This window comes from Pezoporus wallicus, unplaced genomic scaffold, assembly GCF_028554395.1.
Source record: "Pezoporus wallicus isolate ANWC-B61680 ecotype Strahan unplaced genomic scaffold, APGP_CSIRO_Pwel_v1 contig_2871, whole genome shotgun sequence".
Taxonomy (NCBI): domain Eukaryota; kingdom Metazoa; phylum Chordata; class Aves; order Psittaciformes; family Psittacidae; genus Pezoporus; species Pezoporus wallicus.
In genome coordinates, this window is record NW_026640775.1 from 6,023,573 (window position 1) to 6,083,109 (window position 59,537).

A 59,537-nucleotide genomic window follows, 5' to 3' on the forward strand; every position below is an offset into this window, starting at 1 on the left:
TCCATGAAGAAGTATTCGCAGATTCAGTTGCTTTTCATTCTTACTAGTGGTTTCTGATCTTGGTGCCTCACTGACCAATATAATCCTAAATCTTTCACCATTCAAAGTTCTTCTCGAGGTGCGAGTGCTGTTTTCGGGAATGACACAGTGGAAAATTGGGAGCCTGAGAGAGTGTGGGCTCCTCAAGAAGCACTTCTACTTCAGATCTGGTACTCCAACACCTACAAAGCCCATCGTAGTTACACCTCAGCAATCCCACACCACAGTGCACTGTTACAGCTGCTCATACCCCAAAGCCCACCTTGCTGGAAACAGCTGTCTCACACACAGTGCATGGTTTCTTCTACCATGGCAGAGAAGAATGAGGGAAGATGGTTTGTACAAGGTCATAATTCCACAGAACATTATTTTCTCTAATACTAGAACCATTCCCAAACATCTCCCAGCCCTTGTCCTGCCCAACGGCTGGGCATGCAACCTACCCAACAAGCTGATGGAGCAAATCCATGCAACACAGGGTGACAGTTGGAAATTATCATTATTCAGTCCCTCCCCATCCTCATGAGCCTGCAAGCTGGAAGGCAGCAAGGGGAAGGTGATTGTGAGTTGTCCTGGGTTCAGCAGTAGCAGTCATTTTTTCTCCTTCTTAGTAGCTGGTGCAGTGCTGTTTTCAACTTTAGTTTGGGAATAGCGCTGATAACACCGATGTTTTTAGTTGTTGCTCAGTAATGCTTACCCCAGTCAAGGACTTTCTGAGTCTCATGCTCTGCCAGGGAGGAGGGGAAGCCAGGAGGAAGCAGAGACAGGACACCTGACCCAAACTAACCAAAGACGTATTCCACACCACAGCACGTCATGCCCATTATATAAACTGGGGGGAGTTACCCAGAAGGGTGAGATCACTGCTCAGGTCGGGCTGGGTATCAGTCGTTGAGTGGTGAGCAGTTGTATTTTCTTCCGTTGTTATTTCCCTTATCATTATTATTACTGGTGGTAGCAGCAGTGGTTTTGTGTTATACCTTAGTTACTGGATTGTTCTTATCTCAACCCGTGGGAGTTACATTCCTTCGATTCTCCTCCCAGTCCCTTCAGGAGCAAGGGGAGCGAAAAAGGGGGAGTGAGTGAGCAGCTGCATAGTTCCAAGTTACCAGCTGGGCTTAAACCATGACATGGGTGAAGGCGATTTTGGGTGAAAGCTCGCCTGTGGTTGACAAAATTAGATCACTACCTTGCAAAAGAACAACCTCTAGGTTTCTGCAAAAGAGGTGGGACGCATTAACCAGAGGAGCTCAAGGACTCATTGCTGCCTTTCTGATATCTTCTAAGGGCACTGATTGTGCCCAAAGTCAGCAGGCTTTATGAAAGCTGATGAGATCCTACACACATCCCTAATCTTGGTTCTTCCCACTCATGGCATGAACCATTTCTGACTCCTTTGCTGAATTACAACAGCTTGTACAGCAAGACTGTTTCAAAATAAAGCATTAATTTTTGTTTCCATGCTATTGGTTATCCCAAATGTTATCCTACCACCCACCAAGTTTCAAGTAACTATGTCCATCAACCAAGCTGTCCCTTGTCCCTCAAAATGGGAGCACATAAGGCTGGGGCACTTCTCAAATACCCAGAGAAGTGCCAGGCAGCAGCAGGGCAATTCAAAATAGCCACAGACAGCTTCAGTCTGCAGAGTGGGGAAGGGGGTGGGTGCATCAGTGACCACCCCACACAAACCTTCTTTGCCCCACTGGTCACTGCTGCAAGCACTGGCTCCACGGCCCATGTGGGACACTGCCATGTGCAGTTATTCAGCAACTTCCTCATTGTTAGTATGATGGTGTGGTGGGGATCTAACTTCATCACCTGCAATGTCCCTTCTTCTCTTAACATCAACACAGTGGGGATGGAGCAAGGAGAGGGTACCATGGAGATGGGAAAACTTGACACAGAATAACATGAGAAGAGCTATCAGCAATGTGTTCAGGGAGCAATGTTCCTTGCCAGTATTCATTAAAAATCCTCCAGGATGCAGGAGCTTCCTGCCATTTACTGGAAAAACAGGCCATGATTCCTCTCTTGTGCACCATGATGCAGTTACTTTCACTTTTCCTCCTTTCACATTCCCCACCCAGTCTCCCTTTGTCACACACCAGCACCATCACAGGTAGGATTCATGCCTAAGTGACTGTATCAGTGGGTCAAGCTAATCATACATTCAACAGTGTGGCTTTCAACAGTGGTAGGTGTCACTGCATCAGGGTATGCAAGGCAGGTACATCCCCATCTCAGGCTAGAAATAAGGTGGCGATTAGAATCATAGAATAGTTAGGGTTGGAAAGGACCTTAAGATCATCTAGTTCTAGCCCACCTGCCATGGGCAGGGACACATCACACTAAACCATGTCACCCAAGGCTCTGTCCAACCTGGCCTTGAACACCGCCAGGGATGGAGCATTTGCAACCTCCTTGGGCAACCTATTCCAGTGCCTCACCTCCCTTACAGTAAAGAATTTCTTCCTTATATCCAATCTAAACTTCCCCTGTTTAATTTTTAACCCATTACCCCTTGTCCTGTCACTACTATCCCTAATGAAGAGTCCCTCCCCAGCATCCTTATAGGCCCCCTTCAGATACTGGAAGGCTGCTATGAGGTCTCCATGCAGCCTTCTCTTCTCCAGGCTGAACAGCCCCAACTTTCTCAGCCTATCTTCATACAGGAGGTGCTCCAGTTCCCTTGAAAGTTCAGCACTTTCTGCTTCCAAAAAAAATATGCCCCGAAATCCTTCAAGGGACTGATATTGGTTTGCTGCATTACAATATGTTCTAAAGCTACTACTAAAATTGAATAGCATTAAAAAAAAAAAAAAAAAAAAAAGATGTATTAAAGTGTAATTTCTTCAGTGTAAATTCAAAGGAGAATCCAGCATTCATTACAGGATCCTACAGTGGGTATTGCTCCTGTACTCCAAGATATAGGCAGGGTAAATCTGGTGCTTCTCAAAGATGACAAAGATAGAAGGGTCTGTTGGGTCATCCACGCAGCTGTCATAAAGTCTGTTTGAATTGCTGTCTCTGAGTGGAGGGCGAAGGTGTTCGGGTTTTCCCTGAACAAAATCTCCCACAAGAACATTAGCTACAAACATGCTGTAGCAACCACTTTGAGAGGAACAGAACTTGTGAGAATAGCTGGCATCTCTGGCAAAGTAGCTTCCTAAGGACCAGAAAAAGACACAGGAAAGACAGTATGTGAACCGAGGAACAAACATCTGCTATCCGCACTTCGGCAGCCAGCAATTCAACAACCCCAGGTAGCTCTATACACATCATTGCCAGGTGGTCCCACATCAGCTTATTTTAAAGCATTGACTATCTCCAGACACATTTTGCTACCAACATCCCAGTTCCACCTGTGCAAGAGCTTTGCTGAAGAGCAGGTACCTGAGGCAAAGATGGCTGGTTTTAGCACCTCCCAAACCGGGATTGATGTGGATGCTGCCTGCAGCAATGCAGATGCATGCAGGTGAGACTGCCCTAATAGCAGAAGAGCAGGAGTCAGGGACACTCAGTCACCTCACACCCACTAACCTGGCTGGGGTCTGCAGCCTGTGCTGCTACAGCCCCTGAACCTAACACTTCCACACTCGTACCTTTCCCATACATTGTCCCGTGAGTCCCACACACCCTCCAGTCGAAGTTCTGCTCACAGATGGCAGGCATGTGGGACAGACTTGTCCCATGGAACAGGAGCCGCTCATCCACACACTCCAATTTGCTGAGCTTCTTCATCTGCTCCTTTTGCCTAGGGACAAAAAAAGAATGATGTGTTACCCTGGTTCAAATGAGGACAATTTCCCAACAAAACTCCTCCCACTTTGGGATCACGGAGGAACAGTGACATAAAGCACTCTCAGTGGGGTTACTGCCTGCTTTGCACTCTGTTGGTATCCTGCTGCATAGCTGGCTCCTTCTAGCAAAACAAAATGTTCTCAGCATCGTTATGGACTGTGTCACCCACAGTTTCATACCACATGAGAGCGTAAAGAGACAGACATCTCCTGACTGAACTGGTCAGTTCCCAGGTTATATAAATCCTGAATGCATAAATATGATTATAAAACTGTGCTGTATGACGCCACAGTGAAGATTGTATAATATTTACCACTATCTTTATCACATAAAAAGTCCTTCAAAAAAAAAACAAAACCAAAACCCAGCCAAACTCCTATGTGAAAGAGGCTAACAGAAAAAGAATAAATCTGAATTTTCACAGCTCAGAAATGGTGAAGGAAAATAACTTTGTTTTTTAATAACACTACTAAGGAGACACCCCTCCACATCCCCCCCCCCATGCTAGGTTACATGATAAAAGGCTCATTTCTACACACACAAAAGAACAGAAACAACCCAAAAAAAACTGATCAATAAAAAGAGGAGCACCAGTAACTCCCAGGGCTGCCCCAGGGACCACGGAGACACTCAGCACTGTGAGCTGTGGAAAGGGTGCAAAGCAGCTCACAGACATGAGGAGAGTACTGCCTATGAGAGTGTGAGGCTTGTTATGGGACAGAGGGAAAGAGTATTTGAGGATTGCACCGGACTTATAATGGCATGTTTAACAGAGAAACTGTAGGTGGGAGAAGGGAGGGACCAAGATGGTCTGAGGAGGAACAAACATGGGAAAATAGGTGGATAAGGGGGTACAAAGAGCTGGTTGTGTAAAAACAGGCAACTGTGTAGTCAGTAGGCTTGTTTGGCTATGCCCTGTGCCTGATCCATGCAGTCTACCCTATCTTCTCATTAAACTTCATTTCTAACTCTTACCTGGGTGATGGACTCTTCAGTCTGTGCACATGTGCATGTATGGGGGTCTGGGTGCAGCAACTGGAGTAGGGCCTTGGGTCACAAGACCATATGCCTACAGTGCCAGCACCTGCAGCAAGCGAGGGTGTGAGTGTCAGTGTGTGATCACTAGCCAACATAAGGCTGGACAGACAGAGAGGAGGGTCACTGGCCTGGAAGCCAGCTTTTGGAGCAGTCATAAGATGCTGGAGAGACCAGAAGGTCTGAGCTTGCTTACCAAAGGGACCAGGGGGTCCAGACCAACCACTGTAGACACCGTAAGTCCACAGAGTTCCATTTGCATACGGGTGCGTGTCTATGCAGAACATAACTGAAGACAAGAGGACCCAGGGGCCAGCACATGAGTAGGGTGAGTGTCTAAGACCAGTTCCTAGGATGGGATGGATGTCAGGGATGCATGCATGTATGTATGTTCCAGTAACAGGCTTTCATCCCAATTGGCCAGAGGAAGGGGACAGGATGAGACCATTGGTGCTATTTATGATTGAATAAGCGCCATGCTGTCTGTGTTAGGTTTTGTGGCCAGCTGTGTGCATGTTCATGTTTTGTGTGTATGTGTGTTTGCACCTACTGGGAACGTGCTAAGTCTCACTTCTAGCTGGACCTGGCAGACAGATACGTGGCAGTCTCACCTCTGCTGGGCTGCTGGATTTGGCAATGCCTAACGCAGATTATGGAGGACAACAGATCAGGAAATACCAGTCTTCTGCTACCATAAGGATAATGAAATAGAATAGATACAAACCACTGAAAAACTTGCCAAAGCGCTGGGTTCTGGATCCTCTGCAGTCTGTGGATAAAGGAATCCTTCATTGTCTTCTCAAACAGGTTCTTAATTTTACTGTATTCAAGGGAAGTGCAGCTGACCTCTATCAGCTAAAAATTTTAAAAACACCAAAAATAAGGAACTATTGACAGTAACAACTAGTCCTTCCAAAGGACTCATGAACCTCCTCAAGTGAGACAAAAAGCCCTATCATTAAAATCCCAAGCTGCTTCTGTCTTTCCAGTTAACCTTCCTCTCCCCACCTTCACCTTCACTCCCCATGTGGAAGCACAGGCACTAACTGAGGGAAATGAATGCAATCCCACATGAGCTTCCTGTGGTGGACATACCTCCATGTCTACATTATTTTTACTTCAGAGTAACCTAAAGGTGAAGTGCACAGCAATGTTCAGGCTGGAAAAGAGTATCAGTTTCACCTTGACACCCTAGCTCCTTCCCTATAGGGCTAAGCCATAGTTTTTACTACACCAAATGACATTTTGCTTCAAATCAATGGAGGAAATACTTCAATACCCCCTTAAGATGCAGTTTATCAGAGGATCAGGTGCCTTCAGAGAGTGCAAAGGACAAGATCAGTAAGGGCCAAAAGGGCCTTTCTTATCCTGTGTGGTATGTGTTGGGCGTCTCAGAGAGCCTCCCAGGAGACATGGCTCTATTCTGAATGTGAAACTGTCAGCCTTGTTTCACCTCATAGTTACTTGTTTTATAAGATCTGTTTAATAGTTGGGAACATCTCAATCGCCTTGGGTCACGTTCTCAGAAAAATGAGTACAGGATCTAGTTTGCCCTACAAATTGAGGAGCTGGAAAGACCTACCTTGAACCCAATATCGGGCAGTGCAGATTGGTCCCATTCTGGAGGACAAACAAAATGGGATAGAGTCATGTTTGAGCTGCAGAAAAGAAAAAGGAGCAAGTCAGTCCACTATACTCCTAACCAAATCCCCCTTCCAAAGGATGCAGCTGCTGGCTGTATATCAGCCCTAGCATATCCCCAGACTTTTCATTTTTGTTTTACTTTCCACATAACCATCATGCCTTTCTCAAGTCCAGTTTTCCACACACATCCTACTGGCACTAATGCATCTCTTGGCAGGTAGGAGAGCTTCAAATGAGAAGTAGCATGCCTCTAGCCAGGTGGTTTATACAACTGCTCCAGCTAGACCTGACATGTGCTGCTTGAACCTCTGCCGGGAAACGGAAGCATACGCCCTCTCCCTCCATGCAGCCACTCAGCTCTCAGTCACTGGCCAGACCTGTCCCCAGGACCAAGCATGTCAGGAGACTGCTGTGGATAGTTGTGCCCTGCAGGGACTACTGCACCAGTCATTGCTTAACAACTTCCAGCACTAACGCCCTCCTTTGCACATGCATGTTTTAACCCAGGCAATAGGAGCATTAGAATCCATTCAGGAGCTGCAGTTTGTTTTCTTTTTGAATCAACCACCCTTGGCTGAAGTAACCTTTAAATTGAACCCCTGGCTTCATGTTCACTGCCTGCTGGTGAGTTTCTAATGCAAAGATGGCTCTTTTTAGAATAAAGCAGTAGCACAATTAAGTTCTACACCAGACATGCTCAAATCCTGTCAACTTTCTTTAAAAACAGCCATAAGATAAGGTATCCCAAATAAGTGCATCCAGTTCACTTCATTAGAAGGATTTACTTCTGCATTTTTATTTTACCCTCAGCTTTGCAGGGGATAGATAGCATCTGTCTGCTCCATAGTTCTCAGGACTGGCAGTCCCTTGTTCCTACACTGTGCACAGTTTATTCAGTATTGTCAGAGCATAAATCAAGGAATAAAAATTCCTAGCACAGTTGTGTCAGCCCTATGTGTCCTGGCCTTGCACTCACAGAGAGAATAAACCTACTCAAGGGGTCTCTTACAGCTGCCAGAGACTGCCACCAAACATTCCTCCAGCAAGCTTCATGGAAGGGTTTCATAATTTACAAGTACTGTGACTGCAGAATTCGCCATTGAAAAGCGTCTGCAAAAGGTATTTACAAATTAAGAAGTCTAAAATTGAATTTTATGCAGGTAGGAGGAACTTCTCAACAGGAAGGTGCTGTCACCTAGAAGCATTATTAAATAATAACGAATGTATATTACCTTCCGTCTTGTCCATCTTGAGAAGGCAGAAATCTTGGCCGTCGGGCAACTTTCCTTTTAGTTTTATAGTGCAAGTTTATTTGGACCATGCCTTGAAAAAAAACCACAATGACTCAATAATTAGATACCTTTGTCCAGGGACACATACTCTGAAGTGTTTAGAGAAAAGGAGGTAGCCCTGAATATCACATCACAGTGCTCTGTACCACAGACACCCCACTCCACGCTTTGAAACCATTCCCATTTGTGCTGCTTCTGCTTGGAGCCCAGCAAGGTCAGCACCTGCTAACACAGGTCATGAAGCTCAAAAGCACCCAACCACCAGCTGCACCTGCACACCCATTCACATCCAGGCTGTTGGACAGAGAAAACTACATCTGATGTCAGGCCTACAGCAACAAAGAGCTTTCAGTAGGGTGGAAGCCATAAATCTAGCTGTCCTGGCAGTGCGGGATTGTTACTGGTGCTAAGAGGAAAGTCTGTCCTCTCTTCTTGGTCCTGTAACAATACCACAGAGCGCATGCTGTGTGACATGGCTAATTATCCATTGTTTCCTCCTTTAAACACCACTCCACTCATGCCAGGAAACAGATTTAAAGCTTGGAAAGCTAACAGGGATTTTAAGATGGGTGAATAAATGAGAAACAGAAAAGCATTTTTTATTTTCCTTTTTCACTCTCTGTGCAACCAGCCCTAAATTTTCCTTTGCTGCACTGCGTGCTCTCTCTGACTAGCTTGCAAGACATCTACCATAGGCTGACTTCTTTACCATTTGACTTTTCGGTGCATTATTTTTTTTTTGCCTTTTCTCATTTCTCCTCTTTAGTTGTATAAACCCAGATGCTAAGTCAGACATCACAAAGTGTTTACTCTCAGCTCTTCTTCTGAAAACATGATATTGTCAGACATGCTTTTCTGACTACAGATGCACAAGTTTAGAAGCTTGAGCATTTCAAAATTGCAGAGATGTACATACTGGTCAAGTTCTGCTTGGAGAAAACTTACAGGAGGAAAAAGACCTGTTCAAAGAAACCCAGACATGCAGATGAATCCTCTGCATGAAGAAGGCTACCTTAGAGACAATTACACTGTGTAACGAACTTAAAACAAGGAGATACTTTACCATTAAAGTTTAATATATATGCTTGAGAACCAGCCTTGAATAACACAAAGCCTTCCTGGTCATCTTGGAATTCCCTCTCTAGAACTTCAGATGTTACCGTGGCACAGCAGTGATCTGGATGCTATAGAAAAAAACAAAGAAATTATACCTGTTAGAAACCAGCCTTTCATTTAGGTGACACAAATAACAGTGTTTCCCCAGCCTTTGTCACAGAATGCCATTTTGAACTAAGCCTCTAAGGCTTCACACATCTTGTTCTTCAGTGACAGATGGGTACCCCACAGAGATCTGCTGCTTGTAACACCACCAACAAAGCAGCCTTCAGCCTGCATGGTCATCTTCAGCTAAAAGATGTCTGTCATCTCTCAAAACACACCCACTTTCAAAGCCAGTCCTTTGAAAGCTTTCACAGAATAGCAGTACTGCTTTGTGGGACAATTAATAAGGCAAATCCACCAGTGCACAGAGCAGCAATGCAAGGGCACCCAGCGGCATGTGTGGAACACCAGCGGCAGAGCAATGTGCCCCAAATAACTCTCTAAGGATGGCTTAACAAGAGATTTTTGTCATCAACAGGAGATGGATCTCACCTTTTTCCCATATTCAATCCACTTCCCAGAATTATCGAGCCAGTACCAGGCATACTCCATTTTGGGAGCAGATGGATGAGCCAGAAGACCCCACAGGCTCAGAACAGCTGATCGTTGCCTGGCTGCTTGCTTGGCCCTAGCATCAGAAGAGAAACCCAGATTAAAATACGGGTCTTTTCCAAAGCTGTCGAACTATTTGTTATCCCTGATCTGATCGAAGTCTAGTCACTTCTCAGGAGACCCTTCCAGCTAGGAAGCGCAGATTTGGCCCAGAACCAAGGACGTGAAGTTTGTACATTTATGGGGCATGGTAAGCAGCACAGAAATTACCCTGACTTCTGTGGCTTGGACCTGAGTCACTGTTTTTCTCTAAAATACATCTTTCTAAAATACACATTGGAAGAAAATACAACTTGACACAATAAACTCAGCTCATTACATGAAGGCCGATGGTGCCACCTGGCTAAGGGGTAAGATTTAGCTTCTAGGCAGTGTGTGATCAGCTGCAGAAGTCAGAGTGCCTTCAGAAGGCACTGATAACATCCTTTAATGTTCAGGGAAGCAAAGCAGCCACTCATAGGTACAGTGTGCCCAAGTGCTGGCAGTGTGGGCTGCAGGAGTGGTCTCAGTGAGAAGAGACCAAGAGGTGCTGGACAGCCAGCTAAACAGACACGCTGCAGGACACAGCTGAGACCATTAGCAGGGGAGCATTCTCAAAGGCACCACCAGTTGTCTTCTGCCCTGGAGACACAGCACCTACAAAGAAAAGAAGCTGAGACAGGTAGCCACCAATAATTCAAATTCAGAGGGTTTTACTTTGCTTTCTGATGGGCTCAAGTCTCCTTTGAATGTCCAAGTTTGGACCTAGACAACATTTTTCTAGGCATCTCATCATTTCTCTGCTCCTACAACATTCCTCTATTGAGGAGCATATACACACAAATGAGAGCTCCCACCTGCATGCCATGGAGTTTGCAAATGTCTGTGGCTGAGCCACTTAGAGCTGCCTGAAGAATTTGAGCACAGTATTCAAACTGAAACTAAATGATCATTTATCCTGCTCTAGTACACCCTTCATTCTTTGGCAGGGGTCACAGGTATTCAGTGCAAGCCAGTCAGATGAATCATTACAGGAGGCGCTTTACAGAGCTGGTTGCAGTACTAAGGTCCACAAAGGCTTGGCAGCCCTGGACTGCCCGAACAAATTGCAAGGAAGCCTTTGCTTGCTTTGCTTGCTCCAGCACTGTCTTCAGACCATGGTTGCTCTTTGTACGCAGTAACACCCGCCAGGCCTGTTCCTAAAAAAATGCTCCCAATGCATTTTCTCTCAAATCCCATTGCAGGAGGCTCAGGAGATCCAGCACTCCTCAGAGACTTTTTTGGATGTGGCTGTCCTTTTACTCCCTTCTGCATAGCAGTGTGCTGCTGCTGCCACAGCACAAGAATTTGAAGTTTGTGGATTTGAAGGGTGAGATTTGACAGGAGTGGAGGTGAAATGGAAAGGAGAGCACAGGAGTGGGGTGGGCTAAGGTCTCCAGGCAGCTTTTCTGCACTGCTTCCCCCACCCCGTTCCCTCTCTCCCTATTCCATAGACTCCTGCCAGCTCCCCTGCCAAGACGCAGGGCTCCCAGTTTGCCCTGACATCAACTTTCAAAAATGTCTTTCTGTGTCCTACTTTCACTTTCACTTGTTCGGTTTCTGTTCCTTGCAGGGATTTTCCACACACCAACTAACCCCAACTAGAAAGAAACAGAATTAAAACACTTCATAAAGCAGATAGATAGAAATATTTCTCTAGCAAGGCAGGGAGTGGTCCTTCACCTTCTGCAGAATCACATAATCATAGAATCAGCCAGGTTGGAAAAGACCTCTAAGATCATTAAGTCCAATCATTACCCCAGGACTGCCAAGCCCACCACTAAACCATGTCACTGAAGGCCTCATCTACACAGATTTTGAACACTTCCAGGGACAGTGATTCCACCACTGCCCTGGGCAGCCTGTTCTAATGCCTGAACACCCTCTCTGTGAATTAATTTTTCCTAATATCCCATCTAAACTCCCCTGGTGCAGCTTGAGGCTATTGCCTCTTGTCCTATCACTTGTTACTTGGGAGAATGGCCCAATATATAAAAAGCAACTTCATGCCACATTTTCTCGTGTATGTTTCTCCCTTATGTAGAAGAAAGGACGAATTAATGAAGATACAAACACAGCCTACGGTATGACTGACTGCAAGCAGGTATCCTTCTAGAAGGCATTAAAGCCAAGCCCACAAATAATGGAATCCACAACTTTTTTCTTCCCCCTTCCCTCCCAGTACAGCGGTACCCCAGGAAAGCCCGACACACGCTGCCTCCCCAGCTCCCCTACTCACAGTCCCACTTGCCAAGCTGCTCAGTCACCACCCTGGGAGCCAAAGGCATCAGCCATGAGCTCACCAGTCAGAAGAGCCTCTGAACCTTTGCACCACACGTGAAAAGTCCCCCTGGTGCAATCTGACCTTCAGAAATAAAATACAACTGGTCTGCAAGAGCTTCCCGTGAACTCCCAACTGCATGTGTCTGTACCTCGCTGTCTCTCTCGGCGTCTCTCTGCAGGACGTCACGGATGCCTCTGCACTAGCCACTGACCTTCAGGAAAGGGAGCTGAGTAATGCTTCCGGTTATTGCGCCACATGCATGCACATCTGCCAGGCATGAGCAGACTGCCCAGGCACAGCTGATGTTTTTGACAGGTGCATTAGTAAAATCAACATCCCTACAAACCAGCCTAGCTTATCCCTGTGAAATGACATAGTTTACCCCTGTTTGGTTCCTGACGTCACACACCAGGACCTACCTTGAGCCAATTCCTTCCAGTGGCTGGGGATATTCAGGACCATCTCCTTTCAAGATTCCTGCTGGGAGCAGCTTCTGCTGAAGATCATTCTTTGACAGCCAAAAGCTGGAGTTACCTTTCAATGCGAACCCCAAATTTCAATGCAGAACGTGGGTGCATCTCTTTACATACTCTCCCTGTTGGTTATCTCACTGTCTGGGGGTGCTGAAATATGCAGCACAGCATGGAGCAACCCAAACCAGTGCAGAGCAAGCAGAGAGCCCAGCAGGGCAGGCTGTCAGCCCCCACAGAGCTCTGTACCATCCCTAGTATTTGTATTTCTTTACCTTGAAGGCTGAGCCTCTGCCCTGTTCTTCCTGCACGGAAATCAGAGAAATGTTAGCTTATCAGTTTGACCTCCAGCCTTTCAGTCTAAAAAGTTGACTGTTACCCAGGAAAGCTGTGAAGCATAAAGCTTAACAACAGGTCAAGGAGTACTAACTACGTAAACTTGCTCAGATGCAAGTTATTTATTCTCCCTTGGTTACACAACCTATATTCAGCTGAACTGCCCAGAACATTTTTATTTCCTGATGATCAGTCAGTGATCAGGTCAGACCAGATCAGTGGTGGCTGAAACACATATATCTCTATTTTAGTTTCTGGAAAGGCTGCACTCTGAGTGCATTTTATAGACACAATATTAAAACCCACCCCCCAGCCCCCCCCAAAAAAAACCCAAACAAACAAAAAAAGCCACAAATGCGATTAAGAAGTTGAACTTTGTTTCTTCCCCATCTGGCCTTTCTTGACTGGCTTTTGACCTCCCATATAGTTTCTGGCTCTCAGCTACAAAATTGCACAACCTTTTATGCTTCCCTTTGACTGATGAGATTTATAGGATCAAGTCCCACAGGTTTACTTTAGCATATGTGAATTCTGTAGTAAAATAGTCTCCTGAACTGAAGCCAAGAGCTTCAGCAGGCATGAGATACCAGCTCTAGGAAAAACATTCTGGCTTGGTAGAAAATGTTTACATGGCTTTTCTGGCAGCAGCACACCATCCTCTCTAAACACACACAGCTTGCTGCAAACTGGATACGAGCTCACTGTGAACTGATAATTCCTGAGCACCGTGCGTTTTAGTTTTGTCACTTTCAACTGCAATGTCACCTGCAGAGCTGCTGAACCTCTGATTTCTAACTGTGGTACTACATCTGTCTGCATTTCCAGTACCTGACAGATGTTAGAGCAGACATCCTACACATAGCCCTGCAAGATTATATTCCTGCATAGTCAGCAGAGGCACCCTAGTGTTGTTTCTTTGCATACATCAGATGATTTATCATGTATAAAATAACCATTGTCCGATGGGCAGGATTACTTATTTCTCCTCTCAGGAATTTCAATTCTTATTTCCTTTTCCTCTTTGGAGGAAATGGACAAGAAAAGGGATGCTTCCCTGCTTCACCCTTTCCATGTGTTTATCTGCAGACACACAGAAGCTCTGTTGCAATTTTGGACTGCTCCAAGGTTTGATGCGTATGAGTACTGATGCTACAGTGTGGGCACACTGTGCTCTCAGGGGTCCTGCAGCACAGGACCAGGCTAATAGCACCTCATGCTTCTATCTCAAGATGTGGAATATCCCCCCAGCCGTACCTAAGGGGGTGGACTCAGTCTATGTTTGGGTGATGGGGCTCACCTGGTCATTTGCAGGTTGGTCTTTTGCAGGTTGGTTCCCCAGCCACCCACAGCAGAGCCTGGTCATTGTGATGCTGTGGGAAGGTGTGCCAGGGGCTCCAGCTTCAGCAAAGTCCAGTGCAAGGGGGAAGCAACCCATGTCTGGGAGCCTGAAAACATTTCCATCTCTCTTTTGAAACCACATTATCATTTAAAGCTGTAGGTTGTGATGGTTTTCCCAGTAAGACTGGATTTCCTGTTGGACAACATCTAGCAGCTTCTAAATTCAACTGCAGGAGGGGAGGGGAGAAATGAGCAACAAGCCCTGCAACCACAGTGCTGCTATCCCAGCTTAACTCAGCAAAGGAACAGGAAGCAGTCATAACAAGAAAAATTATTCTCAATTGCTTTGAAAAAAACCCAGACAAAACCAGAACAAAAATCCAAACCAAACCAAAACAAAAACAAAAAAAAAAACCCAACCTCAACTTATTTAGTTCCAAATCTTGATGGTGAATTTTACAAGTTTCAGTAGATTACATTGGGTTTGTACTTTGGTTTTACTCTAAGTACATAAATGCTTGATACAAAAGATTAAAAAAGCTCCATGTTCTGCTATTCGTCTCTCCAGTCACCATTAGAAGAGTCTTAGCATACTGGTACCCATTTTTTAGGAAAAGACTAACAGTTAACTGATTGGGAATAGCCTGTTGCTGTTTTATCTGGATATAACATTGACATGTTAATAATGGAAACCTTTCTTATGTCAATAGTTCAAATAAGCATTTACGTACTGATTCAGCAAGCCATTTGACTGCATATTTGAAGTTAAAGCTCTGACATGAAGTCTTTCATGTCTTCTTACAGCACCAAAAGATGCACGCATTCAGGAATCTGCCCAAGTCTCACCTAACTAAAGTCTTGTCTAAGTAAAGGAGAAAATGAAAGTCACTGGAGTTGGGCCAAAATCTGAATTTTCAACTTCACTGGTGAGGAGCAGGCCTAGGGAGGTGGAGGAAAGGTCAGGATCTACTTTATTATATTCTTGTTAATATTTAACTTTTTTTTTTTTAAATATGTTTATGCATTTTGAAAGGTCATTTCAGAAAAATAAAATTGAAAATTGAAAATTTAAATTTCAAAACAAAATAAGCTTATTCTGCTTATGCAATAAAACAAAGCAAAACATGCTCACCTTACTTTGTTAATACTTAAATTTCAAAGGGTTTGCTTTCTGGTGAACTAAGTTTAATCCCCCTGCCTCTTACTTTCCAATTCATCTACATTAAATCTAATTTATTCTCCCCACACATTTCCTTTCTTAATACTTGTCCACCTCATGGCTACTATAGCATTTCGGTTTGAAACCTGCATTTGTCTTCCATGTATTGAACTCTAAGGTCTGCAACATGCTCCCTCCCTCTATTTGCCAAGTTAGAAAACTAAAAGATAGTGTGAGTATACACACACATACACTATTTTACTGAGGACTGGGCTAGGCTGCAAAATAGGATCTTGGTTTTGAAGACACTCTGAGGGCAAAGCAAACTCATTTCACAGAATTAGATTGTTCTGCTGAAAAAGGGGGGGGGGGGGGGGGGGCAGAAAGAGATGCGATGCACTCATCCCAGTTCCTAAGCAAACTTAGGAAGACTTGCAGCAAGGTTTTGGCTCAGGCTCATCCTCATTTGCAGCAATTAAAAGAACGGTACCATGGCCTGCTTTTGGTAGGATCAAAGGTATCAGAAACGAAGTAAGTAGATTTTACATTCTCGTGTGAGTTCTGATGGTTTTCTCAGTAAGTCTTGATTTCTTGTTGGACTACTTCCAGCAGTAACTGTAGTTTATGTGTAAGATAATCTGAAAGAGGGGAGAAAGAAAAATGTTTAGTCCAGAGGAAGTCTTGAGATACGGCTAAAACTCAGAGCATCAGCTGCTGGCCGGAGCTACTTAAGTTAGTAGATCACTGTATCCATTTCCTTTCTTGCTGTATGTTTTCTTCAGTTCAGTGGTTACAGATACACCTCAGCCCAACATCAGATCAAGAGAAAAAAGATTCATAAATGAAATTATAAATTAAACTCAAAACTGGACTCCTGTTTCTGAAAAGGTTATGCCACCAGAGCTACACCCAAAGGAAATCTGTGCTAGACATTGCAAATAGTGGAGATGTCTCTCATTCATACACCCACATCTGTGCCACAAACCATCCTGGCTTCTTCACGAAACAGACAGCCCTCAGGCAGCACTGCCTTCTCCTACTAGTCCTCTCCCCAACCTTTCAGCAAGTATGTTTGGGCACAGGTTTACAGTATCTGCCTGTCAGTCTCTCCATCCTAACTTCTGATCTTATTCCTCAGTGTGAGGCAAATTTGACTAAGAGGTGGTGATCCTGAAGATATGATAAGTTTAACAGAACCCAAGGGTTGGGGTGTGAAAACAACCCTCCCTGTTGCCTGTTGATAAACGTCAGCCCTGTCTTTCTTAAAAGAAAACATCAAGCTCACTTGTCAGTATATTCACCAGCCAGGCAGACAAAGTCCATGCCTGGGTGCCAACCACCACAGACAGGCAGCACAGGTAGGCAGCACAGCCTACCCCCTTAGCTTTTTGGCTGCAGAGACTGTGTCTTATGGTAGGAGTCATGACTTATGCTTCTTGAATTCTGTTGGTTGTGGAGCAACTTGCATTAGAGGTGCTGAGACCAAACCAACATCCCCACCCCTGGGTGTGCTTTTAGGTCCACAATACTCAATCTCAAATGCATACTTACATAATGGGCTACGGAAACAATCTGACATTTGCTTGTGGATTATGAGGTAGTAGACTGGAAAACCGCTTAAAACTATGGTGCATCCGATGCTAATGTTCACAGGGTCTGAGTAGAAAGACATTGCCACTGTGAAGAGGCAGATGATGGTAAAAGAGATGGGAATGAACAGGGGAACCTGGGGAAAAGAGCACAGAAGACAGGCAAAATTGATGGCTGTAGCAAATCAGCCTCCATATGTACCAGTACACACCATATTCACTTCTCCATCTTAAAGAAGATAAATCACATAGCTGCCCAGCTCACTGCTTCTGTACAACCAGTTGCAAATTAGTAGAATTCATTGAACAAAAATTGACATGTACCACCTTCAGAGCCCAGTGTTCCCTGTGAGATGCATGAGTCACGTGAATCAAAGTATGAACCTCACCTGCAACTGGAAGCCAAGCAGGTGGAGAAGGCAGCTATACCTCACTGCTCTCTGAATGTGCTGCTCCTGTACATGCATATGCACACGTACTGACTTGTCATGTGTGGCAGCTGCTGGTGGAAAATCTGAAGTCAAGAGCAGCAGCAGCACTTTCAACCAAACCATTTTTCAGTTATGACACTCGAGATTCATTTTAACCTGCCTCCACCTTGCCAGGGACATATAGTGACCAAAACCAGACTTCCTATCTTCATAGCACCTACATTAAGAACATGAGTTTCAACAATGCCCTGATGAAAAGACCAAAGAAGCAGTCAGCACTTCAGCCTTGCCCTGTTGGTTGGGCCAATTTGTCTGATTTATTTGGAGAGTAAAGTGTAAGACTGCAATAAATAATAAATGTGTGAAATATGTCCTCAGTCTTCAAATCCAACCTCAGTCAAGTTACTCTTTGCCAAGGCTGATGGAATGAAGGAGCTGCTGGTCTCATCTAGGGTGGCAATCTCTTTTCTGGTAATAGAATTCCTATTTTGGACCATGTCAAGCTGGAAGAGATCAATTGCCCTAGAGGTGGCAGCCATCCAGCCGCCAAACTTACTTGCTCTTGCTGTCTTTCCAGATGGAGCATCCCCTGCCAGCCTCTCCTGTGCGCACACACTCACGCTGCACATCTGCTTGAGAGGTGTGCAAGAGCACCACTTCCTCCTCTTTCCAGTGTTTTCTCACCATTTTTAAACTCAAAATGCTATAGGGGAGAAAAGTACTAGCAGAACCGCAAGGTATTTAATGCTTCGCTCTCCGTAAGCCTATGGCAGAAGACGACCTGTATCTGGCCACTAGAGCGCAGCATATGCCCACATCACCTGCGTTCAGCTCTTCCAGATAACTGTCCGGCTGGTTTCAAGAGGTTATGGAAATTAGGGAGAGGGGAGAAAAAAAACAACCAAACGAACTAAATTTCCAGCATTTCCCTCCCTCACTTAATCTACCTTTGTGAACCGTTAAAATCCCAATTCTCATCTGAATCACGACATCTGTCTAAAATAAATGGGGCAAAATGTCAGCAACTGAAAACATCACCAGTGCTATCCACTAATAAGCTTCCCCTGAGAGCTTGGTTTAAAAGAAAAAGAAAAGTTATTTAAATTCTGTTTCTGCATGAGTACACGAATGCAGCCAGCCATTAAACTGGAAAGCTATAAGGTCTCTGCAAAAAGGAAAGCTACAAGGTCTCTGAAAAACACGTTGTCTCCAGCAAAGACGAAGAAGAAAACTCACCCTAAACTTTGCATCAGGCTTTGAACAGCTCAGGGAGGAGCCCTGTGGGAGATGTAGGAAGCATTTCTGTCCCCTGAGCTTCCCACTGACCCGCAGCACAGCATCTGTGAGCAAAGAAGTCTCCTCTCCCATGCAAGAGCTGGGTGGAGGCACCAGATGGGAACAAACTGCAAGCCAAACTACCCCAGCCAAACACCTTCTGCACATTATGCAGCGATAGGAAAGGTGCCCTGAGCACAAGAAAGCTGTTCAAGCACCAACTCCAGCATCTCCCACCAATGCAGAGGATTCCAGCACCCAGAAGCATGAGAAGGGCCACCAGAGAGGCCCAGTTGAGGCTAGGGAAAGGTATACGAGGACAAGGTGCTTTACACTTTGTGGCATGCATTTATGTGCTGTGCGCACCCTCAGGGCTTGTGGCAGCAACAGTTGCACACAAGCTGCTCTACACTATACAATATTTTTGTGTCTGCAGATGATTCCCCTCAAGTCAGGTTTGCTCCCAGGATTCTTCTGGCCATGCTCTTTTCTTTGTGGCCTGACTCCCTCCCACTTCTCAGCTAGAGCTGAGACTTACCTACCACTGAAATAACACCCAGGCAAGGGTCCCTCCATGCAGCCCATGACAGATGAGTGTCCAGCTGCTTTCTGTGTATCTCCCACTTCCTAGCCTGAAACTTTGCCCCCTGGAGCAGGCTGCTATTTTACAGATGTGACTGCTGACACTACATAGAACCAGCTTTATAGAATTGACCACATCTGGCTGTTCACACATGCCAACCAATTTCAAGAGCTGCTCACATGCCTTACTGAGCAATAGGTATTAAGACTCCTTAGAGCCTAAGGGCAACCACAACCATGCAATGCTCTAATTATTAGCAAATAGAAGAGAGAGAAATGTCAAGTCTGTGCACATTCCTGGCTGTTAGATACATGCTGTGTGTTACCTTGAACGGGCTCTGCAGCTCTGGGTGACGGTAGCGATGGATGATGAGCCCAAGGGTGGCTAATCCTATGAAGAGCCATCGGGAAAAGCTGAAGAAGTTCAATAGATGGTAGATATCTCCGATACACACCATGGTAGTAACCAAAGGGAACTGACCATTGTGAAGATAAAATACAGTCATTAAAACCTTACTGTGGTCCTCGGGCTAGAAAAGGGTAATATGGTTCACCTCCTCCAGTCCCCCTGCAATCACAGGCAGCTACTTCACAGCCCCAACATTTCAGAGGTCAGAGAGCTCTATAAAACAGTGTCACAGACTGAAGGCAAAAGGCCTAAACACACTATAATGATGTGCTACAGAAAGGAGCAATCCTTTCAAGATCAACAGCATCTTTGATGCTTTATGTCCCAAGCATGCATGATCCAAAAGACTCCACTGCCAGCACAAAGGCTACCTACAAAGATCTCTGCTAAGTTTTTAGCAGGTCAGTCAACCTGCGAGAGGCACTGCAACACAGTCAGGACGAAGGTGGACCATTCCTGAGAGAAAAAAGGAAACCATAAAGCCCAGCTGAGAGCACCTCTGCAAATGCTCCTTCCCTGCATTTCCACTACACCTGGGAATTTCAGTTTTCCAAATAGCCAAAGCCTAAGAGGTGTTTTCATAGGACAACATCAATCAGCAACTGTGGCAGATGATAGGGGATGCACTTTTAAAAAAGCTGCCCAAGGCTATAAGGCAGGGACTTCGAGATAGTAGGTTTGGATACTGCTGCTGGCACAAGATGCAGCCATTTTCAGTATTCCTCCTTCATTGTTTTTCAGAGGCTGACTTAGTGTCAACATACTTTAAAACTCCTCAGCTTCCACAAAGTTTGCAAGAAAGACAAGACTGCAACAACAGGGTATGCAACACAGTCAGGTCTCCTTACCATTAACATGACAGCAGGAAGGGGTGTATGCCTTCGGATGTGGATCATGGAGAAGAGAGGAGGCCACTGTCCTTCCCTGGAAGCCACAAACAGGGTCCTAGGAAAAGACAGGGAGCCCTGTGCATTAGCACCACACTTCCAGAGGAAGTAAGATCACTGTCAGTCACTGGGTTGACCTGAGGCCACAGGATACTGTCCCCCAGCACGGGTCTGGCTTTAGCCACACTTTTGGGGAACTTGGTAGAAAAGCCCAGTGTTGAATTCCCATAGCTCTCCCAGGAAAGCTCAACTCAGCACAGAACCCACCAGCAGGACCACTGGCAGCATGCCCTCAGGTGGACAGTTAGCAGAGACCTGCGGGCAGGTCCAAAGTGATCATGAATGAGTCTGGGCAGGAAATAGAAGCAAAAAAGTTTCTGCCATCAGAGAAGGGGCTAGTTTTTCCAGTAGGGAGTGAAGGGGTGACAAACTGCAATTCTTAATGAGAGAAGATCATAAATTTGTGAAAACGGATTGTCAGTCTACATGTCTATATTTTTCTATATATATAAAATACATAGAAACATATATATAGCACATAAAATATATATTCAAATATATATATAAAGGAAAATAAAGTGCAGTTTCCACAAATAATAGATTTCAATCCTCTGGCCAGCTGTTGGAGAATATAGCTTGGCATAATGCCGAGAGGCCAGCTACAAAATGACAGATCTCCTTGCCTGCATCTCTCCTTTGACTCACGAACGGGCAATTAGGGAGAAGACATTGCATCTAATTTTATAAATTTAATATCCCCAAACAAACCATGCTGGAGCATCAGCTGGGCTGGAGCAGGGCCCAAAGCAGCTGGGGCACGAGTGTAAAATTGGTTTTATAGCTATCTCTGTGGTTTTGCAGGGGTGTGACTGGCCAACAGCCAGGGAGGCCCCATCACTATTTATATGGCCTTTCTGCAGTGATTATGTTAATGGTGCCAAGATGGGGGAGAGAAAGGCGATAGTGATATGCAGAATCTCTGTGCTGCCCAGGGACTTCTCATCCTCAAAGAAAACTAGGATCTAGAGGAGCTAACGGGGAGGATTCTCCCCACTTGTATATAATACAGGACTTCAGGGTAGTGGATCAAATAGCTCATTACCTTTTGTGCTATGATACATCCCTTTCCTATCAAGGGATTTTTCCTTTTGCAATCAAAGCTGTGAAACAGAACTAGTTCCAGAGAGTTCGCTCAGCTCCTTGGGACCAGCATGCTGTGCTTCTCCCTGGGTTCTGCCCTACTCTCCAATTTCAAGGCTCCCATAAGCATATGCAGTGTAGCAGCCAGTGAGGCTGGCAAGATATTTTTTTCATGGAACAAAGCTCTTCTTATTGCTACAAGACTTGCTGAGCCTCAACTACTGCTTTAGGAATAGCTTGTCTCTGATAACATTTTGCTGACCTCAAAGCAAAGTCCTCAAGGGAGAGTTTGCCTCTGGCCAGAGATCCTCACAAGAGAAGGACCCTGTGCCCTGCAGTGGAGCAGCTAAGTGAACCTAGCAAAAGATGACTCAGTCTCTCTGAGCAGCTGCCAACATCAACAAAGCTTCCAGTTCATCAGAAACATTGACATTTCACTTTAAACTAGGGATTTAAACTGAAGTAGGGGGGAAGAAGTTAGAATATGTGTTTGTGACCAGCCCTAGACACCAAAATGTGGACCTGGCCAGAAGTAGAAAAGGTAACTCTTAGCCAAAAGGGATCATCATGTAATTGACATCCCAGGAGTCAAAGGCCTTATTTTCCCTCATGGGCAGCTAAAATGTTACTGCATGGATGGGCAGCTGCACAAGTTGCTGGTGTTTCCCTCTGATAAAGTAAGCCAAAAAGCTAATAAATTCTTAGGGACACAACCTTGAAAATGTGAAGATTCCTCCATTCATGGTTCCAAAGCAGGACAGCGAGACAAGGATAGGGATTACGGAGGTCAAGCTTTTGAAGGCTTGTTGCGCAAAGCTCTGGAGGAAGAACAAATGTGACTTTAGGAACATGTGGCGATCTCTAGGCAATATCAGATTCAAAAGAGAAAAAATTCCTCCACTGAAGGACTAAAACATAACACATAAATCTTACCTTTTCTACTGTCACTGCAGGTTATTTTCCATTATCTTTCAGGCAAGACTAGAAGAAGTTATTGTTACCCAATAATCCAGAGAAATGAGAAAGCAATAAAGCATTTTATAGGAAAACCATCTCCAAAACACTTGCCATGACCACCCCTTCAGTATAAGCTGACCACACTGAAGAAAGGTAATGGTAGGGGTGACAACTCACCACAGCCACAGCAGGAGAAGCCAGAACGTCTTGTGTTTCCAAGACTGTGTAATAAGAGACATTGGTGAGCATGTACCCCACAATTACTGTGATCACGGACACGATGACAGCCAGGGGGATGTTTCTACAAGAAATGCACACAAAGAACAAGCTCTTATTCCTTGTTATGCACAGTATTACCACAAATTGCAGCTGACATTGTTTAGATGAACCCACAAACGTATTTCCTCTCATACTGTGTTTATGAAAGCCATGGTACCCCAGAGGCTGCTAACCCAAGATGACTTCTTCCCAGCCTTACCGTTCAGGTCTGACCAACTCTTCACGCACAAAGCTGGTCTGGAACCTGCATGGTGGGAAGAGACAGGGACAGAGTTTGAGCCATGTCTGGGACACCAGTCTGCTGCCCATGAAGCACCCACCCTTCACACCTACCAGCCTGAATACGCGAACATGCCTGCATAAAAAGCCAGGGGAAGTTTATCCAAAACCAGGGACTGTCTGTCAAAAGCATCCTCGAAGTTCTCAGTGTGGCCTACAGAAGAAATAAACAATGGACACAGAGCAAGGAAATATCAGAGATAAGCTTCCTTCCCACAGGATAACACCTCTTGTACCTCTTGCCCAGACCAAGGAAGAGTGTGAGTTCCTTGGAGCCAGGTATTCAGATTTGTTTCATTGTTTTAATTTGCAATGCTGTACCAATGCACTTACTTCATAGTGACAGAACTAACCATTCCCCATCCAGCTACAGGAGACATTTCAGGAAGGGCAACATCTGGTTCTGTTTCAGGCGGAGCCTGCTGTGGCAGCAGGAAATTGTGGAGATGAGTGGACCTAAGTTGTCCTTGTCTTTTCTTTAGGTCCCAAGTTAATTTGCCAGGTTGACCCCCCTTTTTGTCCCCCAAGGCTCCCTAAGCAGCTGGATGCACGCTTCTCTTTGATGTGGTACAGCCAGCAAGGCGGCTAATTTGACTCCCTCTGTGCTCCCTCCTGATCCTGCTGCCAAAGGGCTGACCCCAGCCCCATGCTGGCCAGAGTATGGAAACCAGGGTGGAGGAGAGAGTGGGAGCCAGCAGCCTGGCCACCTGTTCTGGCAATATCCCTGCCCACCTCCTGAGGCTCACCAACAGTAGAAGGACTGAGGATACACAAAGCAGAGCAAATATAATTTGAAAGTAGATGAGGCTCAGATAAAGGTCCTGTTTTACCAACTCCCCCGGTTTTCCTAAAAATTCTCTGCTTGAAATAGCAACAGTTGGGATTTTGGATGTGAACCATAGAATAGGTTAGGGTTGGAAAGGACTTTAAGATTATCCAGTTCCAACCCGTGTGCCATGGGCAGGGATGCTTCACAGGAGACCATGTCGCCCAAGGCTCTCTCCAGCCTGGCCTTATTTTATCAAACTCCAAAACTAAACAAACCCCTAGGGAAGGAAGAAACACCTAATGGCCTGTCATTCAGAGAAAGACCAATAAAAAAACTCAGTCAAAGGATTTGCATTTTCAAATGCAGGTGGTCCAAGATTTGGTTCCACTTCTATATTCAGTTCTTCCTAACAAAGTATCTTTAAAAGTAAAAGATGCAGAGTTTGCATAGTTGTGCTTCTCCAGGAAAGGGATGGAATGGCAACCAAGCACATAGAGGGATTCAGGCCACTTCTGTGAAGGTGCCTCTGCAAGGAGGTCTGTGATGAGATTTAGGCATTTGGGTTTGAAACGCTGGGCCAGCAAGTCTCTAAAATAAACCTGAGCCAAAAGAAAGGTAATGGCAGAGGAAATGACATGAGTGCAACCAGAAAAAGAAGAACAAGAAGGCAGGGGAATAGGGGAAACTCATTTAAAAGCACAAAATCGATTTTTAAGGAAAAAAAAAAAATAAAAAAAGGAAATAGATTTGAAGAAAATGAAACAAAAACATGGGAGTGGGACTATCCAGGTAGGTTTTTTTATGTTCTAAAATGACTGCTGATAAGTGATGGTGCATAAAAAGGATTTATTGTCTGCATTACATTAATGAGTGATTTAGAGTCCCTCATGAATCACATTAAATACAACCTGTCATATTGAGGTCTCTTCGTGAATTCTCCCTCCAGATGTCACAGGCATTTATCCTCCTCACTGGAGGACGGGTGCCAAGGCTCCAGATTGTCATTTAAAGGCATTCCTAACAATAATGGCTCAGGATTTCTAGCTTTAGGGCGGTCCTCCAGTTCAGAAGTGCTGCCAGCCCAAGGGGATATTTGCATGTTCAAAGGAGCCAGCACCAGACATTAGAAAGAAACAAGAACGTGGAGCCTACTGCCTGTGTTGTTTCTCTGCAGAGGAAGGTAATAGCATGAAACAGGAGCAAGCTTTATCCCTTGAGCGGGAATGCCTTGGGCTTTTCTATAAACTGAGGCACTTAAAAATACTCTTGAATCATTCCCAGAAGATACCACTGGCAGGTTTGTTTCTTTTCCCCGCTCTGGATGTGAGTAGGCAATCTAGTCTGCAATTCTAACTTGGCAAAAACCCATTGTGAGTTTACTAAGTTACCACTCTTCTCAATTAGAAAGTAAAAACCATTAGCTTAAGCCACAGAAGGGCTAGAGATGCTGTGACCAGGGCTCATCTATGAGGGGTGGTAACTCATTACACAGCTGTGACTCGCTCAGGTCACCAAGGGATGCTGTCACACACCCCTGATGTCCATCAAATTTGCGCTGTTCTGGAAGGATTTCAAGCCACACTGTAAACAGGCCAGTCTGATGCCAAAGAAAGACTGCCTGCAGAGGAAGGTGCCTGTATGACCCTGGGCAGGCTCACACTGCCTCAGGCACTGAGGCTCACTCAGGTTTGGAGAAAGCACTGCTGAGCCAAGTTCATAAGTGCAACGATACAGCTTAGTGCCAACTACGCTGGTCTCAGCTTCCAGCTGATTCATACCCAGCACAAAGGCAGAGAAGGCTCCTGCCAGCTAAACGAGTAATACCTTGTCACTGGGGACTGATAAAAGCCGTGTGAGGCAGGCATGTCGAGCACCCTCTCTCAGCCACACAGCAGCACACCTACCCTTGGCAAGCAGCATCATCCCTGGCACGATGATGAGTGCAAGAGCCAGGAGTTTGACAACAGAGAGAGCCGTCTGCAGCTGGCCACTCCAGGTGACGCTCCAGGAATTGAGGGCGAGGATCATGTCTGGAGAGGAGACCACACTGCCACAGCTGTAGACCATGCTCGATGCATGCAAGAAAAAATACAGCACCCCTCCTCTAGGGATGACAGGGAGATGAAGGCTGTGTCCTTGCAGAGGATGCTTGTGGTGAGAGATGTGAGAAAATATGACGCGTGGTGCAACATACAGCATTTGGAGGGGGAGCTGGGTTCTGCTCCTAGGTGGGACCAGGAGCCTGGCTCCTGTTGGGTGTTCCATGCCTACCTAGGGGGAAAGTGGGAGTTTGCAGGGACATCTGTCCCAGCAGCCCCCTTTCACCAGGGTCTTGTGCCAGCACACACCAGCCAGAGCAGGCAGGACAGCTTCACAGGCTGGGTACACGAGGTGAGGAGTTCAAAACCTTGAGCCTTACACCCTCAACCCAGGTGACATTTGCACCATTACTCATAAAGAGCTGCTACGCTGATATTTGGCACAATCCTCCAGCCTCAGGCAATAGATGGTCAACAGGGAGGCCTATTCCACTTTTTGGAGAATACAGTGGCCTCAAAACAGCACCTTGGATAAGGAAGTTTTGGGTGGCCGAGTACATAACATGGGGCCCCATCCCACAGTTATCCCAGAACATATCACCCCATAAGTGCCCCTGGTCTGGGGCAGAGAGGCTCCAAGATCAGCAGTCCCATAACAGTTAGTACTTACAATACCCCAGGAGAGACACAAGCTTCACAGCAGGGACAGGGGGTGCACAGGGGGCGAAAAATGGCTCCAGCATGTAGCTTCCAAACGCCAAAGAAATAACAGCACTGTTGGCAGGCCTGTGGAGGGAACCGAGCACAAGCTGTGGTCTGCAGACAGCTGAGAAATGGCACGATATAAAACAGCACAAAACTTAGGAGGGGAGGTTTCACCAGCCAACCTAATCCTGCTGACCCATGCACATGGTAAATTCCCATTGGTTTTCTCAGTAAATAGGTTAAAAATCACATGTTGCAAAAAGATTCATTTCCAACTTGAAAGCAAAAGTCAAGATTAATCATACTGAGAAGTGCAGTGGGGTTAACATGTCCTTCTTCATCTCAGTTTATGTGAAGGACACAGGTTATTGAGAGGTGAGGACTTTCTTTTTTCAAGTTAATAAAAAGAAGTAATTTACAAGTTTCTAAAATATTAAGTCAGAAAGCCAGAAAGTCAGAAAGCTGAGCCAGAAAGCTCTCTCCACAGGACAATCCGAGAAAGTTTCACAGGAAAACAAATCTGAAATAAACCTGGCATTCATTGTTAGTCTAAAAAAAAATACCATGGCTCTTGAAGGATACCAGCTGCCAAGGGAGAATAGAGATATTCTTCAACTACAGATCACATTGAACATGCGTAACTATTAACTCATGATGCCTTCTTGTTTTATCACTGTAAATCTTTAAAAGTTGTTCAGATTGTTTCTACTCTTTCCTTTAAAAACTGCCTAGACTGTTACCTGGCACAGTAACTTTGGGGTATTTTTAAATCATCACAGCATCCAGCAAAAGGCAAACAAAAAACCCTCTTACCTAATAGCAAAAAACTCTGCCCACAGAAATAAGAAACTTGGCAGACGCCCTAGTGTCTCCAAAATGTAGATATAATGTCCTCCAGACTTGGTGATTCTCGTTCCAAGCTCTGCATAACACAAGGCACCTGTAAAAGTTCAGGTAGGAATGCACTGAGTAAATCATCCCATGGATTTTCTCCTTTCTGTATAACTTTTCAGGGATTGAATGAATCTGTTTAAAATAAATAGGGAATTAGAGGAAGAAAATTTGGAATAGCAGAAATACTCTTCCCTATTTTTGTGTGCCACAGTGTTTTGAAGTAATCAACTTTTCTGTCAGAAGGAAAAAAATTCTCAATTTTCTAGTTAATGATGCAGCTTTTCCGTGGAAGTTATGTGGAAACACGTATGATGGAGACAGTGCACTAAGCTATGAAAGGTTCTCTTCGAAAAATGTCCTGGAAGTTTGGATTCTCACTTCTCACAGACTGGTGAAATGGTGCAGTTACAGCAGCTCAGCCAACAGGCCGTGGCTGAACTGGTCATTTCAGTCATGTTTTTGACCACAGACCATATTCCTATGTCATTATCTCATATCTTCACATAAATCCCTTCCTTCAAAGACACAAGAGAGGGGACCTGGAAGGGCATCTCTCTTCCAGGTGAAGAGGGAAGACCTGGCACTGGAGGAAAACGTAACCCCAATGGTGGAGAGCAAGAGAAGTGTCCACATGACAGGCTCAGTTGGTCTTTTCTCGCATGTCCATATATGAGTGTACTGACAGACCTGGGGACTGCCTGTTCCTGTCTTAGCAAGTGCTCTGTGCCTCCCTGCCCCTGCTCTGGAGCCCAACAAGAAACCGTGAGAGAGGTAAGCCATAGAAGACAGCTTAAAGCTTTTAGGAAAGTAGATAGAAACCTGCATGCCTCTGCCTGTGCCAAAAAAAATTCCATCTGTGTTTTCTCCATAGAGCAATTCACCGGGCCATTTGAACATATCCAAGTACAAGTTTTAAGCCCTGCCTACACTGGATTCAATTGCAAGGTTAAACATCCTCTGTCCACCAGAAATCTCAAAACACCTTACTTCTATAAGCACAACTCCCCCTCTAAATGGGATTTGACCCTGTGGGGTGAGTACGTCTGTAGCTGTGCTATATACTTCTTTGCCCAGCTGATCTTCTAGGAGTGGAGGGAGGGCACAGAGGAAGCCAGTGGCGATATGGCCATGCTTCCAAGTCTGATGGTGATTGTGCCATTTGCAGGTCATGCCAGTGGTGAGGACCTCAATTTTTCCCCACCTTTTTGTTGGTAAATCTGTGCAGAATCTCTGTTCAAAGTGTCAAATAGAGAAAGGCACGTCATCTTATTTATTCCAGTGGGTCTCCTTACATGATTCAAGTGTGCAGTTATGTGCTTTGCTGAACTTACGCTATAGGACTTGTATAAATGCTGTACTTGAAAAAAAAAAGCCTAAAAGAAAGCAGGCCTTTTTAATTTACTGCAAAAGACGTGTCAGAGAAATAATCAGGAAAAGTAATCAAGTTGATAAAAGGGAAGAACACACCAACAGATTAGGCTACAAAATACAATCACTTGATAAAGAGGCTCCCAAAGCCTTTCCAGCAGTGTCTATCAAAGGATGCAATGAAGAGAGAAAACCTTTCCATTTGGAAGCAGAGCTCCTTATGTGATCAGCACACACATTATCATTTATTGCTCTGCTCAGTTAAAAGAAACACCGTGCTCACATTATACATTAAGATTTTCTTTAAGCAAAAGTGTATAATTTGCCAAAAAAACCCCACATATAGGCTGCAACATGAAATATTGGTACACATATGCTAAGAGTAAGAACCACACTTGTTGCCACACTGACAATTGAATGTCTCAGTTTCTAAACTTGTGTGTACATGCCACAGTGCCAAAGTGTTTTCTTCCACATGGAGTATTTCTCCCTTCTTGGTTTTTTGTTTTGGGTTGTTTGGGGTTCTCCCCCCACTCCTCCCAGGTTATGACAGAAGAATTAAAAAGTCACAGACTGAAATAAACATCAGATTTCTCCCCAGAGCTGACAGATCTTGCAGTTCTCCTAACAGCACCTTTAGAGAATTTCTGAGATGGTGATTTTATACAGTTAATAGAGGAAACTAAAAGCCACTCATTTTACCCATCACAACTTTAAGAGCTACAGTATTTCAGAAGAATTAGGATGAAACTGTCATCAAAAGTTAACCCTTTGTGAGAAAAGACTGGTACTAAATGATGCCAGAAACCAAGCCACAGGTAACACACAGAAAGCAGGGCTGAACTGATCTGCTCTATCTCCTGCTCCAAGGCAGCATCGGTCACTTCCAAACCATTTCTGACAGACAACCAAACACCCATCCCTGGGTGGTGGATACTCTGCAGCTCCCCAGGCAATCTGCTTCTCTATCCTCACCCACAGAAAGGGGATTCCTTCTGGCATATTAAGACTGTCATTTCTTGCCCTTTTCACAGTGTCTATGAAAAGCACTGCACAGCCTTCAGACTTACAAGTGTCTTTTGGGGGCCTGCATCTCCTTTCCGCATGACAGGAGTCCCCTTATTTTTCTCCCAGCTTTCCTGGCAGAGACCATGCTATCTCCATCTGCAGTCTTTGTCACCCCTCTGCCCTGGACATGAACATTATTTCATATTCACAACCATAAGTGCTGTGGTTTTCTCTGTCACCCCAGTGAAATGATTTGAATGAAGACCCCTGGTGATATCCCAGCTTGTTATGGTTTTTTTTCTATTGCAGCAGGAACGGGGAACTTCTGAATTATTTTTCTCCCAAGTTTTTATACATAAAAATGTGCTACATCCCCTCACTTTCCAGTTGCTTAAGCAAAGGATGACAAAGCTTACAACTCACCAAACATTGAGAGGACCCCACAGGCAAACCAGACAACCAGGGACAAACCCATGCTGCCAGAGTTTTTCAGCACTCCTTTTGGGGAGATGAAGATGCCACTGCCAATCATACTGCCGATGAGGAGTGAGAAAGCCCGCAGCAAAGTTATCTTTTTCCTCAGAAAGACAGGCTCCTGTTCCTTCTTGTCTTTCCCCATGGCTTTCTTCTAATCCCAGGAGAAGATCACGCATTCAGAAGCTACAGACTCCCAAGTGTCCTCAAAGATCACCTGTAAGATGAGGAGAGAGATAGGGATTCAGGGGTCATCTTTTCCAGACAATTTTTTCCACAAAAACCTGTCAAGATCTGTTGAATCTCTTCTTCTCAGGTGCTGGATACACCAACCAAGCCATAAGTGCTTATAACACACTCAGCACCACCTCACATCAATACAGCTCCTAAGAGGTACTGTTTTCTGCCTCTTTTGCCAAGGAGCACAGAGCATTGCAAGTTGCATGCCACACTTCAGGGTATGATTGCCGAATTCAGCTCTGATGCCCAGACTGGAACTGGCCAGGTTAGGGTTAGTTTAATGGAAACTGATTTGGGGGAAGATACCAGCACACTGTCAGAAAGCAGATTCCAAGTTGCAAACCCAATAGTCAAAAGCTTAAGGACCTCCGAGTTTAAATTTGTTTGTTTAGGGTTTTGGGGCTTTTCTTGAGGAGCAAATTGCTCTGTTAGTTGGGGTATACAGATGTTTGGGTTTTTTAACTTCTTATCCATCCTTGCTTGAATGAACAAACCCTGATTTTCTCATTAGGGCTTCATTTTACCAGTGTTTCTCAACATATTGTCAAACCTTTTCCCTATCAGATTATTGAAGAGTCAGGAGTAAGCACTGTTTTCAATTGTAAGACAGAGGACAGTCATCAGTATCAGACGTGTCATTTCTTCTATTAATATAAACTTTATTCATAGTAACAGCAGGAGTGAAGCTTTCCCTAGGAAACAGGGAACTTTGGACATTCCAGGGATCACACGAGTTGATCCAGATCTAGTTCTCTCATGCCACAGTAACCTCCTACTTCACTGTCTTGTCTCTCCAAGTCTTTTTCTCAGTCCTAGCCTTGCACCTTCACCAAGAAACTCGCCTTCTGCTTAGGCAGGTAGGATGGATTCACATCAGTTACTGTAGTCTAATTTGCAATAGCAAACCTGTTTGTAATATTCCTAACACCAAACTAGACATTTTACACTGCTAATTAACAGCAGAGCTCAGGGTAGAGCAGACAGGACAGGTCTGGAGCAGATAATTTGGCTCCTGTCCCAGCCACACAGCCACTCCAATGCTCACATACTCTGCTTTAGTAGGTTTTTTTCATTACCTCATTAAGTTTCAGTATCATGAATATTTACCCCTGCCTTGTGGCTGTATACTACTACAGTTACACTGTACAAGAGATCATATTTTGATGATTTCTTCACTTAATATTTGCAGTGGTGTGCCCAAAAGCAAGCAGCAGTCACCTATAGAAGCAGATCTAAGCAGCCAGAAACTACTTTCTCAAGAGTCGGTGCTTTCCACCCTTAGATATAAATGTCCCCATAACATTGAGGGGACAGTTCTTGTTATCAGTCATCCATGATACCTCTTTGTATGCCCTGTATAAACTCAATAAAACTAAGGGCTTCTCTCCCCCACCCCCAGCTATTTTCCCACCTGGAAACTGTCAGGAAGAAGCAGGGTTATCACTTTCTCCACACACATATGACCAGCACATGCAGAAAGCCCTCTCTCCTGCCAGCAGTGTTAGCTGAGATTGCGACAAGCCTGCACAAGCATCTTCTCAATCAAAGCAGCCGAGTTTAGTTATTAAACCTCTAATGAGTCCCAGAGCACTCCTCAAGGCTCAGATGAGTCGCATCAGCCTCCTCTGGTCCCGCGGAGCTGCTCCTCAGAGTCCCAAAACTTCACAGGGCTGCTGGAGACAGCAGTTCCAGAGGGGCAGGGAAAAACCCCTGGGAGATAACTTCCCGAGCCATCAGCTGCAGTTCCCTAAGACGCTAATTAATTAGCTCACATGAAATGCCGATATCATCTGGTAATTCTCAGCCAAAAGGAGAACCCCAGAGCATTCATTTGCAATGGTGAAACAGAGGGCTTATCGAATTGAACCCAACTGAAAAGAGGTGTTGCACACAGCTATGTCTAAAATGCTGTTGTGAGATAATTAAAAGGGCACTTATCTGTTTGGCTGGGCTTTAAATAAAGCAGGTGCCTTTAAAATCCATCAGGCCCCCAATTCTTGCTGGGATCCCAAAGCAGCAAAAGACAGCTCCTCTTTGCAGGCTCTGAAATTAAAAAAGGGGGCGGGGAGGAAAAAAAATGGAGAGATCAAATCAAATTTACAGACCAGGTTAACGATCCAAAGTAAATAACAAACTCCATACTTCTGTCCACATGCCTTTTTTTTTTTTTTAATACTCCTGCCATGCAAAAGCATTTGGAAATTAAACAGTCCAGTCCAGTAATCTATCAGGACTTGTTCCAGAAGCTCTTGAAGGAAGGAGGGAAAGAGTAACAGAAAGCTATTGAATAGCACTTCAAAGAAACACCTATCAGAGCCTACTGCCTGGAGAGACCGTTCCTGCTTGCTCCACTTTCCAGCTGCATTCCAGCACCAGGCACATTAAAATGCAGAGATGCTAATCCTGTGGCAATGCTTAAGAATATTCACAATGTGCTTAGCACAAAGGAAATACACAAAGCTGCTTTTTGTTTACCCTCTTGACTTAAAGGACAGGCTCAAATCCTTCTCCATTCCAAAATACAGCACCTTTGCATGAGCTCATCATCCAATCCAGCAGGACTGGAGAAAAACAAACCCATTTCGCAACTTCTCACACCTGCTGGATCTTTACTCCCTTATTCTTTATCTTTACCAATTTCTTTATTTATTTTTAGCTGTTAGTCTTACCTCACAGGCACTGCAGCATGGTTGGAGATGAAGGAGACAAGTATAAAGAGAAAATCGTATTTGTTATTCGTGGTGGCGCCTAAAGGCCCCAGCACAGAGCAGGACCCACTGTGATCGGTACACAGGCAGAGTTGATGTTACACTGCTGAAAAGCTAGAGATACAAACAAGCAAGTTAGAAAAAGCAAAGGAGGAAGAAAGCATCATTCTCAGCTGGGCTGCTGAGACCTAGAACAACTAGTGACCTTCCTCCTCCTATCACATGGGAAGTGTGTGGCACCCCTGAGAAACAAATCATACCTTCAGAATCTCAGTTCAGTGACTTATACCCCAAAAAAACCCACCCAGCTACTAGGGAATACTCCTAACAGTTTACAGCTGTATTTTCGTTGTATGGGCCTCAATCAATGCCATACAGCCAAGAACAGGTTAACCCCTTCCTTTTCCTACAGCAAAAGATGCAGGCATCAAAGCTTTCTCCTCAGTCCCACTGTTTATTTATTGTTTTGGTGCCAAAAATGTCACTCTGATTCAATGTCCACCACAAGGCGCAGGATCTAACTAAATAAAATCAGCAGTGAACAGAAGCTTTTTTTTATTCATGCATGAAAGCAGCATAAATAAGTTTTAATGAGACTGGTGGTGGTCTGTTCTGGGAACTCAATCAGAAAATCTAGTTAGGAGAGCTGAGAGATGTTTGTTTATACACCAAAACAAACACAAGAAAAAGACTGAAAAGACAAGACATGCAGCTCAACTTCTTTTCAGTTTTCTACAGCTGGTTTACCACTCCCATTAAGGAACTGAAAGGGACAGTGATTAATAAATCAGACACAGGCTTGCAGCCTGAGCTGCAGTAATAAATCCAGGGTGATTGCCTTAGGTGTGAATGTAAGAATCATTTCCATCCGGTCCTGTTTGTACAGTTTCACAAATTTAGTCTCATGAGTTGTCTGTCTAAAGACTGCCATTTCCTAATGTTTCTTTCTTAATGAAAATATTTTTAAGCCCTGACAGTAAAATAGTTCTTGGCTTAGGTCACACCACTTATCATTTCATTTAAGCATTTCCAGCTGTCATTTGGACAAGAGTCACTTTTTCTGGAAAACAGACTGATGATGTGATGAGCCTGGACCTCTTGATGATGTGATGGTGACCTTTTAATTGAAAACCTAAAAAGTGTTGAATCCACGCTTTGGTTCTTTGGCTAGGAATTAGACTAAACTGAGCCTGGTTTACAAGCAGCAAAATTCCTGCTGCGTTCACAGTTCCTTCCTACCAGGCTTTATATCCTACACCGAGTTTACCAATTCTTTTCTATCACCACTCTGCCAAAGCAGGCGCTACAAGTGGAGATGTTTTAACAATCGTAGCACTGATTCACTTTCAGAAGGTGTACAGATTATATGATGTCAGATGTCATCTCACTCTCCAACTGCCACAAGAAACTCACACTTATTTGCATCCAGAACTCATTTTCCACAAATCTTGTGCAGGAATATTGGCTTTTTCATGAGCATTTTACTTTCATGTTGCAAAACCCAAACATGGGAGACACACACCTGATTAAGACAAATTCAACTCTTCTATAGCACCAACTATTAAAGACTATCAGAAAAGTTCACCAGCATCCTGTGAAAGGAACTAACATGATTTCCCTTTCTTACAAGCAGGAGAAGGGAATACCCCAGGCACTTGTCTCTCTGCCCATTGGACCCAAAGAAGAAGCACCCGTAGGACAGACACTGGGGCACATAAATGTTAGGGGTAAAAAAAAGAGAAAAGGCGCTTAACAAGGAGACTGTCTCACATAGAAGGACTTCTTAGGCCAACATCTTGGCTCTATAATACCACTTGTGGGGCACAATGTAGGGAACTGTCCTTAGAGCTTTGCTCTTTTGTGGACGCCTCTCCAAGTAGCAAAGCTGTTTTCACTCTCCAGACCAGACCTCCTCCCTGGAACAAGACAATTTGTCCTATTTGAAACTGTTTTCTTAGCTGCATAAGACAGAACACAAACAAAAATAAATCTAAACATCTCTAGCAGAAGAAACCCAACAGAGAAGCCTAATGCTGTAGCAGAGTACAGCCAAAATTTCCCCAAATGAGAATTCTTCTTAACCATTTCAAATAAAAAATTAATAACAATAATCCTATAATACAGGAACATCCCCCCTCCTCCCAGCAATTTGTCACACTGAATCAGTCCTGTGGTCTGAGGGTTAGTGGGCTTTTGATGTGGAGCTGGGCAGTGCCAACACGCGACAGCCCTCCCCCTTGCAACAGAAAGTCCTCCATGAACCAGGTCCTTGGTTTATCTCTTGGCCTGGCTGAGAGCTACAGACGATAGCTTCCTAGGCATTGCTTCGTGATTTACCAAGAGCAAGCTTAACAGCTTCAGGCTGCTCGCTGGGGAACCCATGCCTGGGGCTGCTGGTGTGAGGAGTTGCTATGGTGGGGGGCTTTACCAACACCAATATTCCCATCATTGGTAGGCCAACGGCACCATCATCCAGAACCACCCACCCTTTTGAATGGCAGACTAATCCCAAAGCTTTCCTTAAAATGGTCTTCAAGAGCAACTCACACATCCTGAAGGGGGGAAATACCAAAATGGCCATGTTCATCACCAGCTTTCCTCACAAAGGGGAAATTCCCCATAAATGCAAGCTGGTTTATCCTGCAATGGAGACAGCTCTCAGTGCAGAGGAAGCCCTCCTCTGCTTCTGCTATTGTCAGATGTTGGGCCCCATCTGGTGGGGGTTCCTGATCTGCCCCTGCTTTACCCACCTGGAACTGAAACCTTTCGGAGCTGACTGCATTCATAAAACCCCTATTTCCATATTGCCTCATATATTACAATGATTTCCCCCTTAGCGTCACCGCTGTGCTGCTGATTTATCACCCCACGCCTACAGCTCCCTCGACCACAGTGCCTTGCTTTGCTCCTTCTCTTCCTGCCTTGAAACATTCAAAGCCAACAAGCCTTCATTTCTGCATTAGCCTCTCACTCCGATTGCTGCTCCCTGTCTACCCCATAGCTAATCCTCAGTGTTCTGTGATAAATCACCCACCCCAGTATCTGACTTGCACAGGGCCTGAACTTTGCCTCTAACCTACCTCAGGGTGGGGGACTCTCTCCTTTGGGCCTCTCTGCTCAGCTGTTACTCATTTATTAAAACACAAGCCAAACATACAATTATGCTGGAGGGAACACATTTCCTTGTTAACTCTTCCTGGCTCCTACCCAGAGTTTCTTAGGCCATGGGGATTCATATTTTAGTACGCAATATTTCAGATTCATTGCTCACTGTTCCCCATGACTCTGGTGGAAGGAAGGGGGACAAAGAGGGGTTTCTGTGACCAAAACCACTACCTCATCCCCCATAAGACAATGCACAGGTAACAGGGAGCAGTACCTTGTAGAGAGACAGCAAACCCTCCAGCCAGAAGGAAAACAGGACTACTCTCAGCCCTGCCACACATACAGAACCTCCCTCTAGCCCATCTGTGGGTATGGGCTGTGCTGGCAGCTGCCAGACAGGAGCCTTTGTGGGGCACAGGAGTGGGAAAAGGTTTAGTTAAGGGTGCCCTTATCGGAGCAGAGCATGTTCCATGCTGGGGGAAGCTTGGACACAGCTTTAACCCCTGAACTGAAAGGAGAATCTCCTGTTGTGCCCTCAGAGGTGCTGCATTGTGCCGGTGGTAAAGCACAAACACATTATTACATCTCATGGCTCAGAAGAGGTGAGGGAATGAACATCTGGCACTGGACTCCCCGAGCCCTCACCAGCTGCAGGAGAAGTTCAAGTGCAAAGGCATAGCAGAAATGCACGCTGAAAGGCCATTAGGCTCCTGATCATAAACAAGGAGGAGTCTTATTCCAATAACTGCTTCTATAGAACTTGCTGTGCGGTGGCATTTGGCACCGTGTCATCACAGGGATGAGTGTGCTGCTGCTGCCAGCTTTCCCAGAACCTGAAGGGTGGCATCAGAAACTAACCAAAACCACAACTCACATGTTTTTTCAGGTAACATACCAGGCCACCTCCTGTTTTTAGTGAGAATCAGATTCTAGGAACAAGCATGTCAACAAAACCAGATCAACACACTCACCGGGAAGGTTAAGTCAACACAAGGGCATGTTTATTTAATATTAATGTAAGTGCAGTCATAGAGATATCTGCTGGGAAGGACTTTTGCGTGCCTCTGGGCCTGCCTCCCATAGCAAGCAGGACTGTTGCCAACACCAGCTCAGGTCAACCATGGCTTCGCCTAGCTGAGTCTTAAGACACCTCAAGGCCAGAGTCCCTGACCTCTCCAGGTAACCTGTTCCAGAAGCTTCTCCCATGAACGTCCCAATGCACAGCTGATGGCTGTCACCCACAGCCATGTCATCTACCATGCCTGAGACCCGCCTCATGTTTCCCTGCAGAGATAAGCTTGTACTTGTCTTTGGGGATGGTCCTTGCCACCCCTCCCTCTCCAGCAACTGGGGCTCCACCAGCCCCAAGGCTCATTTCACTTCAGGTTTCCATGAAGAAGGGACTCAGCACAGCTGTGGGTTGTAATGCCTTAAGCACAGATAGCTACTGACAAGTGAAAGGCATCACATGGATATTCCCCTCGAACCTGAAAGCTCCAGCATGTCTGTGATGCCCCCTCAGCCCCACACTCAAATGACCTCCAGCCTCAGAAACTCAGGTTTGGGCTTGGTTTTTTGGTTTGTTTGTTCCTTTCCTTTCTCTCCCTCCCTCCTTTTCCCATCTTGAGCTTTGAACTTCCCTGTGGTCTCTTCTGGTCTGCATGATTGCATCATTCATGGCAGGTAAAGTTAGCAACAATGGAAGGAAATATGAACATCACTTCACACAGCACGCCAGCAGCTGGAAGAACCTGCAGCCAGCAGAGGTTACAGACCCCAGTCAGGTCTAATAAAGACCTGCATCACTGGAGGGGCAGGAACTACAATTGTGATTATTCATGTTGAAATAGAGGTCACTGCATCTCCTGCTTCCGAGGCAAATCTGAGCACTGCAGGGTGTCTCAGAGGGAGGTTTCGTTTGTGCCAGGTCAGCCCAGCAAGGCTCTGCTGCCACTTGCTCAAAAACACCATGTGTTTTTTTTCCTTGCTGTTGTGGCTCAGCAAGGACACAGCACACACATGGAGAGAGAAAAGGAGGACCCGCCATTGCAGGATGAGGCCGTAGCTATGTGAGACACTGGGATTTGAAGTCACTGTGGCCAGCACCAAGAAGCCACCATCCTGAGCATGGAAGACCTGAACTCAGATCCCCTCCTGGGTGCTTTAAACGATGCTGGCCAGGATATCCCAAGCCCCCATCCTCTCCACATCGCCCTGTCTTGAAGGTACTTGCTGGGCAGGCACCAGCAATTCAAACCTGTACTTGTTTCTGTCCCCAGACTTGCCACAAAGGACAAAGAAAACGAGGAGGCTGTGCAGGGCAAGTAGCTCTTACCCAGCAGAGGCTGGAGAAGGAGCTGGTTACCTGAGGAAGATCATCACTCCAGCAGGGGCTGCAGTACCATCAGCAATGCTGGCTGGCTTCAAGGATTCTCTCCATGGAGAAAACAGTTTGTGAGAGGTGCCCCATGTGAGTTAGAAACATTGCAAAATCCAGAACATGTGTACAAATTCCAGACTGATGCAGCTGCTCCAATATAGTTATGAAAAATGTTAACAATTGAATTGGGAAGTCATTGTAAAACAGCTAAGGAGACAGAAAAGAAGCTGGCATGCTGTGCTCGATCTGTGTGTAACAGTCTCCACATGTCACTGAGACCAGCACAATCTGCACCAGCTGAGACACGGAAAAACACTTCCAAAGGGAGCAACTGCACAGCCAAGGCCAAGCCTTGTTCCCTGTCACAGTGCCAGTGAACCCTGCAGGCCTCCCCTCTTATGCAAAGATGGGGTTTCCAGGACACAAGGCCTCTGCCACAGTCTGGGCTTCCGTGCTTGTCAAAGCTTGGGACTGAAGCATGGTCTGCTGGGATGAGTTAACTGGTTCTATGATCTTATGATTCCATGAACTAGATGTCAGGAATACTCCTCAGCTCTGTTCAGAACTGGACCTCTGTGCCACCAAAAGTACTAGAACTCACCAGCACAAGCTGCCGGTCCCAGCCAGGCGCTTACCACACAGGCATGGTCCCTGCTTACAGCTTACCTGGCCCACCAGTGCTGACCCCTGGAGAGGCACAGGGACAAACAAGGAGAGAGGTGATGACCAGTGTTGCTCACTGGACTCACCCATCATGACCAAGGTTGTCAAATACCCTCTCTCTTTTCCTGGTGTCACTTTGGCCACCACTTGCCAGGCATCCTACCACAAGTTTGGTGCAAAAACCTGGGAAAATTTCCATTCCAGATCAAATAGAATGTGCCATTCAGCCCCAGACTATGAGCTATCCATTGTGTGGCTGTGCAGATACGCAAAATGCATCGGGCCACTTGCTGTACATCCATGAAGCATATTCAGAAAGAAGATGAAACATATCATAGAATGGTTTGGATTGGAAGGAACCTTATAGCTCATCCCGTTCCACCCTCCTGCTGTGGGCAGGAACACCTTCCACTAGACCAGGTTGCTCAAAGCCCCATCCAACCTGGCCTTGAACACTGCCAGGGATGGGGCAGCCACGACTTCTCTGGGCAATCTGTGCCAGTGCTTTAACACCCTCACAGTGAAGAGCTTCCTAATGTCTAATCTAAACCTCCCCTCTTTCACTTTAAAGCCATTCTGCCTTGTCCTATCACTACCTGCCCTCATAAAAAGCCGCTGTCCAGGTTTCTTGTAGGCCCCCCTTTAGGTACTGGAAGCTGCTTTAATGTCTCCCCAGAGCCTTCTCTTCTCCAGGCTGAACGAGCCCAGCTCTCTCAGCCTGTCTCCGTAGGAGAGGTGCTCCAGCCCTCAGATCATTTTAGTGGCCTCTGAACTTGCTCGAGCAGATGCACATCCCTCTTGTTCTGGGTGCCCCAGACCTGAGCACAGGACTGCAGGTGGGGCCTCAACAAGAGTGGAGCGACCTGCTGGACATGCTCCCTCCCTTTGATGCAGCCCAGGACACAGTTGGCTTTCTGGCTGCAAGAGCACACCGCAGGATCATGTTGAGCTTCTCATCGACCAACACCCCCAAGTCCTTCTCCACAGGAATCCTCTGAATCGAGTCTCCGCCCAGCCTGTATTTGGGATTCTTGGGATTGCCCCAGTGTGGATGCAGGACCTTGCATACTGATATCCTGTATATCAACAGAGAAAACAATAGGAGCAGTATTAAGAGTTTATCCCAGATGTATTTAACTGGTTCTATGTAACATGTGGCTGCTCAGCAGCAGGTAGAGGATAGCAGACTGCTGCATTCAGGCAGTTCCTGTAACTATCCCTCCTCAGCCAACTACTGCTGTTTTAGATGAAAGAAAAGGGTTGTTGTGTTCCCCCCCCCCCCATATTCTTTCTGTTTTATCCTAAGGAAATCCAATTTTAAAAGGCACTAGCAGAACACCACAGATGTGCAGCTGATGGAGAAGTAAGCAGCAATTTCAGTCCCAAGACACAAGAAAGAACGCAAGTCTTTCCACAGGTTTCAGCAGGCTTCGGGTTAGACCTTCAGGGTAAGGAAGGAAAGAACAACACAAAGTCTTGCAATTTGTTCATGCTGTCAAGCAGAAAGCAGCCCAGGATGCTCAAGCCAAAGCCTTTGGAGGCTGCCCATCCACGGGGAGCAGCATGCCATGCAGCAGACAGGGCAAGCTGGCAGGCGCATCTGGCACTCGATGTTCCCACCCAAGCGGGATGGCTGGATGGTTTTTCCAGGAGGGCTTGGAGGCATCTCGGGGATCTTGCTGCTGGATCAGGCATTGTGTGGCACAGGCAGAGGCCTCACCACTGGTGCAGAGGCCCTGCAGCTGCACGACGCATGGCACATGTCGTCACGGCCACCGAGCCAACATGGACAAGCTTGGGAAGGAGCAGACTCACAGCAGCCGCTCCATTCCAGCTGATGGCATCACTGAAGGCTTGTGAACCCTCAGCGGGAAAAGCTGACAAATAGGCACCAGAGACAAACCACACGAAGCACGTCCCTGTCTGGGAGGGAAAGGACTTGCTGTACAGCACATGCCAAAGACATTGAAGCACAGAGGGAGGGCTGTAGATTTGGCACTCGAGCGCAAACACTATGTCCCTGCCGTACCACGTCACTGGCCTTCTTAGGCACAAGTATTTAGGTTATTGGTATAAGGGTACATGTCCCACAGTACATAATTGTCAGGCTTTTCCAGGAGCTCTTCAAATGAAGCATGCCTCAGTCCTTTCTCCCAGACAGCTTCTGCCTTGTAGGAAAAGATGGCCTTGTCACCAAGGCCTTTGGTTTCAGCTGCAGCCAGCTATTTATCTCTGCAAAGCAAGCAGACAGGGCCATTTTCTTCTTGCTTTGCTGTAGGTTCTTCAGAGCAAGAACCTGTTGAGCGTGCAGACAGGAGGGACCTTGACCAGGATCTGTGCATGGAACAGTAGCACAAATACACATTCTCCTTGGTTATTTCTTTTTGATGTGTGTTGTCTTGCCCAGATGTCAGGGCAAGCACAGTGCCTCCCCCCCAGGTTTTCATGTCACCTGGAAACCCAGAGGCACAGAAGCACTGTGGAAAGGGAAGGACTCATGCAGCCCTGTGTGAGCATTTTCATTGCAGTGTTTACAGGGCATCTCCTCTCTTCCGGCAACACCATGGAAGTGTCTCACTCCAGCTGGCAAGGGCAGAAGGGGCAAAATTAAGAGCAGCAGCTCTGGAAAGGGAAATGAGAGGCACAACGATTGGGGAATGGGAGATTAAAACATCAGCTTGAAAAGGAACAATAAATCCCTGGCGAGGAATATAACTTGGGGGGTAGAGAAGGAACAGATTGCAGCTCAGTAATGAGGCAGACGGTGTTTTCTTTGTGATCTGCAAATTCATTTGGGCTTTCTGACAGAAAAAGACCCTGTGCTATCCAGAAATCTGGCCTTGCAGCACAGGTTGAGGTCAGGAGAAGGCAGCAGAAGGCACGCAGGACATCAGTAGAGCCAGACCTTCCTTGCGCCTGCGGAAAGGCAATGCTCTGTGTGGCCCAGGCCTGTCAAAATGGGCAGGATGCTCTGCCTGGGCCACAAAGCTGAGGTCACAGCCAGGCTCAGCATCATAGGCAGTGACCCTGACATGAGGGGCTGCCTAAGACCACTAAAGGATGGCTGAGGGCATATGGCAAAACACTGTCTTGCTATAAGGGACCCTGGAGTATTAAGATCATAGCTCCTCTGCCAGGCAGAAAGGCTCCAGCTGAGCAGTTTCAGTCAGTAAGGGTTGCAGACAGCAGTGCAGAGCATTTCAGGATTCAACACACTTGGAGTGGGGATGTTGCTACCAGCCATCAGGACTGGTGTTCTGGCAGTGCTGAGGCATTCTTGCAAAACTCTTCCAGGGAAAGAGAGGGAGGAAAGACAGCTAGCTGGAGATCCTCACATCTAGCTCACACCCCTCAGTTCCCCGTATTTCATTAGGCAAATAACAGCTTAGGGTCAACAGCATCAGTCTCTTTCCTAGAAATGAAACAACCACAGCCAACTAGCAGGTTGCCAAGCTAGGACCTGGGGATGCAGGCATAGGGCCCTGCTCTGCAGTCAGCTGCTTTTGGAGTTTTTAGCACAGAATTACTCCCGAGACACTAGGCAATAGCACATCTGTCCTTTGCTTTGGGCAACGCAAGTGCATGAAAGATGGGGCAAGAGCCACATCTTTCCACCTCATGCTTGGTTTTCTCATTGAGGCTTTTGCAGAAGTACTCAGGAATAAATGGGCAGAGAGGGCCCATTTGTATTCTTTACTATGTGAAAATGACATTACAGTTCTCAGAGTTATCAGACTGATACTTGCTTTTAGTATCAAAGTCTCCCAAACAAAAGAACAAAGCCAAATTCAGCATGATCAGTAGCTCTGTGGGCACAGTGCTCTGATGGCCCACACAGAGTTCAGCTCTATGAAGATACAGTCATTGCTAATGTGCGTGGGGAGATGTCCTCTCTCTTACCATTTGCAAGGGGGAAGAGCACAGAGATGCAAAGCGCCCCTTGCAGTATCTGGTTAAAACAAGATGCAAAGGCTTGTTTCTCTTGCACCAAGTCACACACACACATACTTGCACCCAGAAGCTGGGGCCTGTGAGGCCCCTGACCCATCTCTCTGCTTTGAGCTGACGTGTACTGCTACCCCTCATGCAGCTGGCAACAATCCCAGACCTGGGACCTGCACGAAGACAACAAGCTGATGAGAGGAGCCTGGATAAAGAGGAATTCACCGAGTGATGGGTCAGCCCTTCGAGTGCCAGCCTTCCCATCAGCTGCCATGGGCTCTCCTCTACATGTACACAAACTTAGGTCACAGCCAGAAAAGTCAGCAGAGCCTACTTTTACTCTGGAAACAGAGCAAACAGCAAAGCACCAGCACATAGACCATATTACCACCAGCAGGCATCAGCCACCTGCAGGCAGAAGTCTAAAGACAAGGTATTCTGGCTCTTGATTTATAAAATATATGTGTTCTGATGTGGCACTACAATATACTGCTTGAAATGTTCTCCCTGCTATTGGAAAGAAAGTTTCTGTAAAGCACTTAACTAACAAATACCCCTATTTTTGTCCTTCTTACAGTCTAATTACTCAAATTTGCCAAAATTATCAGTATGACTTCTTCTACTTTACATAGAAAATCTCTAACCAGCTCCAGTTGTTTTTCCATCTTATTTACACCAGTAAGCACCTACACACACTTAGAGCTACACAGACCCAGCCTGTAGATCAGAACCCAACACCCCACACACCAGTGCTGAATCGGTGAAAGTGGTTCACTGAAAGATCACCAATTGTTACGGGACATTCTCAGCAGTAAATGACTGCAAATGAAGATGCCTCCTCAGGGGATTTCCTATAGGCTCATGTAATATGCAGGGGAACAGCTACAGGGCTTACTGAACAGCATTTTACAACATGCAACTCAAGACACCAGGCTACGCAGTCTTCCTTCTAACACAAAAAGAGTCAAGACCCTGCCAGGTGGAAGCATTGTAGACCGGTTTTCTGTTACCACTGTGGCTGCAAAAAGACATGAATTTGCTTGCATCCTTCTTGGCTGCGTATCCATTCTGGTGTTATCACCAGTTGCTCAGGTGATACCATCGTATTTCGTTCTTGTGTTTTCCTCTCCTATGGAAGTTTTATCATGCTTTGGACTCAAGCTCACTGACACTTTACAAGCCACCTCTGGCCTTTTATTTCAGGACATTTGCTTCCAGAGGGCAATACGTTTCTTGCTGGTACTGACATTGCACATACTGTTAAGAAAACCTGTCTTTAAGTCTGCAAAGTCAGGATATTTCTGAAGAGTAACAACAAAAAGGCAGACACCCTTTAAAATGGATCTCAGATCATCAGTCACTAAGGTACTCTGCTTTGTGTCTTGCATGATACTCAGTCCTTTGTATGCCTCATACTTTGTCAAAGCAATGTTCCTGCCTTGTATGAAGAGACACTTCAAAAGGCATCTTTGCCCCAGTTTACTTAAAACAAACAAACAAACAAAAAAAAAAACCCTAAAGTTTTGTGTTCCAGCCATAGAAATACCATGAAAATCCCTGTGAGCTTTTTTTTTTGAGGGAGGTTCCTTACACTGCTGATAGAAAGTCAATATTTAACAGAACAGATGCCACAGAGGTACATCTCTGTTTCTGGAAATAAACACAAAGGCCATATTCAACATGCCCACACATATCCCCAACATGGCTGCATGGCTCTAAGGATGGCTGAAGGCTGAATCTATCTGCTGACTGGTGAGGAGACAGAGGGGAGAACAACCTAAACAGTTGCAGTCCTGAAAAGCTGTATTTATTCCAGATTCTATACAAACATTCTTCTAAAAGACACTGCAAACTCCAAGGGACAAGTATAACATCATATTTCTCACTTTCTATTAGGAAAACAAGTTGCAGAGCAGAGGTTTTTCCTAAGTTGAATAGTAGATAAAGTAGCAATAAAGTGCCTTCAACGGTAACAACTCCTCAGTGCAACTGAACAAGTGGCTTTCTAGAGTGGTTGAGGCATGATCTGTGTAGCTTTCACTGGATCCATCTCTTCTTTTCACTTTCCTTCAATCTCTTCATTTTAATGGCAGACAGATTGCAAGTTGATCCGAATAAAGAGACATTTGAAGATTTGCTTTGCTGTGCCACTGAAATAGAGCCTTTAACCAATAAGCACAAGCTCACACAAAGAATCACACTGGATTTTCACCTGTTCTCCCTCCGTAAGTGAATGCCTAAAACTTGATGAAGCTAAAACCCTTGTGAATGTTTACTGCATGCACAAACACGTACAGAGACAAGTGCACTGTTAGGCTATGGGAACTCTGGCATTAGGCAACTTACATCAAAGCAAGGAAGATCTAAGGAACAAGAAAAAAGAGAAAGCTTACAAGACATTACACAAGGAAACCCAGGAGCAAGGTGAGTTTGCTTTACCTTCATCCCCATGATTCCTCCTGGGTATCTTCAACCACATACAGTAACAGTCAGGACTACAATGTTGGTTTCCCAATAGGACTACTAAAAACTTCCAAGCCTTCCAAGTAACACGTAAACCCCACAAATCCAAGCCACAGAATCTGTCACAAGTTGGTATTTCCACTTCCCTCCTTTCTCCCCCAGCCTTCTCCCAAAACAGCTATTGAGTCACTCAAAAAACATTTTGGTTTTATTTTAAGGCATTGGCTGTTTTGCTATTTAAGTCCAAGTTACTTTGAAATTAAAAAAGAATTGTTCGCATTTCCCCCTCCTCCCCTTGAAGGAAAGCACTACCAAAACATAATCTCCTTTTACATGCAACCTAGGTACAAGGAATGTGCATTTCCCCCGCAGAAGAATGCTGTGGAAAAGATATCCCATACGCATCTCCTGGGTTCATGGGAACTGGAGGTAAACTTGAGCAGCTGAGAGAAGCAATAAAAAGATGGGCTTTATTCCATTGTAGGAATATCCCTTTGACTGTGACCCTGCCATTTTAGTCATGGTCTCTCTGGGGTACATCATGACTAACATCTCTCACTGTACATCCCTGACTGCAGAGGAAGTGCTGATCTCCAAAGCCATAACTGTGGTGAGTGCAGCCCTTTGTTTTCACCGGATATTTTCAGGGTAGCATAGAAAAAGCAATCGCATCTGCGACCACCTCAAGGGGCCATTGGCAAAAATCCAGAGGCTCCATAGAAGCAGCAGCAGATTGTCAATATTGATGCCTTGGGCAGGATGTCTGTCTGCACAAAGTCTGGGGAAGGAAGGAATATAAAGGGAGATGGTCTGATAGGAACATGTCCATGATAAAAGGACTCTGTTCAGTATTAATTTATTTTGGCAAAAAGAAAGGTGCCCAAAGTCACTGGGTTACAGACGTTAGTTCCTTGCCTCAGTGAAATGGGAACTGGTTAATCTTAAGGCAATGTTAAATACTGCACTTTAAAATGAGAACAAAAACCAGATAACAGAACAGATGTGACAGACAGTGGGTCCTTCTCACCCATCCGGCTGCAGAAAGTGGTTAAAATCATTTCCTCTGCTATTTCACTGCCGCTAGCTCTGTCCCACTTGGTCCTGAGCAGAGGAAACAGCAGCTGCAAGGTGAAGACCTGTGCTTTCAGAAATGAAGCAGTTCTTCCACAATAAGAACTACCAGCCTTTTACTTACAAATTTGTTCTACTGCCCTTGGATAGCTGGGAACATTCACATTAGCGAGCAGAGCAGATTTACTGACCCGCCTAAAAAGAGCTGTACCCTGTGAATGCTCCCCGCTTCTGGCCGCCAGCTGGTCCTTGTGCCACCTCAGCTTACTTCTGTAGGGAAAAAACAGAGATTTCAGAAGTGAAGTTTGAGGCTGTGATTCCCTGCGCAAATGAGGGCATTTGCAGCATGACAGATCATCATACCCTCTAACCTCGCAGCATCTGCCCATGGCACGTTGGGTCACTTTGCCTTTTCCACATGTGCACTCCTATATCAAATGGCAGCACTGACAGCTTTAAAGGGATCAGTGCCCGCGCCGTGCTTTGACCTGAAGTTTCTTCTTCGGTGAAACGCAGGCAAGCTTCGAGGCAGGACGCGAAGGCTGCAGGCTGTATCATGAGCTCCTCCTGGTGGTCATTAATATTGCATTAACCTGTGTTCAGCGCTTCAAACTAAAAACAGGCTTTCAAACATCCCTCTCTTCTATACTCTAGAAACATGTTTTGAAATGGAAACAGAAAACAAACCATATATTCTGACTGTGATGTAAAGGATTTCATTCCCCACTGCTTGCAGATGTGGCTAAAGGGAATGAGCACATCCTTACCCCTCACTTTTTTTTTCCCCATAAATATCTAGATTTTCATGTTTTCTTTCTAGTGGAAGAAATAATTTTGTTTGCTGCACTTACCATGCTTTTGTATGACCCACAGCCAAAGAAATACATTTTCAAGCAATTGCTAGGGGGAATCCCATGGACAAGGCTGCTTGAAGGTAAAGGGGCCCAAGATAGTTGGTTGGCATTCAAGGATTGCTTTTTCCGAGCTCAAGATCGGAGCATCCCGACACGTAGGAAGTCAAGGAAGAGGGCCAGGAGACCTGCGTGGCTAAATAGGGAATTGCTGGGTATGCTCAAGTGGAAGAGGAGAGTTTACAGGTCATGGAAGGAGGGGCTGGCCACTTGGGAGGAATATAAGGCTGCTGCTAGAGGATGTAGGAAGGCAGCTAGGATGACTAAGGCCTCCTTAGAATTAAATCTGGCGAGAGGGGTCAAGGACAGCAAAAAGAGCTTTTTTCAAATACATGGCAGACAAAACTAACACCAGAGGCAATGTAGGTCCACTGATGAACGGGATGGGTGCCCTGGTGACAGAAGATACAGAGATGGCAGAGTTACTGAATGCCTTCTTTGTCTCTGTCTACTCTGCTGCAGGCAGTCCTGAAGAGCCCTGTACCCCTGAGACCTTAGATGAAGTCAGGTCGACAGAGCGGTTTGCCTTAGTCGATGAGGAATGGGTTAGAGACCAGTTGAGCAATCTGGACATCCATAAATCCATGGGTCCAGATGGGATGCACCCGCGGGTGCTGAGGGAACTGGCGGAAGTCATTGCTAGACCACTCTCCATCATCTTTACCAAGTCTTGGGAAACGGGAGAGGTGCCTGAGGACTGGAGGAAAGCAAATGTCACTCCAGTCTTCAAAAAGGGCAAGAAGGAGGACGCGGGTAACTATAGACAGGTCAGCCTCACCTGCATCCCTGGGAAAGTGATGGAACACCTTATCCTTGGTGCCATCTTAAGGCATATCAAGGATAAGAGGGTTATGAGGGGCAGTCAACATGGCTTCACCAGGGGGAAATCATGCTTGACCAATCTCTTAGCCTTTTATGAGGAAATAACACGGTGGATGGATGATGGCAGAGCGGTGGATGTGGTCTACCTTGACTTCAGCAAAGCATTTGACACAGTCTCCCACAGCATCCTTACAGCTAAATTGAGGAAGCGTGGTCTGGATGATCAGGTAGTGAGGTGGACTGCGAACAGGCTGAAGGAGAGAAGCCAGAGAGTTGTAGTCTATGGGGCGGAGTCTAGTTGGAGGCCTGTAACTAGTGGAGTGCCTCAAGGGTCAGTACTGGGACCAGTATTATTTAATATATTCATCAACGATTTAGATGAGGGAATTGAGTGTACTATCAGCAAGTTTGCTGATGACATTAAGCTGGGAGGAGTGGCTGACACGCCAGAAGGCTGTGCTGCCATCCAACGAGACCTGGACAGGCTGGAGAGTTGGGCAGGGAATAACTTGATGAAATATAACAAGGGAAAGTGTAGAGTCCTGCATCTGGGCAGGAACAACCCCAGGTTCCAGTATAGGTTGGGGAACGACCCGTTAGAGAGCAGTGTAGGGGAGAGGGACCTGCGGGTCCTAGTGGATGACAGGATGCCCATGAGCCAACACTGTGCCCTTGTGGCCAAGAAGGCCAATGGCATCCTGGGGTGTATTAGAAGAGGGGTGGTTAGTAGGTCGAGAGAGGTTCTCCTTCCCCTCTACTCTGCCCTGGTGAGACTGCATCTGGAATACTGTGTCCAGTTCTGGGCCCCTCAGTTCAAGAAGGACAGGGAGCTGCTGGAGAGAGTCCAGCGAAGGGCAACTAAGATGATTAAGGGAGTGGAGCATCTCCCTTATGAGGAAAGACTGAGGGAGCTGGGTCTCTATAGTTTGGAGGAGACTGAGGGGTGACCTTATAAGTGTCTATAAATATATAAAGGGGGAGTGTCACGAGGACGGAGCCAGGCTCTACTCAGTGGCAAACAATGATAGGACAAGGGGTAATGGGTACAAACTGGAACACAAGAGGTTCCACTTAAACTTGAGAAGAAACTTCTTCTCAGCGAGGGTGACAGAACACTGGAACAGGCTGCCCAGGGAGGTTGTGGAGTCTCCTTCCCTGGAGACATTCAAAACCTGCCTGGACACATTCCTGTGTAACCTTATCTAGGTGTTCCTGCTCCGGCGGGGGGATTGGAGTAGATGATCTTTTGAGGTCCCTTCCAATCTCTAGCATACTGTGATACTGTGAAATACATCCTTGCTAACTATTTGTGTCTGTTGAAGACTGCTTTCTCCATGCCGAGTCTGCAAGGCAGGAAGAGGGAAAAGAGGAACTCCCATTTTCTGAGACTGGGATGCAATGGACAGAACAGGAAATTCTATTCTACTCAAATAGCATAGCTAAAAATAATACAGGAAGCTAAATTATATAAATAATCCTGGCTTTAAAGCATTAACCAAATCAGTCTGTTAGGCACTGCACAAGCATCTAGCTGCTGTCCCAGAGAGGTTACACTACAAAGAACATGCAAAACAAAGGGTGGGAAGCAGTACAATAGCTTTTGCAAATACTGTCACTAGTAGCCGTCTCCACTCGCCTTTCAGCTGGCCATTAGCATTTGGTATTAGGGCATTGCAGGGTATCTTCTGATCTCTTTATAACATGAACTTACTTGAATACCTGAATATGTAAATAAATGCATTCATTTATATGAATTCGCACTCTGCCAGACAGGTGGTAGAAACAAAATCTTGGTGTCGAATGTGCCTCTGTTCAAAGCCCTGCTGACAAAAACAGATTCGATGTACTTGGGAATTTTCAGAAGAGGGCATCAGAAACTTTCTTCAGGGTGGGCTAGCAGAAGGCTTTGTTAATCCTGCCCATTTTCAGTACATTGCCAAAATGCCTCATGTCAGAACTATTAAACCCAGTAGCTTCCATTAGAAAAGTTCATTTTGGAAATGTTTTGTCCAGGATATCCTTCTGATGAGTTGGCATGGAATTGTATAAAAGCTGATCTACAAAACAGCAGAGGGTCCATTTTTCCCACTATCGTCAGCAGCACTTCCTTTTTTTTTCCTTTGCTGCTTCTATATGACCACTGTCTCTTATTAAGCATAAGAAGTGCAGACCATGGGCTTACAAAATGTAATTTACTCAGGTACTGTCACCTAGAAGTGAATTACACCAGAGCTCAGAGGCACAGCCTGGCTTTGTGTCAGATTACATTCTTGTGTAGACAGTACTTGCCTCAGCAGTCAATCCCCACTTGTGGGAGAAGCATGGATTAAATGAGCTGCATACAGATCCACACAAATCCCTTTTCTTCCACACATTTCTAAGATACCATACAAACTAACAGTGATGCAGGTTCCTACATCTGAAAGAGATCTGCATGTCCTTTACCATAACACCTCGAAGACATAAAAGCTTATTTTTCTAATTTTTACTGTTACACCTTTTAATTCCCCAGCTACTGATGTTACTGATGATGAACTTGATGGTGCTGATTTGAAAGCTCTTTGGCTGTTGAATTTTATCAGCTATTCACAGGTATGGCACTTTGGGCCATTCGCTTTGGGTTCACAGTGCATCATTAATTAGCACGTTAAGATATCAGTACCATTCGAGGAGACAGGAAAATACAGCTAGCAACAGTTACAGCCAGAAATGCCCTCACAGATTTGGAGGGCCTGAAGAATGACAAAATGGAAGGCCAAAGATGTATTTCTCACACATAAGCTAAGACACCAGTGAAAAGGACTAAATACGCCGATGCTGCAATGTTTGAAATTGAATTAAATGCTGCAAAGCATAGCCAAAAAATTAAGTGGAGAAAAAATAGAAATCAATACAGCTCCCTAAAATGCCCAGTAAGATTTTGTAGCCTTCAGCTAAGAAAATCTAAACATCTATAGGAATAATCCATTTATGATTTTTCAGATTTGATATGTATTAACTTGCATCAAACTTGGCTGCCACAGAACACAAGCCTAAACGCAAGAGTTGTGAAATGGATTAAAGTTATCATAAAATCATAAGAGTCACAAAATATCCTCCAGCTCAGATTCTCTGCAAAACCAGCCAGAATCTGGCTCCATTATAGTCTAATCTTCCTGACAGCTGACAAAGAAGTTCAAACAGAGAGATCTAAAGATCTTAAATGATTCCCAAAAAGCCATGTAGTTTAGATGTTTTTTATAGAAAAGGAAGTGTGCTGTTTAACCTCGTTCTCGCCTGTTATTACAGAGACCAAAGCACAGATGATTCAGTGCTGCAATAACATTGCTTTGCAGGCTAAGCTGTTACATCATTAAGTGACTAAAATACTGAAAAACGCTATATTCCACTCAATTCCATTCCAAGTAACAACTCAGGAACAACACATAGCAAAATGGCAACTGTTTAGAAAAATCTTTTCCAAAATTGCAATATGGAGAGGTTCACTTTGTATTATGCCAGCAGCGTAAGTGAAAGACTGATTTGGGAAAGTAAGATTTAAATACTACTTCCAAAATACGCAAACCCCCCCTCACAGGGGCTGGACTTTCTTAAGGAAGTTCTCACTGTTCCAGGCATAAGCCTGGATATACCTCCGTATTATTTCCTGTCCTGTTTTCACACAGGCCACCAATCCAGGAAAGCACATAATAACCCTTCAAGATGCCCATCTTTAAGTGTTCCATCAACTCCCATGTTCTTCACCACACAGGCTGACAGGGTTTGAATCCATGAAGAAAGAGGTGAAAAGAACAGCTCCACAGGAACTGGCACATGAACGAGTTGCTGACTGGAGAAATCCTTTCTGCCTATTGCAGGTGCTTGGGTGATTGTCTGCAGACTCCAGCTTCAGTCTCCTAATGGGCATATGTTCCTCTGCTGACTGACCAGTTACTCAGACCTTTGCTGCTCCTTCTCTCAGCAGCACACCCAGCGGCCCTCATCACATTAGCAAAACAAAAGTTCAAGATATAGAAGCACAATCCCAAGCCTTCCTTTTCATTGAATTCCTGCCTGGGAGAAAGCAGCTCCTGGGAAGCACCAAGACAACTTTTTCAACTTTTTTTCCAGGAGAACACTGGGAGTTCTGAATCATTGGCAGGCTTGACCAAGGAGCCCCCAGAAAGCAAAAACCCTTAGAAGCATAGCTATATATATATAAAGGCACATCACTACATCAGCTGAGGCATTCAGACCCCATTAAAATCAGTGTATGCACATTCAGCCACTAAAGTGGTTAGAAATTAAGGGTAGGATTGTTGCCAATGTGTGCAAATCTAAGCAGATTCTTCCCTAGAAAAAGGAAACCATGGTGCTTCTAACTTTTAGCCCTATTATTTGCAGGCATCTCTATCACCTGACACTCTTTAAGTATTTCAGGTATTAACCCCATTCAGTGTATGCAGGTGAAACAGTGAAAAACCAAGCTTTCTGCAGCCAATTAAGAAAAATTACCCCATTTTGTTCACTATTTCCCTTCTATTCTCTACCACTATGTATATTTCGATCTGATTAGCCAACACAGCATCTTGAAGATCTCAAGTTATACTATAACTTGTGCTTTAGTGCTTCAGCTAATGACTGGAGATACAGACTCTACAGAATGTTTAACAGATCAGGGATTTCTTTTTGTGTTGTTCCGTGTCTTTTAACGTCATTTTCACTGAACCAGAACAGTCTGGCACAAAACAGTACTAATTTATTTCCTTAAAGCCCTGAACTGTAAAAGATAGTGAGCTAGCATCAGTGCAAAAAATACTCAGAACTCTCCCAGTGTCCAAGCCAAGTGGAAATTTATAGCATTTTAAGTGTTGACAGCACTATTTTGTTGTCAACTTGTAGTAAAAGGATTAGTGAAGACATTCCTTTAATCACAGTTGTGACAAAAATACTATTACTGGAGTTTGGTAGCTGACACCTCTTCTTATCTATTAGGGATTCAATCTACCCAAATGACATCATTTTTCTCCTCAATTACTATAGTGAAGTGCTATTTAAAATGCACTTTAAAATAAGAAAGTTACTAATGGCAACACGACTGAAAACAGTCTGTAAGTTATCACCTAGGAGCAGTGGCCCTTTATTGAGACTACAGAAGCAAAACAAAGTTTGCATGGAGAGAAAATGTCTTTCATGTAACCCACAAGAGTTAAACATTACACTCATTTCCCACTCTCCAAATATGTCAGTTGGTCTAATGCCTATCACTTCTCCTTACAAACCTCACTCACAGGGTAACTGTAGGATGTAGAACATGAAACCTCTTGCTTTCCATACAAACTGAGCTCCGCCTTCAAGTGAAGTCCTATAAATACTGAACAAAGTGGATCAGCAGAACCAGTGCCTAGAATCATTTCATGTGGCCACAAAAGACGTATGTTATAGAGTGGGTTTTCACAAAGCATCTCACCAACACCTTTTCTCTGGGCCATGTCCCATTTAATGCTTGGTCTCCCACCCAAGACTACAGCAATTCAGCACCGCTTGTGGTGCTTAGTTTTATGACAGGCACAGCTGTCCAGCAATGTAAGGAATATGATCAACTCATCTTGCAGGAACACGCTGCACAGCCCACAGTCTTCCCTTCTCCCCACTCCCAGTGGACTTGGGCTGAATGTGGATGCACTTAGAAGCAAAAGGGTTTCTCACAATGTTAACCTCAATCTAAGCCACCCTGCTCCGCACCACTTTTAGGGCAGTTGGCACAGTAAATATGCTCTCTGAATGCTCTCCCTTTTTAAGAGGTGTAACTCAGTGAGAACATAAGAGGTCAGCTGCCTCTTGAGGAAAAGCACTTTAACCACATGGGAAGAGCTCTTTTCAGTAACCATCACATGATGGAATTCAAAACAATTTCTATGAGTGCTGGTCAAGCACAGGAAAATCCTTACTGGGCCATACCCATAATGGTGCCATTCAAAGATCTTTTGTAAAAAAGAAAACCTCTGAAATTAGAAATCAACAACTTAAGAATAAAGAACATGATACAGTATTTCAAATTAATACTAGTCTGAAAAAAGCTGCCTATTTGAATCACATTTCCACAGCCCAGATCCTATTTATGAAACTGGAGTAGCAGTTTCTCAAGTTTTGTTGGCTTCTAGTTTTACCAGAACAGAAAGCCAACTTGCACCTTTATGACTTACCACCAAAGTGTATGATTCACTGGCAAATGTTTCTGCCAGATAAACCCAAGTGGAAACTTTACTCACACTCCTTGAAGTAAAAACTTTTCTTACAAGAAACAAGCTTTGGGGCAAAGTATCACAAACAAGCAGACTCTTTGCATACTGGTTTTTAGTTGACTTATATGTTCCAAAGAAGAGTACTTTTTCCAAGACCAAAGCAAATACAGCAGGAGCAGTACAGATAAATAGATCTATTAAGCCAAACATGATTCTTCAAAACTTGCAGTACTTATTCTAAAGACTGAATGTAATTGGCTTCAGAGAAATCAGACCTTAGTCTAGACAAAGCAAACTGTCCTATTAGCCGGCTGCTAGGTAGAATATTATGAGCTCTGGCAACGACAGACTTGTATTTATTGTCTTGATCATCAGCTATTTCTTTCACAGGTAAAGACTTCAGTCATTGACCTCTGTAGAAACAAAGCCATTTGAAACCCCTGGTTGTATCAGAGTTAACAACAACATTCTGGTTTTACAGCTTCAGTTCTCATTAACTTTTGGCTTGAGACAACTGACATTACTTACCAGCAGTAAAAACGTAATTTCAAGGGCTCCCAGGAGAAATACTTCTATACAATGAAAAAAAATGTTCCTACAGAAACCAACACTCAGCATGTTTGACTTTATCATAGTCATTCTACTACTCAGGTTTCCACCATCAATCCAAAGTCATATCTAAACAAAGCAAACAAGAAAAGGTTTGGCTGAACATGTTAACTAGTGAGCCACCACCACAACAGCTTCACAACTTAAGCAGGTCATGACAAGCCCTATGGAGAAACAGCTGAACTTCATGAAATATACACAAAACCAAGTTTGTAGGCACTTTACAAGGGGTACTCTACCTCAAACACAGTAGAATACTATCCATCAAAAAGAAAAGAAAACCAAAATCAACGTTAGTCTTCAGATACCAAGAAGGGCATCTTGCACACCCCCTGACTTTGGAAATTTAATTCTTTTGCCATATTTGGTAGCCTTCAACCCTTTAAAATCCATCTGTCCATTAGGGAAGAATAATCCAGGTTAGTATTCCCCCACACTCCCCAAACAGAAAAGCAGAAAAACAAACTCTTGACTTCTAAAGGAAATACAGCTCCAGGTGCTGAAGGCTACCCAGTAGCATTTGAAGCAGCACTTTGAGACATTTCACATATTTACCAGTGGATTATCCTACCTATTACCCACCACACAGCAGTCACAGAGAAAAGCTGTGGATGTAGCTGGCAAAAACAAAAGGACAAAGAGTAAAGGTGCTTACACAGGTTTTTATATGGGTATGAAACTTGTATTTGTGGCCCAGTGAGGCACTCTCTTAAGTCTATCACTTTAAGACCAAACCATTATTATGAGCAGTGACTTCAGCATATCAAATCCAGATGAGTGTCTGATGGAAATGCATAGGTTACGGCATTGCTCTCAATCAGTGATCAAGACTTTCTCAAAATGGGTGGTTGCTCTGGCAGACAAACAGGTCTTTCAGATCTTTGGCAAATCTTTGGCTAACCAAATTCAAAATCAGTTTTAACACATTAACTGAAAAGATGCAAAGGCATGTCAAAATACAGCAGAACTCCTTTCTGGACATACAAATATTTAAACTTCATCCTCTGCACTTACATCATAATTTTTCCTCACAATTTCTTATTCCACTCAAATGAAATTTCTTTTTGAAACAGCACAGAAGTTTCAGCCTCCAAAATCTACAACACCACTGTGTTTTAAACTTCAGGCCACAGAACTTACTGGTTTGTAAGTTCTGTGGTTTTAGACCGTTGGGTGTTTTTAGACTATTTTAATCTTATGCTTAAGCAGTTTGATGAGGTCAGCATTCTTGTTCTTTGTAGGTAAAGCACCTGGCACAATGAAGTCCTGGTCCATGAAAAGATTTCCTAGTCATTACAGTCAACCGTATGTTCTATGTCAGCTAAAAGCCAGGCTAAGAAGTAAACTTGAGCAGCCGCAAAATCAAATCAAAACACTTTCTGCCACCTGGTTCTTCCAATGCAACTGCTGCATTATTTATCTACGGTTCTCATAAAATGACCAGCACTGAAATCCAAGCATCTGCCCATCACAACACTGAAGCAGTTCAAGTAGCATGGAGCACTGTTTGCAGAAGAAAATGCATTGCACAAAGTTGGAGTGCAACACAATCATGCTTCCATTACTCCTAAGCACAGTACCCACATGCAAACAGTACTGTGTGTTGGTCATATGCAGCTGAAACAGGGAGCACTCACAACTGTAAACCAGAAAATGACATGTGCTGGGAGATATCAGCAGAGAAGTCACCCAGCATAAAAGCAAGTATGACAAAGTACATGGAGTGTGAAATCTCTTCTTCCAGAAACTGTACACATGTAACTGCACACATCAAAAGACGAGGCAGTCATCAGTAGCATGAGAAAAACCTGAACAAAAGCCAAGAGCAAGAACATGAGAATACAATTTGACACCCTTGTTACAGTTCTAGATCTGCTAACATGACAGATAACAAACACTTCCACCTCCCTTTTATATTAGGATTCAAAAAGAGTATACACATCTTCACAAAATGCATTTAGTTGCCACATAATATACTTGCATCGAAATGAGATTTGCACTTTGAAAAAATAATTTAAAAAAATCCAAACAACAGTATCAGAATATTCCCTCTCACATTTCTTCAGAAAATTTCTTCTTTAAAATGCGACAAGTAAAGGGCACAGAGGTTGGACCTAGAAAAGCATTTTTCTCTTCAAGATATTCTGTACAGTTTTGTGTATTTACATTGAAGCAAATAAGCAGAAGCCTGAAGAAATTAAACACTTTAGAGTGCTAAAATCAAAACATAAGCAATACAATTTTTTAATTTCAGTATTTTAAAGTACAGAAAGTGGAAACTATGAATATCAAATACAAATTTAAACAGAGCCACTTGTCCTCCTCTAGAATAATCAATGTGAACTACTTATAGAAACTTACAAATTTAAAGTAAAATCGAAACAAAATAAATACTGTACATACACTTTCCCTGCCTGCAGGCAAAAGAGGATGGGAAATACTGTTATGAATTGAAAAAAATTGCTCTTAAAGCTGCAGCATCCCATTTCCCAGCCAAATACTTAACACAGTAGTGCGTTTCTGTAAAAAGGAAGACACACATACACCGACCCCTAGTGACAGACAAGCTAGTATTTTCAGAGACACTAGAAGGAAAGATAGAAATTAGGCTACAAGAGTAGAAAAAGGAGAGGAAAAGACAAATGGGCCAGCAAAACCTTACTACAAAACTAGTAATATAGCCAAGAACTAGCCCCCCCCCCCCCTTTTTTTTTTTCAAATTCCATGGGTTTTTTTTTAGAAACAAACCAAAAAAAAAAGATTCACCAAAGCATTGGCAGCAATAGACATTTCCCAGCAGAAGTGACAATACATATCAATATAATCTCTTAAAGTGATCCCTTTCATTCCCTTCCCACAGCATGAAACTCTTATGGCTTAATTTATATTAAAAGTAGAAAAAGTCTTTTTTTCCAAACAGAAATGCAGCCTATGAACATGCATTTCCTTATCAGTGCTACTTATATTTCCCATCCACTGTGTGATTTCTCACTCATACTCTCCCACAGAGAGGGTTACTAGGGTGTTTTTTGTTGGGGTATATTTTTTTCTTTTGGAAAAATGGATGTTGCAGCTTTTAATCTTGTTTAACCACAAACAGTAAGGCCCTTGGTTCCATTTACATTTCTTCTGTAAAAGAATAGCTCTGGGCTCGCTCAACCTCAGAGCTACAAACAGCTTTTAATGGTCTGGAAGTATCACACGAATGAAACTCTGGAAAGACACTAGACTTGGGGGTCATGGTTGGGGTGTGAAGGGATAGGTGGGCATGTAGAGCCTAAACAGGGCAATAGCTATAGGCTTGTAGTAGCAGGTTGTTCTAGCTTCAGTTCTCTTAGTCTCCACAATTACTAAAGCAAGGTTCACAACAGCTCCAAATCTGAAACCCTGCAAAAACCTTCAGCATCTACAACTTAATGGCCTTGTGAATGAAAGTAGCTTATGCCATATAGCAAAGCCTAGGGAAAGCTGAAGGTTCTAAAATGTGATCATGACACTGTGCTCTCTTCCATGTCTACTAAAGGTAACACAAGCACTTCAACTACCAAAAACAGAAAGGCCCCAAATCTCTCATGTGATCAGAATGCAGTAATTTAAACTCTCAACATCTAACCCTTTCAAAATTGTCTTTAAGAATGGATTCGTGTGGAGTATTACAGGTTGCATAGGTAATCTACCTCAGAGGTCAACAAAGGCTACCTTGTAGCCAGGGTTTATTAGCAAGTATAGTAGGAGAAGAAAAGGGAAAGTTGCTGGAAGAGTCTTTGATACATTTTTTTCTAGGTGGTCTTCCCATTTTCCTGATTCTATTTTGTTTTTTTCTCCAATTGCAGGAACTTGAGAACTTAAGAGAATGGGAAAACCTCTACAATATTTCATGTCCCACTGTTCTGCCTACAAAACAAAGATATTAAGTTTTATGCCAAATCCAAGTTCTCTGACTTTTCAAAACAGATTATCCTTGCAAATGAGTTACCATAGCAGGCTTAATTCTCTTGGTTGTCCAGTCAGTGTTCCCTACTCCCTCCCTCTTCCACCCCAAGTGAGACAGCAAGTTAAAAAATAGGGCTTTTTCTTTCCACTACAACAACACAAGGCTCAGTCCATCTACAGAAAGATTGG

General features: G+C 44.6%; 2 protein-coding genes and 1 long non-coding RNA gene across 7 annotated transcripts; all 3 read right to left on the reverse strand.

Annotated features, from left to right (window-relative positions):
• Window positions 1-2,874: 2,874 nt before the first annotated feature.
• On the reverse strand, window positions 2,875-12,880 carry LOC130605270 (protein mono-ADP-ribosyltransferase PARP12-like). 3 transcript variants are annotated; one of them, XM_057420623.1, is made up of 10 exons: window positions 12,635-12,880; window positions 12,309-12,423; window positions 11,845-11,970; window positions 9,468-9,603; window positions 8,878-8,998; window positions 7,755-7,845; window positions 6,461-6,536; window positions 5,603-5,733; window positions 3,645-3,796; window positions 2,875-3,208 (listed from the first exon to the last, which is right to left on the reverse strand). In XM_057420623.1, exons 4-10 carry the CDS (start codon window positions 9,525-9,527, stop codon window positions 2,928-2,930), a joined length of 912 nt encoding a protein of 303 aa, XP_057276606.1. In that variant the 5' UTR covers window positions 9,528-9,603; window positions 11,845-11,970; window positions 12,309-12,423; window positions 12,635-12,880; the 3' UTR covers window positions 2,875-2,927. The 3 variants fall into 3 exon arrangements, with proteins under 3 accessions (XP_057276606.1, XP_057276604.1, XP_057276605.1); XM_057420621.1 differs by having other exon boundaries at window positions 12,309-12,880; XM_057420622.1 differs by having other exon boundaries at window positions 11,845-11,955; window positions 12,295-12,880.
• Window positions 12,881-15,588: 2,708 nt separating this feature from the next.
• LOC130605269 (cystine/glutamate transporter-like) lies at window positions 15,589-32,565 on the reverse strand. 3 transcript variants are annotated; one of them, XM_057420619.1, is made up of 13 exons: window positions 31,929-32,565; window positions 30,227-30,494; window positions 27,347-27,473; window positions 26,499-26,614; window positions 25,694-25,819; window positions 23,075-23,174; window positions 22,941-22,985; window positions 22,640-22,763; window positions 22,220-22,323; window positions 20,327-20,423; window positions 19,396-19,545; window positions 16,744-16,918; window positions 15,589-15,830 (listed from the first exon to the last, which is right to left on the reverse strand). In XM_057420619.1, exons 2-13 carry the CDS (start codon window positions 30,420-30,422, stop codon window positions 15,766-15,768), a joined length of 1,425 nt encoding a protein of 474 aa, XP_057276602.1. In that variant the 5' UTR covers window positions 30,423-30,494; window positions 31,929-32,565; the 3' UTR covers window positions 15,589-15,765. The 3 variants fall into 3 exon arrangements, with proteins under 3 accessions (XP_057276602.1, XP_057276601.1, XP_057276603.1); XM_057420618.1 differs by lacking the exon at window positions 31,929-32,565 and having other exon boundaries at window positions 30,227-30,914; XM_057420620.1 differs by lacking the exons at window positions 25,694-25,819; window positions 31,929-32,565 and having other exon boundaries at window positions 30,227-30,914.
• Window positions 32,566-33,192: 627 nt separating this feature from the next.
• LOC130605272 (uncharacterized) lies at window positions 33,193-39,006 on the reverse strand. The gene is made up of 3 exons (XR_008973651.1): window positions 38,666-39,006; window positions 35,037-35,141; window positions 33,193-33,339 (listed from the first exon to the last, which is right to left on the reverse strand). It is a non-coding gene; the product is annotated as an uncharacterized LOC130605272 (long non-coding RNA).
• Between the last annotated feature and the right edge of the window lie 20,531 nt (window positions 39,007-59,537).

What these genes read in the sequence shown, in the direction of transcription:
- LOC130605270 (XM_057420623.1), bottom strand. Translation starts at nt 9,527, where the DNA reads ATGGAGTATGCCTGGTACTGGCTCGATAATTCTGGGAAGTGGATTGAA. An exon ending in CAAGATGGACAAGACGGAAG is followed by an intron (nt 6,537 to 7,754) that starts GTAATATACATT and finishes TCTTTTCTGCAG; the next exon opens with CTCAAACATGACTCTATCCC. An exon ending in CTTTGGCAAGTTTTTCAGTG is followed by an intron (nt 3,797 to 5,602) that starts GTTTGTATCTAT and finishes TTTTGTCCCTAG; the next exon opens with GCAAAAGGAGCAGATGAAGA.
- LOC130605269 (XM_057420619.1), bottom strand. Translation starts at nt 30,422, where the DNA reads ATGGGGAAAGACAAGAAGGAACAGGAGCCTGTCTTTCTGAGGAAAAAG. An exon ending in CTTCTCCTGCTGTGGCTGTG is followed by an intron (nt 22,324 to 22,639) that starts GTGAGTTGTCAC and finishes TTCTTCCTCCAG; the next exon opens with AGCTTTGCGCAACAAGCCTT. An exon ending in TTGTTTCCGTAGCCCATTAT is followed by an intron (nt 15,831 to 16,743) that starts GTAAGTATGCAT and finishes CCCCTCTTTCAG; the next exon opens with ATTATCTTACACATAAACTA.